Raw genomic sequence first — 72089 nt, 5'->3', positions numbered from 1 at the left:
CTATCACTATTTATGTATGCAGTGCTCAGATGCATACATGAGAGAGCAGTATAGAGTTAGAAAGGATTAGCTACTATCCTATCACTATTTATGTATGCAGTGCTCAGATGCATCCATGAGAGAGCAGTATAGAGTTAGAAAGGATTAGCTACTATCCTATCACTATTTATGTATGCAGTGTTCAGATGCATCCATGAGAGAGCAGTATAGAGTTAGAAAGGATTAGCTACTATCTTATCACTATTTATGTATGCAGTGCTCAGATGCATCCATGAGAGAGCAGTATAGAGTTAGAAAGGATTAGCTACTATCCTATCACTATTTATGTATGCAGTGCTCAGATGCATCCATGAGAGAGCAGTATAGAGTTAGAAAGGATTAGCTACTATCCTATCACTATTTATGTATGCAGTGCTCAGATGCATCCATGAGAGAGCAGTATAGAGTTAGAAAGGATTAGCTACTATCCTATCACTATTTATGTATGCAGTGCTCAGATGCAACCACGAGAGAGCAGTATAGAGTTAGAAAGGATTAGCTACTATCCTATCACTATTTATGTATGCAGTGTTCAGATGCAACCACGAGAGAGCAGTATAGAGTTAGAAAGGATTAGCTACTATCCTATCACTATTTATGTATGCAGTGCTCAGATGCATCCATGAGAGAGCAGTATAGAGTTAGAAAGGATTAGCTACTATCCTATCACTATTTATGTATGCAGTGCTCAGATGCATCCATGAGAGAGCAGTATAGAGTTAGAAAGGATTAGCTACTATCCTATCACTATTTATGTATGCAGTGCTCAGATGCATCCATGAGAGAGCAGTATAGAGTTAGAAAGGATTAGCTACTATCCTATCACTATTTATGTATGCAGTGCTCAGATGCATCCATGAGAGAGCAGTATAGAGTTAGAAAGGATTAGCTACTATCCTATCACTATTTATGTATGCAGTGCTCAGATGCATCCACGAGAGAGCAGTATAGAGTTAGAAAGGATTAGCTACTATCCTATCACTATTTATGTATGCAGTGCTCAGATGCATCCATGAGAGAGCAGTATAGAGTTAGAAAGGATTAGCTACTATCCTATCACTATTTATGTATGCAGTGCTCAGATGCATCCATGAGAGAGCAGTATAGAGTTAGAAAGGATTAGCTACTATCCTAACACTATTTATGTATGCAGTGCTCAGATGCATCCATGAGAGAGCAGTATAGAGTTAGAAAGGATTAGCTACTATCCTAACACTATTTATGTATGCAGTGCTCAGATGCAACCACGAGAGAGCAGTATAGAGTTAGAAAGGATCAGCTACTATCCTATCACTATTTATGTATGCAGTGCTCAGATGCAACCATGAGAGAGTGGTATAGAAAGGATTAGCTACTATCCTATCACTATGTATGTATGCAGTGCTCAGATGTAACCACGAGAGAGCAGTATAGAGTTAGAAAGGATTTGCTCCAATCCTATTGCTCTTTATATATGCAGCACTCAGATGCAACCACAAGAGGGCAGTTTATAAATAAATATTAACTATTGGTCTATAGGTATGTAGTATTCATATGCAACCAAAAGGGGGCATTATGTAGATAGAAAGGATTAGCTACTATCCTATGACTATGTAAATATGCAGCACTCTGATACAACCACAAGATGGCAATATATGGATAGAAAGGATTATCTATTGGTGTATGCAGTGCTCAGATACAACTACAAGAGGGCAGAATATAAATAGAAAGGATTATCTATTGGCCTATAGGTATGTGTGTATGCAGTATTCACATGCAACCAAAAGGGGTAGTATATAGATAGAAATGATTAGCTACTACCTTATTACTATGTATATATGCAGTGCTCAGAGGCAACCACTAGTGGGCAATAGATGTATAGAAACTATTAGCTTCTGTCTTGTATGTATCTATGTATGCAGTGCTCAGATACAACCACAAGATGGCAGTATAGGGATAGAAAGGATTAGCTATTGCGGTATGCAGTGCTCAAATACAACCACATATGGACAATGTATAAATCGAAAAGATTAACGATTGGCCTATAGTTATAGCTGTACGCAGCAGTCAGATGCAACTACAAGGGACAATATATAGATAGAAAGGATTAGCTACCATCCTATTACATTATATGTATGCAGTGCTGTTATGCAACCACACAATGGCAATATAGGGATAGAAAGGATTAGCTATTGGCATATGCAGCACTGAGATACAACCACAAGAGGGCAGTGTATAAATAGAAAGGATTAGTTTAGGTATATGTCTGTATGCAATGTTCAGATGTCTTGCTCTGAGACTGCGAAAGTGTGCTAGCTAGCCACAAAAGCAACAATAGTAATACTATTAATAATGTCTTTAGCCGTTTTGAGTCTCCTTTTGGAGAGAAAAAATGGGATATAATAATAATAATAATAATAATAATAATAATAATAATAATAATAATAAGGCCGTGGCTAATGGGCTATCAGTGCATTTGGGGTCACCTGAGGTCATGTTGCCATTGCCCTTTGGAGGGACCCTCTCAATAGTCCCAAAGGAACGGCTTTCTTTCCTCTTTTCCTCCTTTTTTTCCCGTCTAGACGCCTCCAATTGGAAGCAGGCCTTAACGCGATTACAACCCGGCGCATGGAGAGGTCAATGCAAATCTCAGAAATGTGATTAGAAAAAGGAAGTGGGTGGCAGGAAGCACAGACACTTAATTCAATGGCACCGGCTCTCTGGGGAAGAAGGACTCAACAAGTGCAGCGGCCGGTCGGCGTTTAGCATTCGGACGCAACCAGATAACCTTTTCCAATCTATGAGCTGATTCCAATGTCACTGGAGAGGCTTCTCATCTGAAACTTTGCATTCCTGCATATCCCATGCGTTGTTTCTCCAAACCCAACAAAAGAAGCAGAGCAAAACAAACCCTAGCCCCATCCACGCTGCCATATATTCCAGTTTCTGAATGAAGATTTATCTGCTTCAAACTGGATTATATTACATAGGCAACTCCTAGAATTCCTAACAGCCAGTATCCTTTGTTGGGAGTTGTTAGGCAGGAAGCAGCCAGGCTTTGAAGTTGTAAGGCTATTCAGTGCTAATCAAGGTGGCCAACTGCAATATGCCTCCAACAGACAAGAGTTCTTTCTCCCACCCTGGACATTATTCCACAGTTATATAAACCCCACTTGACTAGTTTCCAACAGGCCTCACAACTTCTGAGGATGTCTTCCATAGATGTGAGCGAGAGAGAATGCTTCAGGAACATGGCCAGACAGGCCGGAAAACTCACAGCAATATTATTATTATTATTATTATTATTATTATTATTATTATTATTATTATTATTAATAATAATTTGGCACAACAAAACATTGCATGGAAAGTTCTTTGACAAAATTGAAGGAAAAACTGATAAAGAGAAGACCTGGCTCTGGCTCACGAATGGGACCCTGAAGAAGGAGACAGAAGGCCTGATCCTTGCAGCCCAGGAGTAAGTCATCAAAACAAATGCAATTAATAATAATAATAATAATAATAATAATAATAATAATAATAATAATATTAATCGAAGACCTGGCTCTGGCTCAGGAATGGGACCCTGAAGAAGGAGACAGAAAGTCTGATCCTTGCAGCCCAGAAGCAAGCCATCAGGACAAAAGCAATTCAGGACAAGATCGAAAAATCAGCTGATGACCCAAAATGCAGACTGTGCAAGGAAACCGACGAAACCATTGATCATCTCCTCAGCTGCTGTAAGAAAATCACACAGACAGACTACAAACAGAGGCACAACTACGTGGCCCAAATGATCCATTGGAACTTATGCCTCAAGTACCACCTCCCAGCAGCAAAGAACTGGTGGGATCACAAACCTGCAAAAGTATTGGAAAATGAGCACGCAAAGATACTGTGGGACTTCCGAATCCAGACTGACAAAGTTCTGGAACACAACACACCAGACATCACAGTTGTGGAAAAGAAAAAGGTTTGGATCATTGATGTCGCTATCCCAGGTGACAGTCGCATTGACGAGAAACAACAGGAAAAACTCAGCCGCTATCAGGACCTCAAGATTGAACTTCAAAGACTCTGGCAGAAACCAGTGCAGGTGGTCCCGGTGGTGATGGGCACACTGGATGCCGTGGCAAAAGATCTCAGCCAGCATTTGGAAACAATAGACATTGACAGGATTACGATCTGCCAACTGCAAAAGGCCACCCTACTGGGATCTGCAGGCATCATCCGAAAATACATCACACAGTCCTAGACACTTGGGAAGTGTTCGACTTGTGATTTTGTGATACGAAATCCAGCATCTCTATCTTGTTTGCTGTGTCATAATAATAATAATAATAATAATAATAATAATAATAATAATAATAATAATAATAATAATAATAATATATGAATGGGAGTTGTAATTCACTCACATCCAGCAAGTGCTGTTTATATTATATTATTGAATTTTTAAAAAAGTCTTTAAGGGAAAGGAGTCTGATAGTGGACTAAACCCAGCAATTAATGGGTGCAAACAAGGCGAGTCTATTGATAACAGCATGATTAAATAAGCAAAAGCCTTTTCCTATCATTCCCAGGTTTGGAAAAGAAGCCATGTCCAAACATAGCACAACGATTTCCAAAAGGTTTTAAGGTCCAAAGCATGGCAACCAATTAGTACTGGAAGTGTAAAAAATAGAAGCAATGCATTGTCATCTTTTATAAAACAAAAACACAACTTTCCTAGTTTTGGCTTTCAGGATGCTGTAAAAGTTTGGGTGGAAGTTTCCCAATTTGAGGCTGGTTCTTCCAAAACAGCTGAATGAGCCTGAAAAATAAACACAGACACCGCAACTGCAGCAGAAGCTGAGCTGATGGTTTCTCATGGAGGCTCCTGCCTTGCCATAGAAATGCCCAGGAAGTTGCTTTAAAATTTTGGAATTCATCCCCAGGCTCTTAAAGGTAGTTGAAGGGCCTTATCATTTTAAATCCAAGATGACACCTTTCTAGGAAAGGTAGAAATTACGGAATTGTGACCAACTTCTCTCTGGCGCTAGTTTGGAGGCCCTATTTTTCCAGGAAAGAGGCGAGTGCAGCGAAGCAAGCGGATTTTCCAGGCAAACCTATATGTTTATTTTATTTTTTCAAAAGCAAACAAGAGCAAAAGGATCTGTGTCCTGAGACAGAGGTCTTGCCATCGGAACGTTATTCATCCGTCTCTATTTGGATGAGAAGCCAAGCTTCGTAAATCAATGGTTTGCAGACGGCGGCAAGCTTTTTGCCTTCCTTGAATGCTGTGATTATTTGGAGAGATGTTTAATCTGGAAGACGAAGAAGACCTGTTGGCAGCTAGCCTTTTTCTCTTTCGAAAGGGGCAAAGAAGGGAAGGAAAGTCTGCTTGAAAACAGAGCAGAAGGAAAGGTCGTGTTACAACTCCCAGCATCCCCAAACCAACAATGGCGAAAAGTGTAATGCCCATAGTCTCTGTTATAGAATTGGAAGAGATCCCAAAGGCCATCTAGTCTAACCTCCTTCTGCCAGGCAGGAAGACACCATTCAAGCCGGATTCGGAGACTTGTCATTTAGAAAAAAGTAATTTTTGCAGAGTTTTGCCTGGCCCAGTGCTGACCTCTCCCTTTGTTCCAAAGTTGTCTGCAATCAATTTGGATCAATTTGGCGTGGCAGGAAGAAATGAATCACTGGGAAAGAAATACAGAAATACTGTTCGTTCTCGCTGAATGCTGCAAGTCCTTCCCAATCCTTCTCTGGGGTAAAGGTAAAAGTTTTCCCTTTACATGAAGTCCAGTCGTGTCTGACTCTGGGGGTTGGTGCTCATCTCCATTTCTAAGCCGAAGAGCCGGCGTTGTCTGTAGACACCTCCAAGGTCATGTGGCCGGCATTTGCATGCTTTCGAACTGCTAGGTTGGCAGAAGCTGGGGCTAACAGTGGGCACTCACTCCCCGGATTCAAACCTGCAACCATAGCCTTCCTCTGAAATATCCCTTATAGCACATAGAATTTGGTCTCCCATTCAAGTACCAACCAGGGATGATCCTGCTTAGCGTCCAAAATTAGACCAGATTTGGTGCCTTCAAGTCTATAAACAGGTACATTACTATTTACAGTAATGTAAGTCTTAGTAATAATGGCCTAGCGAAAATATTTGTCAGTAAAGAGATGGGGAGAATCTCAATACTTATTGAAGAACTACTACATATACTTGAGTATAAGCCTAATTTTTCAGACTGAAAAAGCCCCCCTCGGCTTATTATTATTTATTTATTTACAGCATTTATATTCCGCCCTTCTCACCCCGAAGGGGACTCAGGGCGGATCACATTACACATATAGGCAAACATTCAATGCCTTTTAACATAGAACAAAGACAAGACAAACATAGGCTCCAAGCTGGCCTCGAACTCATGACCTCCTGGTCAGAGTGATTCATTGCAGTGATTCATTGCAGCTGGTTGCAGCTGGCTTGCTCTCCAGCCTGCGCCACAGCCCGGGTCCGGGCTTATACTTGAGTGAGGGTCCTGGTTGGCTTATATTTGGGTCAGCTTATTCTCGAGAATATATGGTACATTTATTATTTTTCTCTATTATTGTTGCTATTGTTACATTTATTTTACTCTATTATTATTATTATTACATTTATTATGCTATTATTATTATTATTATTATTATTATTATTGCATTTATTATTTTACTCTATTTATTATTACACGTATTATTTTATTCTATTATTAAAAGGATACATAAGCACATTTACATTGAAGAAGATGAGAATAATGATTTGATCAGAGTTGGACAGTCTTATCTTAAATTTGAGCTTTATGTAAATATTCAAAAACATTTAACCTACTGATGCCTCAATTGATGTAATTTTATTGGTACAGTAGAGTCTCACTTATCCAACATGCACTTATCCAACGTTCTGGATTATCCAACACATTTTGGTAGTCAATGTTTTCAATACATCATGATAGTTTGGTGCTAAATTTGTAAATACAGTAATTACTACATAGCATTACTACTTATTGAACTACTTTTTCTGTCAAATTTGTTGTATAAAATGATGTTTTGGTGATTAATTTGTAAAATCATAACCTAATTTGATGTTTAATAGGCTTTTCCTCAATCCCTCCTTATTATCCAACATATTCACTTATCCAACATTCTGCTGGCCTGTTTATGTTGGATACGTGAGACTCTACTGTATATATATATAAATATGGATACTTTAGCTTTGTTTTTGGTTTTTGGTTTTTCTCTCTCTCTCCCTTTTTGATCCTTTTTTAGTCGCAGTTTTCCTACTTTCTATACAATCAAATGTTCTCACTCTTTTGATGTTAATTTACTCTATCTTATAAGAAAAACTTCAATAAAAAATATATTAAAAAAGAAAGAAAAAAGTCTCCCAAGAAACTACTAATCCCATTTGCGTGGAAGCAGAATCAAACTGTGTTTTGCATAGTGTGTGGCATGAAGCCCACAAAGTCATGGAAAGTGTAGAGAAGCCACTTATCCTCAGGCGGCCCGATAGCGTGGGTCTGCCAGGAAAAAGCACATCTGGGAAGAGGACTGCCTAGTAAAACATCAGCTGCAGATCCCATTATTGAATAATTTTAGATTCCTTCGTGACTCCGAATAGGGATGGAAATGGGTTTCCTGGAGCCCAAAAGCCCAGCCGAAAGGAACCGAAGAGCCCATCTTGCCATCTTTGGGATGTGGGCAAACAACCCAAACGGAGGGGAGGGAAAAAAACCCACATTTTGTGCCATGTCTGGTTTCATAAGATGTTGGCCTGACTTCTGGTGATTCATTTGGACATTGAGGAAAGGAGCTGCATCAGCAGAAAGAAAAAAAAGAGGAGAAGGAAAAGCAAAGCAAGGCAGCGCTGGGATCCCAAAAACTCATCCCGAGGCTTGTGGAGAAAGGGAGGCAAAGGGAGACTTTTTGGAACCAGAAGGTGAGTTTTCTATCTAGATTCCACCCAAATGGAACAGATTAAGTGAATGTCTCCAACCCAGGGATATTTTTTGGGGACTGGGATGTCCAGTTTGCGAGGTTACATTGTTGGTCAAGGAAATCCCCCTCTGATTTGAGATTCATCATCATCATTATCATTTAATTACTTATTAATCGCCCTCCATCCAAGATGCTCTAGGCGACTTACAAGATAAAATTGTAAAGGATGAAAATACATATGTACAAATATTGATAAAATTAACATAGATTAAAAGCTCTAGTAAAGAGCCAGGTCTTGAGTGCTAGGGATTTGAACTTTTCCATTTGAAAGCAGTGGGATGACTGTATTAATGTGGGATGACTAAAGGCGACCTGGAAGGACACATTTCAACTCCTCTCTCTAATATTCTAATATTCAAATATTAGTTTCTAATATTCATTGGAAAGAAACAAGACTTCAGTAAGAATCAATGGGAGGGAAGAAATGCTCAATCCTTTTTGCATAGGTTACTGTGAGTTTTCTGGCCTGTATGGCCATGTTCTAGAAGCATTCTCTCCTGGCGTTTCGCCCACATCTATGGCAGGTATCCACAGAAGTTGTGAGGTCTGTTGGAAACTAGGCAAGAGGGGTTTATGTACCTGTGGAATAATGTCCAGCGTGGGAGAAAGAACACTTGCCTGTTGGAGGCAAGTGGGAATGTTGCAGTTGGCCACCTCGATTAGCATTGAATGGCCTTGCAGCTTCAAAGCCTGGCTGCTTCCTGCCTGGGGGAATCCTTTGTTGAGAGGTATTAGCTGGCCCTGATTGTTTCCTGTCTGGAATTCCTCTGTTTTCTGAGTGTTGATTTGAGTGCATAAATAATAGTAATAATAATAATAATAATAATAATAATAATAATAATAATAATAATGTGCCATAGGTAAAGGTAAAGGTAAAGGTTTCCCCCTGATGTTAAGTCCAGTCGTGTCTGACTCTTGGAGTTGGTGCTCGTCTCCATTTCTAGGCCGAAGAGCCGGTGTTATCCGTAGACACCTCCAAGGTCATGTGGCCGGCATGACCGCATATTATTATGTGTCATAATAATAATAATAATAATAATAATAATAATAATAATAATAATAATAATATGTCATAATACATGACACATCCTCTTCCTCTAGAATCCCCTTTTATTAGGATTTCAAATGACAGAATAATCAGAATAAAAGTAATAGTGGCTGGAAAATCAGCCATTGCATTTTAAGATATTTTTAAGAAAATAAATTGAGGATTAACTCAAGGACTTTTAGGAATTGCCACTGTCCATACTAGAGGATTATTTATTTATTTATTTATTTATTTATTTATTTATTTACAGCATTTATATTCCGCCCTTCTCACCCCAAAGGGGACTCAGGGCGGATCACATTACACATATTAGGCAAACATTCAATGCCTTTTAACATAGAACAAAGACAAGACAAACATAGGCTCCGAGCGGGCCTCGAACTCATGACCTCCTGGTCAGAGTGATTCATTGCAGTGATTCATTGCAGCTGCTCTCCAGCCTGCGCCACAGCCCGAGCCTAAAGTCCCAATCCAAACTATACATCCCAGGATTCTGTATGGAAGTACAAATGTCTGTGCTCTGTAGCATCCTGGGATGTATAGTTTGCGGAGGGACTTTAAATCCTGTCTGCAATGTCAATTTAATCAGCAGTTCTCAGTGAATGAGACGTAGTTCCAAAGGATCACATCAGCCTCACCGCCACTATGGTTGCATTTGTTTCGGGGAGGTGGAAACTTCTCCCTTGGTTCCTACCGGCTTCCATTCAAGGTCTGAAGAACCGTTTTGGATCCGTTGGGAATGGCAGTGCTCCTTGCGCACGAATAGGCCACTCTCCCGCTGCTCCTGACGTCCGCTTCGCCTTGGCCTGTTTCCCAAAGAGCATCAGGGTGCCTTTATTGACTCCGAGGATCAATGCAATGCAGGTGCAGTTGGATGGAAAGAGAAAGGACCGGAGAAAGAGAGAAAAAGAGGGATTTCCTCCCCTCCTTGGCTGCCTTGAATTGTGATCCCACACGACAACAAAGACAACAACAATAATTACAAAAGGGGCAACAACAACCACCATGACGACAACAACAATGACAATGATGACAGTAAGTGCCACAACAATGACAACAACAAAAACGACATCACACCTCTGAGGATGCCTGGGCGAAACGTCAGGAGAGAATGCTGCTGGAACATGGCCAGACAGCCCGGAAAATTCACAGCAACCCAGTGATTCCAGCCATGAAAGCCTTTGACAGCACATTGAACATCTCCTTAGGTATAAGGTTTCAAAGAAACATAAATGAAAATTTGCATTGAGACAATGGTCCCATGCCCAAGGTTTCATGATACTCAGGTGCATCTACATTATAGGATGAATACAGTTTGGTACCCCTTGAACTACTATCATTGAATGCGATGGACTCCTGGGAGCTGGATAAGGTCTGTGGCCTTCTCTGCTCAGGAGCGGTGGCACCTTTTGAAACTACAACTCCCATCCTTCAATTACATTGAGTGATGTCAGTTTAGATAAAGGTAAAGGTTTTCCCCTGATGTTAAGTCCATTTGTGACCAACTCTGGGGGTTGGTGCTCATCTCAATTTCTAAGCCAAAGAGCCAGCGTTGTCCGTAGACACCTCCAAAGTCATGTGGCCACTGGCATGACTGCATGGAGTGCCGTTACCTTCCCGCTGGAGCAGTACCTATTGATCTACTCACACTTTGGGGGTTGGTGCTCATCTCCATTTCTAAGCCAAAGAGCCGGCATTGTCCATAGACACCTCCAAGGTCATGTAACCACTGGCATGACTGCATGGAGTGCCGTTACCTTCCTGCTGGAGCAGTACCTATTGATCTACTCACACTTTGGGGGTTGGTGCTCATCTCCATTTCTAAGCTGAAGAGCTGGCTTTATCTATAGACACCTCCTAGGTCATGGGGCCATAGGCATGACTGCATGGAGCGCCATTACCTTCCCGCCGGAGCGGTACCTATTGATCTACTCACATTTGCATGTTTTTGAACTGCTAGGTTGGCAGGAGCTGGGGCTAACAGCGGGCACTCATTCTGCTCCCTGGATTTGAACCTGGGACCTTTCGGTCCGCAAATTCAGCAGCTCAGCGCTTTAACACACTGTGCCACCAGGGGCCGTAGTTTGGGGACCCCTGGTATAAGGTGTCCATGAAACATAAATTAATGTTCTATTTAGAATGGGGTCCCATCTCTAGGAGGCCACATTATGTACACACAAATATTCCAAAATCTGAAATATGTCACACTTTTTCTCCCCAAGCTTTTTGGATAAGAAACACTCAACCTGCATATAGAGTAGTACTGAATAAACATCTAAGAGAATGTGCAGTAGAGTCTCACTTAAATGGGCTGGCAGAATGTTGAATAAGCAAATATGTTGAATAATAAGGAGAGATTAAGGAAAAGCCTATTAAACATCAAATTAGGTTTTATGTTGCTTTTATGACTATAAAACCGCCCTGAGTCCCATTCAGGAGATAGGGCGGTATATAAATAAAGTATTATTATTATTATTATTATTATTATTATTATTATTATTATTATTATTATTATTATTATTTTATTATGACACAGCAAACAAGATAGATATGCTGGATTTCATATCATAAAATCACAAGTCGAACACTTCCCAAGTGTCTAGGACTGTGTGATGGAAATAATTTCATAGTCTATCCCACCCCAAGTCTCCCATTAAATGCTGCACTTTACCCGTCTTCCCCACCTATCAGGTTCACAATATACACTCCCCGCACTTTGGCCCAGTTTGTTCTTGTTAATTTCTTGTTTGGGTTTTAATTATGTTTTACTATGTTTTGTTACAATTGTAGCATTTTATTATATTACTGTGTATAATTGCGTTTTATCTTGACGTATTTTATCCGTTGATGATGTGTATCATGTATGTATGTATAATGGCATTAAATGCTTGCCATTGTATGTTGGAATCCGCCCTGAGTCCCCTCGGGGAGATAGGGCGGAATACAAATAAAATTATATTATTATTATTATTATTATTATTATTATTATTATTATTATTATTATTATTATTATGTTTAGATGGACTATGTGATGTATTATTGTTACTGACACAATAATAATACATCACTCAGTCCTAAACGTGTGATGTATATTATTATTATTATGACACAGCAAACAAGATAGATATGCTGGATTTCATATCATAAAATCACAAGTCGAACACTTCCCAAGTGCCTAGAACTGTGTGATGTATTTTCGGATGATGCGCGCAGATCCCAGCAGGGTGGCCTTTTGCAGCTGGCACATCGTAATTTTGTCAATGTCTATTGTTTCCAAATGCCGGCTGAGATTTTTTGGCACGGCACCCAGTGTTGTTGTTGTTGTTATTATTATTATTATTATTATTATTATTATTATTTTACAAATTAAGCACCAAAACATCATGCTATACAACAAATTTGACAGAAAATGTAGTTCAATATGCAGTAATGCTATGTAGTAATTACTGTATTTACGAATTTAGCACCAAAATATCACGATATATTGAAAACATACTACAAAAATGTGTTGGATAATCCAGAACGTTGGATAAGCGAGTGTTGGATAAGTGAGACTCTACTGTAATATCCTAGCAAAGCTTAATGGCAGTTACAAGTAATGATACATCCACATAATAAATTCTAATGTCCTGCTAGATATTTTGCTGCTCATATTTTAACACACGGTGCCACCAGTGGTGTCAAACCACATTCGTTCTCCAGTGTTGATGTAGCCTTAGGTTTCCCTCTTTGGCAGTCCCAGATGGAGACCCTCTTCCTGCTGCTCTTGGCCTCCTCCCTCCCGGCCAGTAGCCCCCGTGGCCCCGAAGACTCCCTTCCGAGGAAAGAGGGCCCGAGGCCGCCGTCCTGCGTCCGATGCTGCGGCCCCTCTGAGCAGCCGGCCTCCATCACCGCCTCCCGCTTCGCACGCATGACCAGCGACTCCTTTTACCGCCTGCCCAGGATCCGGCCCACCATCGACATCACCATCTTGAAGGGTAAGGTGACCTCTTCCTGCCTTCTGCCTATGGCCAACAAAGTCCTTGCCTGTGTTAAAAATATGAGGGGGAGACTTAGGAGTACATGTCATGCCAGGCGTTCCTATGGGCGGTCTGCTATGCTCCGCTTCTTGGACAATATTTATTTATTTACAGTATTTATATTCCACCTTTCTCACCCCAATGGGGACTCAGGGCGGATCACAATGCACATATACATGGCAAACATTCAATGCCATTAGACATACGACATATAGACAGACACAGAGGCAATTTTACATTTTCCAGCTTTCTGGCTTCGATTCCGGCCACAAGGGGAGCTGCCGCTTCTTCGTCCACTTGTAACACTGAGTCCTTGATGGGGTACTTCCTCATTCCTTTCCACATGCTGCTGGAAGTTCTATGGTGTCGTAAATTAGTTTACATATACAGTAGAGTCTCACTTATCCAAGCTAAACAGGCCGGCAGAAACTTGGATCAGTGAATATATTGGATAATAATGAGGGATTAAGGAAAAGCCTATTAAACATCAAATTAGGTTATGATTTTACAAATTAAGCACCAAAACATCATGTTTTACTACAAATTTGACAGAAAAAGCAGTTCAATACGCAATAATGTTATGTTGTAATTACTGTATTTACGAATTTAGCACCAAAATATCAAGATATATTGAAAACATTGACTAGAAAAATGGCTTGGATAATCCAGAAACTTGGATAAGCGAGGTTGGGATAAGTGAGACTCTATTGTATTTACAGTATTTATATCCCGCCTTTCTCACCCCAATGGGGACTCAGGGCAGATCACAATGCACATATACATGGCAAACATTCCATGCCATTAGACATACGACATATAGACAGACACAGAGGCAATTTTACATTTTCCAGCTTTCTGGCTTCGATTCCGGCCACAGGGGGAGCTGTCCACTTGTCCACTTGTGACACTGAGTCCTTGATGGGGTACTTCCTCATTCCTTTCCACATGCTGCTGGAAGTTCTATGGTGTCGTAAATTATCATGTTTCCCTGAAAATAAGACAGTGTCTTATATTAATTTTTGCTCCAAAAGATGCGCTCGGTCTTATTTTCAGGGGATGTCTTATTTTTCCATGAAGAAAAATTCACATTTTTTGTTGGAAAAAAAAATTGAACATTTATTATATACTGTACAGTAGTTGTCATCACAAACTAGCATAACCAGACAAACTGTGAATCCTATCTAGAATTTCTTGTTACTACCAATATTTCCATGTACAACACTCTATGGTAAGTACATTTACCAATCCTGCATGCTCTGGTGTTCTGTTCGTTGGGCATGCTTCCAAACAAAACCTTTGCTAGGTCTTACTTTCGGGGGAGGCCTTATATTTAGCAATTCAGCAAAACCTCTACTAGGTCTTATTTTCTGGGGATGTCTTATTTTAGGGGAAACAGGGTATATATATATACACACACACACACATATACAGTAGAGTCTCACTTATCCAACACTCGCTTATCCAATGTTCTGTATTATCCAACGCATTTTTGTAGTCAATGTTTTCTACACATCGTGATATTTTGGTGCTAAATTCATACATACAGTAATTACTACATAGCATTACTGCGTATTGAACTACTTTTTCTGTCAAATTTGATGTTTTGGTGCTCAATTTGTAAAATCATAACCCAATTTGATGTTTAATAGGCTTTTCCTTAACCCCTCCTTATTATCCAACATATTCGCTTATCCAACATTCTGCCGGCCCGTTTATGTTGGATAAGTGAGACTCTACTGTGTATATATATATATATACTAGCTGTGCCCGGCCACGCGTTGCTGTGGCGAAGTCTGGTGGTATGGGAAATAAAGTACTGAGGAATTGGTGGTAGTTAAGGTCAAGGGTAAAGGTTTTCCTCTGACATTAAGTCCAGTCGTGTCTGACTCTGGAGGTTGGTGCTCATCTCCATTTCTAAGCCGAAGAGCCAGCATTGTCCATAGACTCCTCCAAAGTCATGTGGGATGACTGCATGGAGCGGCGTTACCTTCCCACCGGAGCAGTACCTATTGATGCACTCACATTTGCATGTTTTCGAACTTCTGGGTTGGCAGAAGCTGGGGCTAACAGTGGGGGCTCTCTCCGCTCCCCCAATTCAAACCTGTGGCCTTTCGGTCCTGAAGTTCAGAAGCTCAGCGCTTTAACACGCTGCGCCATCAGGGGATATTATTTCGTAAAGGTTGTGAATATATAATATTTCTGATTGGTTTTTTTTGTTTGTTGGAGGCAAGTATGAATGCTGCAATTAGGAAAAATGATTAGGATGTAATGGCCTTGCAGCTTTAAAGCCTGGCTGTTTCCTCCCTGAGTTAATTTTTTGTTGAGAGGTGTTAGCTGGCCCTGATTGTTTCCTGTCTGGAATTCCCTTGTTTTCAGAGTGGTGTTGTTTGCGATATTTTATGTGCTTCTACTGTCTGTGGCCCTGAAGAAACAGGATTTGCCAGACTTTGATGATGGGAATACTTTGTCGGGAGGTGTTAGCTGGCCCTGATTGTTTCCTGTGTGGAATTCCCCTGTTTATTTACTGTCCTGGTTTTAGAGATTATATTGTTCTGCATTATTCTATCCCAGTAATTATTTCATATTAAAGAAGAATCTCACTTATCCAACATTCGCTTATACAATATTCTGGATTATCCAACGCAGTCTGCCTTTTCATAATCAATGTTTTTGTAGTCAGTGTTTTAAATTCATTGTGATATTTTAGTGGTAAATTTGTAAATACAGTACAGTAGAGTCTCACTTATCCAACATAAACGGGCCGGCAGAACGTTGGATAAGCGAATATGTTGGATAATCAGGAATTAAGGATAACCCTGTTAAACATCAAATTAAGTTATGATTTTACAAATTAAGCACCAAAACATCATGTTAGACAAATTTGTCAGAAAAAGTAGTTCAGTACACAGTAATGCTATATAGTAATTACTGTATTTATGAATTTAGCACCAAAATATCACGATATATTGAAAGCATTGACTACAAAAATGCATTGGATAATCCAGAACGTTGGATAAGCGAGACTCTACTGTTAATACTACATAGCATTACTGCGCATGGAACTACTTTTTCTGTCAAATTTGTTGTATAATATGATGTTTTGGTGCTTAATTTGTATAACGATTACCTAATTTGATGTTTAATTGGCTTTTCCTGAATCCCTTCTTATTATCCAACATATTCACTTATCCTGCCGGCCTGTTTACGTTGGATAAGTGAGACTCTACTGTATATTTCTAATCTTATATTATCTGCTCAGAACTGGATTATATGAGGCTCCTTCTTCACAGCTGTATAAAATGCACACTGAAGTGGATTATATGGTAGTGTGGAGTCAAGATAATCCAGTGCAAAGCAGATAATATAAGATTAGAAATGGGTTATATAGCTGTGTGGAAGGGCCTTGAGTCTACACTGCCATATAATCCAGTGCAAATTAGATAATCTGTGGAAGAAGTCTAAGTGAGGCCTACATTCGCCTGTCCCCTAACTGAAACCTGGCTGTCCCTTGGTTGCTAGGCAACCAAGTGGGCAGAGATTAGCCCTCTAAACTGGCAGCAATTGGATAAAAAAAATTATTGCTCTCCCTCTAATTAGGACTTTATTTTTCTTTTCTTTTTGTTGTATCAACCTTGAGGCGTGGATGATGGGTTGCGTTGTCAAATTTTGAGGTTGGGGGGCCTGTACTTTTGTTGTTTTGTGAATTGCCGTGATGCCATCACTCTTTTATATATATAGATATAGATATATATATACATACATACACACACACACAGATATATTTATTATCTTTTTTCTTTTTTTTACTGATTTTTATTATTACTATTATTATTTTATCTTTATAATAATACTATCTCCTTCCCTCTCCTCTCCCCTCTCCTTTTTTATGTCACTTGGTTCGGCACCACTTCAGGTTGGTCGTCATACAATATGTAGTCTTGTCTGTCTCATTGTCACTATGTCTGTGTATCACAACGGTAGAAAAGCACTAATAAAGATTTTTTTTTAAAAAAAAAGTAAATTAGTTAAATTAGCCTCCCTGCATAAAGCGGTACCTAAATTTTCTAGGGGCCCTTGGTGGCACAGGGTGTTAAAGTGCTGAGCTGCTGAACTTGTAGACCACAAGGTCCCAGGTTCAAATCCCGGGAGCGGAATGAGCACCTGCTCTTAACCCCAGCTCCTGCCAACCTAGCAGTTTGAAAACATGCAAATGTGAGTAGATCAATAGGTACTGCTCCGGTGGGAAGGTAACGGCGCTTCATGCAGTCATGCTGGCCAAATAACCTTGGAGATGTCTACGGACAACGCCGGCTCTTCAGCTTAGAAATGGAGATGAGCACCAACCGCCAGAGTCGGTCACGAATAGACTTAACATCAGGGGAAACCTTTACTTTACTAAATCAAATCATGTATTATTGATTAGCCTATCAGCCGTATCAAAACATTTAACACATAGACATACATACAACTAAATTTTCTACTCAACAGATGCAACTGACTTTCGAGCTGCTTAGGTTAACAGTGAGCTAGGCTATTAATGGTTGAGAACTCAATCTGACCCGGGCTTCGATCTTGTGACCTCTCGGTCAGTTATTGCAGCTGGCTACTAACCAGCTGCACCACAGCCCGGCCCTTCTGCATGAGCCTGGAATAGAATTTTTTTAATATTAATATAACTCTAAGGAATAGCACAATTGCAAGATATCACTACCTTGCTTTTACTGCATTTTCTCATAGTAATCAAGACTTTCGAAATTGCACAATTTTAAACAACCTTTTTCCATAGGCGACAAGGGCGAAATGGGTGCGCCAGGGATTTCCGGCCCAGAAGGCGAAGCAGGTGAACCTGGTCCGCAGGGGCAACTGGGCCGCAAAGGCCAAAAGGGTCAAGCCGGCCGGCCGGGCGATTCTTGCAAGCAGCATTACGTCGCCTTCTCTGTCGCCCGGACGAAGGCCCTCCACAGTTCGGACTATTACCAGCACGTCACATTCGACACGGTGCTGGTCAACCTCCACGGTCACTTCAACATGTTCACGGGGAGGTTCTTCTGCTACGTGCCGGGCATCTACTTCTTCAACCTGAACGTCCACACTTGGAACTACAAGGAGACCTACCTGCACATCATGAAGAACGACGGAGAGGTAGCCATCCTCTATGCCCAGCCCAGTGAGCGGAGCATCATGCAGAGCCAGAGCCTCATGCTGAGCCTCCAGGAAGGCGACGAGGTCTGGGTGCGGATGTTCAAGCGGGAACGGGAGAACGGCATCTACAGCGAAGAGTCCGACGTCTACATCGTCTTCAACGGACACCTGATTAAGCCAGACATCGATTGAATTGGATGAGGATTAGCTCCATCTTGTTTGCAAAATGTGCCATCCAAGAAGACATTGGTAGGACTACCTTTGAGCTTCTCCGAACAGTGATAAGAGAGATCACCAAGCTTCAAGTGCGTCTACGCTGGGGGTTTAATGCAGTTTGACACTGAGGCTCAATGTGATGGAATCACAAGGTCTTCAGCCTTTTCCACCAAAAGAAACCATTACCAAACTACAGTAGAGTTCCGGTTATCCGACATAAACGGGCGGGCGGAATGTTGGATAACCAAAAATTTAGGATAATAGGGAGGCCGTATTATCCCTCCCAGCAAGCTGGGTGCTTGCCGAAGGGAAGAGCCTCCTCCCTTCTGGCTAGCACTCAGTTTAGGGAAGCCTGGTGTGTGTTGTTGCCTAGTAACATGCACCGGGCTTCTCCAAAGTGCTTGGTGCTTGCCGGAGGGAAGAGCCTCGTCCCCCTGGAAAGCACTCAGTTTAGGGAAGCCCAGTGCGTGTTGCTTCCTAGTAACACGCACCAGGCTTCTCCAAAGTGCCGGGTGCTTGCCAGAGGGAAGAGCCTCGTCCCTCTGGCAAGCACCCGGTTTAGGGAAGCCCAGTGTATGTTGCTGCCTAGTAACATGCACTGGGCTTCTCCAAAGTGCTGGGTGCTTGCTGGAAGGAAGAGCCTCGTCCCTCTGGCAATCACCCGGTTTAGGGAGTCCCAGTGTATGTTGCTACCTAGTAACACGCACCAGGCTTCTCCAAAGTGCTTGGTGCTTGCTGGAGGGAAGAGCCTCGTCCCTCTGGCAAGCACCCGGTTTAGGGAAGCCCAGTGTATGTTGCTACCTAGTAACACGCACCAGGCTTCTCCAAAGTGCCGGGTGCTTGCCGGAGGGAAGAGCCTCGTCCCTCTGGCAAGCACCCGGTTTAGGGAAGCCCAGTGTATGTTGCTGCCTAGTAACACGCACCAGGCTTCTCCAAAGTGCTTGGTGCTTGCTGGAGGGAAGAGCCTCGTCCCTCTGGCAAGCACCCGGTTTAGGGAAGCCTGGTGCGTGTTGCTGCCTAGTAACACGCACCGGGCTTCTCCAAAGTGCCGGGTGCTTGCCGGAGGGAAGAACCTCGTCCCTCTGGCAAGCACCCGGTTTAGGGAAGCCCAGTGTATGTTGCTGCCTAGTAACATGCACTGGGCTTCTCCAAAGTGCTGGGTGCTTGCTGGAAGGAAGAGCCTCGTCCCTCTGGCAATCACCCGGTTTAGGGAGTCCCAGTGTATGTTGCTACCTAGTAACACGCACCAGGCTTCTCCAAAGTGCTTGGTGCTTGCTGGAGGGAAGAGCCTCGTCCCTCTGGCAAGCACCCGGTTTAGGGAAGCCCAGTGTATGTTGCTACCTAGTAACACGCACCAGGCTTCTCCAAAGTGCCGGGTGCTTGCCGGAGGGAAGAGCCTCGTCCCTCTGGCAAGCACCCGGTTTAGGGAAGCCCAGTGTATGTTGCTGCCTAGTAACACGCACCAGGCTTCTCCAAAGTGCTTGGTGCTTGCTGGAGGGAAGAGCCTCGTCCCTCTGGCAAGCACCCGGTTTAGGGAAGCCTGGTGCGTGTTGCTGCCTAGTAACACGCACCGGGCTTCTCCAAAGTGCCGGGTGCTTGCCGGAGGGAAGAGCCTCGTCCCTCTGGCAAGCACCCGGTTTAGGGAAGCCCAGTGTATGTTGCTACCTAGTAACACGCACCAGGCTTCTCCAAAGTGCTTGGTGCTTGCTGGAGGGAAGAGCCTCGTCCCTCTGGCAAGCACCCGGTTTAGGGAAGCCCGGTGTATGTTGCTGCCTAGTAACACGCACCAGGCTTCTCCAAAGTGCTTGGTGCTTGCTGGAGGGAAGAGCCTCGTCCCTCTGGCAAACACCCGGTTTAGGGAAGCCCAGTGTATGTTGCTACCTAGTAACACGCACCAGGCTTCTCCAAAGTGCCGGGTGCTTGCCGGAGGGAAGAGCCTCGTCCCTCTGGCAAGCACCCGGTTTAGGGAAGCCCAGTGTATGTTGCTGCCTAGTAACACGCACCAGGCTTCTCCAAAGTGCTTGGTGCTTGCTGGAGGGAAGAGCCTCGTCCCTCTGGCAAGCACCCGGTTTAGGGAAGCCTGGTGCGTGTTGCTGCCTAGTAACACGCACCGGGCTTCTCCAAAGTGCCGGGTGCTTGCCGGAGGGAAGAGCCTCGTCCCTCTGGCAAGCACCCGGTTTAGGGAAGCCCAGTGTATGTTGCTACCTAGTAACACGCACCAGGCTTCTCCAAAGTGCTTGGTGCTTGCTGGAGGGAAGAGCCTCGTCCCTCTGGCAAGCACCCGGTTTAGGGAAGCCCGGTGTATGTTGCTGCCTAGTAACACGCACCAGGCTTCTCCAAAGTGCTTGGTGCTTGCTGGAGGGAAGAGCCTCGTCCCTCTGGCAAACACCCGGTTTAGGGAAGCCCAGTGCGTGTTGTTGCCTAGTAACAGGCACCAGGCTTCTCCAAAGTGCTTGGTGCTTGCTGGAGGGAAGAGCCTCGTCCCTTCGGCAAGCACCCGGCCTGGCACATTGGATAATATGGTAGGTCGGATAACCGACTGTACATCTCTGAAGATCCCATAATATTGAGCCATGGCAGTTCATGTGCTGTCAACTTGCATCCATTCTACAGTGAACCTCAAGCAATCCTCAGTGAATTGGCAAAGGTCTTTTAGGATTCCTGTACGGTTTCACATATTTGAGCACGATTGTTGAATATAATACACGGATTTTGTGTGCCAACTCGTCTTTGTGAATATCTATGTGTTGGAGATCTGTTTCAATGTTGGGATGCAATTTTGCAAGATCTGAGCAGAGCAGTTAAGGACGGCAATCTGTCATCCAACCCATCTGTAATACAGTTTTCCTTTCTGTTTATTTCTTCCTGCTTTGCCCAGCCCCATCTTTTCCAATGAGTCACCTCCTCCATGAGATGCCCAAACATGACGGCTTCAGTTTAGTCTTCTTTGGCTCCTAGGCTTGATGTACTCTTGGACCCGTTCCTTCGCCTTTTTGGCCGTCTTCAGTCAAAGTTTCCTCCAGCAATACATTTTCTTCCTGCAAGTTTTCTTCCCTGAACAAAAACCAGAAATTTAAATAAAAAATGCAACAAATGGGACTGATTTTAACTTGGGCGTTCAGCTAAACAGCTTGCCTTTCCAAGTCATAGAGTAAGGCATAGACATATTTTAACTATCCTCTTTCAAGTTATTTAACGCCCCATCTACACCACCATATAATGAAGTTTAATGACAAGGTTTAACTGCATTGAACTGCATTATATAGCATGTAAACTCGTAAAATTGCATTATATGGGAATGTAGATGGGGCCTAGGTCATCTGTGCTCATAAAGTGCAGAATTAATGTGTTTGACCTCACTCTGACTGGCGTGGCACAATGCTATGGGATCTTGGGAGTTATAGTTTTACAAGGCCTTGGGCAGTGCCAAAGAGTACTGGTGCTTTGCCAAACTACAAATCCTGTGGTTCCCTCGTATTGAGCCATGGCTGTTAAAGTGACGTCAATCTGCATTAACTCTACAGTGTAGATGCACCCTTCGAATGGGAAAGTTCCTTCCCAAGCTCCTATCTCCTGCCATCTTAAAAATTATTGGGACTTGTACATCTCGGAAAAGTTACTTTTGAGGACTTTGGGTTACTTTTTGTGAAAAAGAGAGTCCCTTGGTTTAATGCTATGGAATCCTGGAGTTGTAGTTTGGTAAATACTCACTGGCAGAGAAGGCTGCAGGCCTTATAATACTGCAACTCCCAGGAATCCGTAACATTAAGCCATGGCAATGAAAGTGGGTGTCAAACTGCATTGAGTCAACAGTGTAGATACGCCCTGAGGGCACCTTCGATGAGGAGATTGGCAAGAGTGCATCAGGGAAAGTTGGCAACTCTACCAGATGTCTTCCTTTGTTTACATTGGAGAGTCTGTTTTTGAAAATTTCCTGCCTTCCAGCATGGTAAGTGTTCTCTCTTTGTCACGGAAGATAACAAAATATGATTTATATCCCCGGCACCTCTTTTACCTGGACGGTGAGTGCGCTGCTTATCTGGAAATGTCAGCGCTGCAACCGAGCTGTGCACAAATGCTCTCCTCCCTTCCCTTGGCTTTGGTTTCCATCCCTTCCCTGCCAGCCTATGCATGGGCATTGTTTCCCTGCGGAGGTGGCATAGCGCCGGCGGCTAATGAACCCGGAGCATGGGAAACATGAGATAAGTAAAAGGGCACACTTAATCTGCGGCCTTATCATAAACAGATTGCCACAAATGGACCCCTGGTGAGATGCCATTCTCTCCAGGCATGGGAAGGGGAGGTTTTCTCCTCTATTTGGAGCCGAAAACATGAACAAATGTTGCTCGGTTGGGGGACGTGCAGGTTGACATCCCTTTTTGCAAATGCATGCCATCTGGAATGAAACACGGACAGTGGAATATATCCGCACTGCAGAACTGATGCAGTTTGGCACTCATTGAACTGCTCTGGCTCAATGCTATGGGATCCTAGGAGTTGTAGTTTGTCAGAAAAGGTAAACTACAACTCCCAGGGCTCCATAGCATGGGACATCAAACAGTATTCATTCCACAGTGATGCACCTCAAGTCTATGTCTTTCAGGTATAAATATTAATATGGAGCCTCCATATCCAAGAGCATCCGCTTTCAGATCCTGCTCATGGGCTCCTTTGGAGGCATCAGAGTTTTCAGAGGAACAAATCAATCTAAACATAATAATAATAATAATAATAATAATAATAATAATAATAATAATAATAATAATATACATCACACGTTTAGGACTGTGTGATGTATTATTATTGTGTCAGTAATAATAATACATCACATAGTCCATCTAAACCTAATAATAATAATAATAATAATAATAATAATAATAATAATAATAATAAGCAGTCAAAGAAGAAGAACATGCCCTGGCAGAATATGTAGAGCAAAGTGAAGAACCTGCTTTGATTGAAGTAAAAAATCAGAAACTCCGCAAAGCACAGCAGACAAAAAACCAGTACAAGAAAGCCACACTACAAACTAGAGCTGACAGCTGGCACAACAAAACATTGCATGGGAAGTTCCTTGACAAAATTGAAGGAAAAGCTGATAAGGAGAAGACCTGGCTCTGGCTCACGAATGGGACCCTGAAGAAGGAGACAGAAGGCCTGATCCTTGCAGCCCAGGAGCAAGACATCAGGACAAAGGCAATTCAGGCCAAGATCGAAAAATCAGCTGATGACCCAAAATGCAGACTCTGCATTGGAGAGTCTGTTTTTGAAACCGACGAAACCGACGAAACGATGGGTCATATCCTCAGCTGCTATAAGAAAATTGCACAGACAGACTACAAACAGAGGCACAACTATGTGGCCCAAATGATTCATTGGAACTTATGCCTCAAGTACCACCTCCCAGCAGAAAAGAACTGGTGGGATCACAAACCTGCAAAAGTATTGGAAAATGAGCACGCAAAGATACTGTGGGACTTCCGAATCCAGACTGACAAAGTTCTGGAACACAACACACCAGACATCACAGTTGTGGAAAAGAACAAGGTTTGGATCATTGATTTTGCCATCCCAGGTGACAGTCGCATTGACGAAAAACAACAGGAAAAACTCAGCCGCTATCAGGACCTCAAGATTGAACTTCAAAGACTTCAAAGGCCACCCGACTGGGATCTGCACGCATCATCCGAAAATACATCACACAGTCCTAGACACTTGGGAAGTGTTCAACTTGTGATTTTGTGATACGAAATCCAGCAAATCTATCTTGTTTGCTGTGTCATAATAAAATAATAACTTTATTTGTATTCCGCCCTATCTCCCTGAAGGGACTCGGGGCGGATTCCAACATACAATGGCAAACATTCAATGCCACTATACATACATCATCAGCAGATAAAATCAAGATAAAATGCAATTATAACATAATAAAATGTAATATATAATATAATAAAATGCTACAATTGTAACAAAACATAGTAAAACATAATTAAAAACCCAAACAAGAATTAACAAGAACAAACTGGGCCAAAGTGCGGGCAGTGTATATTGTGAACCCGATAGGTGAGGAAGATGGGTAAAGTGCAGCATTTAATGGGAGACTTGGGGTGGGATAGACTATGAAATTATTTCCAAACTAATGGGACAGAATACAGTGCAGTCCCTCATGCTTGGGAATCCACATAGGAACGGGAGACTTAACTGTTGTTGCCGGAGCCGTGGCCCATAGAGAAAGGCTCACTTTTAGCATGGAAAAAAGATGCATTCAAGCGTTATGCAATGAGGGAGTAATTTCCTCTGAATGTGATATTGTCATATTCGGTTATTAACAGCTGTAAACCACGGATTCCCAGCAGTTACAAGGTTGTAAGTCTGACTTAACAATTTCACAACTACAAGCAGGACGCCGGCAGGCATTTTACAGTTTGTAAAGGGGATGATAAATAAACCGTCGATTTCCAACACTTCCCTTTAACAACCTCCAGCACAATGAAAAGCAGACATGCTTCACGGTAAGTAAAAATCACGGTCTCATAAAAGCCAATTCTGTATTTGATATAAACTCCGTACAGATGATATAGAATGTGAACGGATGGAGATGGGTTCAGAGGGTTTGCACTTCTCGGGAATTGCTCCCTTTTTCTTCCCAGCAAAGTAATAGCAGATATCAATTATTTGTTAATATGGCGCAGCAGGTTAAACCGCTGAGCCGCTGAACTTGCGGACCAAAAGGTGCCAGGTTCAAATTCCGGGAGCGGAATGAGCTTCTGCTGTTAGCCCCAGCTCCTGCCAACCTAGCAGTTCGAAAACATGCAAATGTGAGTAGATCAATAGGTACCGCTCCGGTGGGAAGATAACGGTGCTTTATTTATTTATTTATTTATTTATTTATTTACAGTATTTATATTCCGCCCTTCTCACCCCGAAGGGGACTCAGGGCGGATCACATTGCACACATATAAGGCAAACATTCAATGCCATAACATAGAACAGAGACAGAGACAAACGCAGGCACGGGCTGGCCTCGAACTCATGACCTCTTGGTCGGAGTGATTTGTTGCAGCTGGCTTCTAACCAGCCTGTGCCACAGCCCAGCCCATGCAGTCATGCCGGCCACATGACCTTGGAGGTGTCTATGGAGAACACCGGCTCTTCAGCTTAGAAATGGAGATGAGCACCAACACCCCAGAGTCGGACACGACTGGACGTAACATCAGGGGAAAACCTTTACGTTTACTGTTACCTATGGCTATATAGGCTTGACCTGGCTGTGTTTCTCAACATGCCTCGAAGTCACAGGATTCGTCAAGATATCATGGAGTCCAATGATCCTCAACTTTTGGTGCTCCAAGGGTTTTGGGTTTCCGCCTCCAAGAATTTGGGGAAAAACGCCATGCACACTCAAGACTGATGCATTCAACATCTTAATTTTTGGAAATAAAATAATTTACAACCCTAGAAAAGGTTAAACGGAGCCAGATTGTTCTGGATCCAGTGAGTCTCGTTGCTCAAAAAATGGGTTCTAAAAGGGACACTGAAAACTCTGCATTTTACATGGATGCGCTTGTGCTGTCAAATGCTCCTTGTGCATGGAAACATATTGGACATGGATGTTTATTACCCACTGTCTATATTGTCTGTGATAAGAATGTACATTTAGACTTCCTTTGTGCATGGATGGATATGGCACATCCTGCTTTTCTTGTGGGTGTTCATGCACATGTGCTGTGCCCGGTTGAGGATCATTTTTAATGCATGACACACAGATGCTGTAAATGTTTTCTGTATTATACACGTAAATATGTATGCCTTTGACAGTGCATTGGGCATGGGTGGATATCACACATTCTGCATTGCTCATGTTCATTCAATTGCACATGGAACATATTGGTTCAGTTGTGCAAGATTGCCTTCCCTTGTTTCCTGCAGCTCCAGGGCGCATCTACACTGTCAAATTAACGCAGTTTGACATCACTTTGGGTGCCATGGCTCAGTGCTATAGAATCTTGAGAGCTGTAGTTTCGTTAGGCATCAACACTTTTGGGCAGAGAAGGCTATAATAATAATAATAATAATAATAATAATAATAATAATAATAATAATAATAATAATAACAACAACTGCAAAAAGCCACCCTGCTGGGATCTGTGCGCATCATCTGAAAATACATCACACAGTCCTAGACACTTGGGAAGTGTTCGACTTGTGATTTTGTGAAACGAAATCCAGCATATCTATCTTGTTTGCTGTGTCATAATAAAATAATAATAATAATAATAATAATAATAATAATACAGTAGAGTCTCACTTATCCAGGCTAAACGGGCCGGCAGAACCTTGGATAAACGAATATCTTGGATAATAAGGAGGGATTAAGGAAAAGCCTATTAAACATCAAATTAGGTTATGATTTTACAAATTAAGCACCAAAAGATGTTTTACAACAAAATTGACAGAAAAAGCAGTTCACTGCACAGTAATGTTATGTTGTAATTACTGCATTTACGAATTTAGCACGGAAATATCATGATATATTGAAAACATTGACTACAAAAATGGCTTGGATAATCCAGAAACTTGGATAAGTGAGATTATTAATAATAATAATCGGGCGGGGCTGTGGCACAGCCTGGAGAGCAGCTGCAATGAATCACTGCAATGAATCACTCTGACCAGGAGGTCATGAGTTCGAGGCCCGCTCGGAGCCATGTTTGTCTTGTTTGTCTTTGTTCTATGTTAAAAGGCATTGAATGTTTGCCTTATATGTGTAATGTGATCTGCCCGGAGTCCCCTTCGGGGTGAGAAGGGTGGAATATAAATGCTGTAAATAAATAAATAAATAAATAATAATAATAATAATAATAATAATAATAATTTTATTTTTGGATCCCGCCTCCATCTCTCCGAAGGGACTCAGGGCGGCTCACTAAAATCCACACCATCCCATAGCACTGAATAATGGCACCAAAAGTGACGTCTAAGTGTATTAATTGTGCAGTGTAGATGCACCCAATGAGGCACAGAACTGGGTTTAGGAAGGACAGGAGGGAGAGATCCCAGAGTTAACTACATTAATTCTACAATATAGCAAGAAAGGGGATTCTGCTTCAAAATTAGGATGAACTTCTTTACGATAAGTACATTTCAAGAGTGGAATGGATTGCCTTGGAGCAGGGGTCCCCAAACTAAGACCCGGGGGCTGGATGTGGCCCATCGAAGGCATTTATCCGGCCCCCATGACATAAGGGCAGAAGGGGGTTGGGCTAAATGACCCAAGGGGTCTCTTCTTCTCTTACAACCCTATTATTATTATATTATTATTATTATTATTATTATTATTATTATTATTATTATTATTATTATTAACATTGAGGCTGGGTGGCCATCTGTCAGGAGTGCTTTGCTTGTGCTTTTGGTGTACAAAGGCAGAAGGGGGTTGGACTAAATGGCCCAAAGGGTCTCTTCCAACCCTCTTTATTATTATTATTATTATTGGGTTGTTGTATGTCTTTCGGGCTGTGTGGCCATGTTCCAGAAGTACTCTCTCCTGACGTTTTGCCCATATATGGCAGGCATCCTCAGAGATGCCATAGCTGTGGGCGAAACATCAGGAGAGAGTACTTCTGGAACATGGCCACACAGCCCAAAAGACATACAACAATCCTGTGATCCCGGCCATGAAAGCCTTCGACAACACATTATTATTATTATTATTATTATTATTATTATTATTATTATTATTATTATTATTAACATTGAGGCTGGGTGGCCATCTGTCAGGGGTGCTTTGCTTGTGCTTTTGGTGCACAAAGGCAGAAGGGGGTTGGATTCAATGGCCCAAAGAGTCTCTTCCAACCCTCTTTTTTATTATTCTTATTTTTGTTGTTGTTGTTGTTGTTATTAATTATTATTGCTTGGTGGTCAACTATAGTCCGGCCCTCCAACGTTCTGAAGGATCGTGAACTGGCCCCCTGTTTAAAAAGTTTGGGGACCCCTGCCTTGGAGGGTTGAGGATGGATGGTTATCTGCATAGGGTGCTTTAGTTCCTTGCATGCCCAAAGGTAGGACTAGATGACCTTTGTGGTCCCTTCCAACTCTTACGAAGGACATAATTTTGCATCTAGAGGCTTATATTATACTGATGTGGTCCAGAAGATAGAAGAAGAAGCAGGCTGCTTTGACATCTCCGTGACGAGCCCTTCCGACATCTGAAGATGCTTATTACCTTGTCTCTTAATCGCCGCTTGTCTGTTGTGTTGAAGCTCCTTTCGCTTGGCTCCCCGCCACTTTATTAACAGCCGCTCTTGGGCTTGTCACCGAACGAAGGGATGATGTGAAAAACAGCCCTTCGGAGGGAGAAGATGAAATACCAAGCCCTGGCATTTGATCGCAACCTGCCATATCATGCCACAATTTATGTCACATTAAAGAGGGACATTAGCGGCCGAAATGGCCTCATATCCAGCAGCGGAGCCACAAAAAAAGGGGGCACCGTTCCAAAGAACTTTGATTAATTAGAACTGGAATTAATCTTGCTCCAAATCATCATAGCCCAAACTGAGCAAACATTCGTCTGTAAGGAAAAGGGAAGATTCGGCATAGTCAGCCCTTTTTTTAATAATAAATTTTTATTGCAAACATTTATAATAATGTGATTTACAATGACGAAGGTTTGACAGTGACAGAAAGTGAATACATAACCCCAAAAAACAAAACAAAACAAACAAACAAAAATAATAAAAAAGAAAAAAATCTGTGCTAAATGAAAACATGAATCTAATCTAACAGACAACTTTACATAGTTACATAACCAAAACACACATACAGTAGAGTCTCACTGATCCAACGTAAACGGGCCGGCAGAATGTTGGATAAGCGAATATGTTGGATAATAAGGAGAGATTAAGGAAAAGCCTATTAAACATCAAATTAGGTTATGATTTTACAAATTAAGCACCAAAACATCATGTTATACAACAAATTTGACAGAAAAAGTAGTTCAATACGCAGTAATGCTATGTAGTAATTACTGTATTTACGAATTTAGCACCAAAATATCACGTTGTAATGAAAACATTGACTACAAAAATGCGTTGGATAATCCAGAACGTTGGATAAGCGAGTGTTAGATAAGTGAGACTCTACTGTATATTAAAATATTAAAATTGGGCCGGGCTGTGACACAGTTGGCTAGTAACCAGCTGCAATAAATCACTACTGACCGAGAGGTCATGAGTTCGAAGCCCGGGTCGGGTTAAGCCCCCAACCATTAAATAGCCCAGCTTGCTGTTGACCTATGCAGCCCTGAAAGACAGTTGCACCTGTCAATTAGGGAAATTTAGGTACGCTTTATGCGGGAGGCTAATTTAACTAATTTGCAACATCATAAAACTGCCAGCAAAACACGAGGAAAGGAATGAGGAAGTACAGCCACTAGTGGACAGTGAAGCAACAGCTCCCCCTGTGGCCAGAATTGTGAAGCTGGAAAAAAATGTTAAATGCCTCTGTGTCTGTCTATATATGTTGTTTGTCTGTTGGCATTGAATGTTTGCCATATATGTGTTCACTGTAATCCGCCCTGAGTCCCCTTCGGGGTGAGAAGGGTGGAATATAAATACTGTAATTAAAATAAAATAATAAATAAAATCGACTTCCATCTATTATATGGTGTTCCTTATATTATTCCCTTGGTACTTCCAGTACCCTTCTATCTCCTATCTTGTTTCTTCTTCTGTTCTCCATCCTTTATTCTGAGACAATTCTATTGCCCTTCTTACTCATCCAATATTTCTTTATATTATAACTTTACATTTTTCATTTCTTAAATAATTTTTATCAATTCCCAATCTGTTTGTTTTTTTGGTTTGCCCTGAGTGCTTGATAATAAGTATCTTAATTTATCCATGTTCATAATTTTCAAGATTTTATTAAACCAGGAATTTCTATCTGGTCTGTTTTTCGTTCTCCATTCTTTTGCGTAAGTTATTCTCGCCGCCGCCGTTAAATAATTAAATAAAATTTCTTTGTTCCTATCTTCTAAATCCAGCATCCCTAAGAGGAAGAACTTGGGGTCTAGGCTAATCTTAATTGACAAATCTTTTGTATTCTTTGATGTATTTCTCTCCAAAACTCTTTGGCTCTCTCACAGGTCCACCAGCAGTGGTAATAGGTGCCTTCATGCTCCCCGCATTTCCAACATTTGTTGGAGGTTTATTTTTTGTAAATTTTGGAAAGTTTTTGGGGGGTTAAGTACCATCTATGGAAAGTTTTTATCCAGTTTTCTTTAAGATCTGATGAATCTTTGATTCCAACATTTCTCCCACTCCTCTATTCTGATTGGCTTCCCTATATTTTTTGCCCATTTAACCATACATTCTTTGATGAAATCCTGTTCTATTGCCCACTCTAGTAGTTTTTTGTAAACTTGGCATAGTCAGCCCTTTGAAGATCTGGGTTGCTGCGAGTTTCCATGTTCCAGAAGCATTCTCTCCTGACGTTTCGCCCATGGCAGAGGTTGTGAAGTTCGCTGGAAACTAAGCCAGGAGGGGTTTATATATCTGTGGAATAACATCCAGGGTGGGGGAAAGAATGTTCTTGAATGTTGCTTGAATGTTGCAATAGATCACCTTGATTAGCATTGAATAGCCTTGCAGCTTCAAAGCTTGGCTGCTTCCTGCCTGGGGGAATCCTTTGTTGGGAGGTGATACCTTCATAAACCATCACCTGAGGAAGACTATACAGTCTTCCTCAGAGATATGGAACAAAAAGTTAAGGTATACATATGCCTCTGACTTAAAAGAAAACTGGTTGAAAGTATTCCACAAGTGGTACATGACACCAAAAAAAATTAGGCTTAATGTATAAAAACTATGATAAGAGGTGCTGGAAATGTAAAACTCAGGAAGGCTCGTATTATCATCTATGGTGGTTATGTGAAAAATCAAAAAAAATATTGGAAAATGATCCATCAAGAAACACAGTTAATATTACAAAGGAAATTCCCACTAAAACCAGAATATTATTTATTAGGAATTACAGATAATGAATCTAAATTTGACAAAAATGATGATATTTTATTTACATATCGTGCCACAGCTTCTAGGATGACTTTCGCGAAAATGTGGAAAGCGGAGGAAACTCCAAAAAAAGATCTTTGGATACACAAGATAGAAGAAATTCAAAATATGGACAAACTTACGTTCCTTTTGAAAAATACGAATGGAAAACCTACTAGAAGGACAAATTGGAGTAAACTGGAAGAATATATTAAGAAATCTGATTTGTAATAGTTTAAATAATTGTGTTTATTTGGAAAAAGATAGTTTGAATACAGTGTTATATACCGTGTTTCCCCGAAAATAAGACAGTGTCTTATATTATTTTTTGCTCCCAAAGGTATGCTAGGTCTTATTTTCAGGGGATGTCTTATTTTTCCATGAAGAAGAATTCACATTTATTGTTGAATAGAAAATGAATATTTATTGTATACTGTACAATAGTTGTCATCACAAACCAGCATAACCAGACAAACTGTGAATCCTATCAAGAATTTCTTCTTACTACCATTATTTCCATGTACAACACTCTATGGTATGTACATGTACCAATCCTGCATGCTCGGGTGTTCTGTTTGACAGGCGCTTGGCCTGCTTCCATACAAAAACTTTGCTAGGTCTTACTTTCAGGGGAGGCCTTATATTTAGCAATTTAGCAAAACTTCTACTAGGTCTTATTTTTCGGGGATGTCTTATTTTCGGGGAAACAGGGTATCAAGATAATTGAAGAATGGAAGCTCTACTTCCTATTAGATTATAGTTCCCTGTTAATATGTGTTTGTTATGTTTTTCCCCCCTTGTAATGTGAGCCCCCTTTTCCCCTTTTCCCATCCCTCCATTTCCCGTCTTTTTTCTTTTATACCCTCACTTTCCCTTTCCTTGAATTTTGTGTATTTCTCCCTTGTCCCTATGTTTTTTGCACCTATTCCTGTTTTTAATTGTGCACTGTATTTGAAAATCAAAATCAAAATTAAAAAAAAGAAACATGGATGACGACAACAACAACAACAACAATAATAATAAAACTTTATTTATACCCCGCCACCATCTCCCCGCGGGGACTCGGGGTGGCTCACATGGGGCAGAGGCCCAAACAACATAGAACAAAACATAGGCAACATAATACAAATCACACTATAAAAAGATAAAACAATAATACAATATATCAATTAAAACAAAAATACAGGATAAAAAATTGCATTTAAAACACATAAATGGTAAAATCGTAATAAAAACGGGATAAATTATTAAAAACCCTCTGGGGCGGATTAATGACTGTAATTAATGACAAACCTTGGATTTGTTTAAAACATTGGATTTTTAAAAAAGGATTCACTAACTTGGACATATAGATTTGAACTTACAATTAGTGATTTATACAGTCCTCCATGTCGAACATGAACTCTGGTTGTCATTGGACTCACCAACCCTGAATATAAGAGTTCTGCTTTCTATGACTGTATGTGTGTTTGTAACACTTTGATTATATTTTGGTTTAGAGACGTGTTTTTTGAATCTCTATCATCCTTGTTTGTACATTGACTGTTCTATGACAATAGCATATATAAGAAATACTGTCTTATAGTTTATATTATTAGATTACATTTCTGCTTTTAGTGGCCTCTTGCCTTTGCATTTCGGGGAATCCCTTCTCTGTATAGGTGATTAGCTGGCCATGATAGTTTCTTGTCTGGATTTCCCCAGGGCCAGCTAATCACCTCCCAACAACGAATTCCCCCAGGCAGGAAGCAGCCAAGCTTTGAAGCTGCAAGGACACTGAATGCATTCTTTTTAGCATTCCTTTTAGCTTTGAGTCTCAATAATAATAATAATAATAATAATAATAATAATAATAATAATAATAATAATAATAATAAAAGACACACATTTGGGTGCCTCAAATTTTAGCTTTATCTCTGGGCATATTTGACCTGCTGATTCCAAAATATGGCACCAGTTTTTCCCTCTAAGCAATAGCTTTTGTAGCACAGAACATATACCAGTTGCCATCTGTTCTCCCATAGAAAACCATATTAACCATATCTAAGAAACTAGAGCTAATGTGATCTATCCAATGAAATGTTTCTGAATCAGTGTCCTCCAAAAAAAAAAGGAGGAACAGACAAAAAACCAAGACACGGAGGAATGTTTTATTTTTGTTGGGCTTCATAATAAATAATAACAACAACAACAACAACAACAACAAAGATCTTAAAACCTGAGCTTGCTTGAAATTATTTGTTATTATTAGTTCTATTATTATTATTATTATTATTATTATTATTATTATTAGTGCCCCCGGCCCTTATTATTATTGTTATTATTATTAGTAGTAGTGCTCCTTGCCTTATTATTATTATTAGTAGTATTAGTCCTATCATTGTTATTATTAGTGCCTCGGCCCTTATTATTGTTATTATTATTATTAGTAGTGCTCCTTGCCTTATTATTATTATTATTATTATTATTATTATTATTATTATTATTATTATTACTCCTTGTCCTATCATTATTATTATTAGTGCCCCAGACATTATTATTATTATTATTGTTGTTGTTGTTATTATTATTATTAGTGCCCGGCCCTTATTAATGTTGTTGTTGTTGTTATTATTATTATTATTAGTGCTCCTTGCCTTATTATTATTATTATTATAAGTAATACTCCTTGTTCTGTCATTATTATTATTAGTGCCCCAGCCATTATTATTATTATTATTATTATTATTATTATTATTATTATTATTATTAGTGCCTGGCCCTTATTAATATTATTATTATTAGTAGTGTTCCTTGCCTTATTATTATTATTATTAGTAGTAGTAGTAGTAGTAGTACTCCTTGTTCTATCATTATTATTATTAGTGCCCCCGCCATTATTATTGTTGTTGTTGTTGTTATTATTATTATTATTATTATTATTATTATTATTATTAGTGCCCGGCCCTTATTAATGTTGTTGTTGTTGTTGTTGTTGTTGTTGTTGTTGTTGTTGTTATTATTATTATTATTAGTACTCCTTGTTCTGTCATTATTATTATTAGTGCCCCAGCCATTATTATTATTATTATTATTATTATTATTATTATTATTATTATTATTATTATTAGTGCCTGGCCCTTATTAATGTTATTATTTTTAGTAGTAGTGCTCCTTGCCTTATTATTATTATTATTATTATTATTAGTAGTAGTAGTAGTAGTACGCCTTGTCCTATCATTATTATTATTAGTGCCCCAGCCGCCATCATCATCATCACCACCATCATCATCATCATCATCATCATCATCATCATCATTATTATTATTATTATTATTATTATTATTATTATTATTATTATTATTATCATCATTTATATCCTGCTTGTCTCTCTTGATCAAGGCCCAAGTATCAAGGGCCACCTATCTATTGATCGCCCCATTGATTTAGGATACTTTCTGCAGCTGTAATGTTAAATTTTCCAGCACATAATCAGCGGAAAAACTGATTATAGTCTTGTTGGAGTCCGTTTTGCATAGATTGGCGACGGAACTGAATTGCTAACTGCCCATTTGAGTCCGGACGGACTGGACGGCAGCATAAATCTTTGGCTTAACGTGATTAACCCTGGGACTTGCTCTGCATCCTTTGGCTGCTAAGGTTCCGATGCCAAAGAAAAAGGGAATCGGAAGCTGGCCCTGATTTGCGACGCCGATGAATGAGTCACAGGGTTTTCATTTTGATGCGCCACGCATTATGCTTTTGGTGGTATTTCTGGCTGCGAGTGGGAAGGAGATGCATATGAGATGGGGATCAGCCATAGCAGTTAAAGCAAACTCATAACACTTTAATTTTATCACTTTTGGATGGCTGCTCCCTGACTTTGCAACTTCCTTTCTACAGAAGGTACCGTATATACTCAAGTATAAGTCGACCAAAATATAAGCCGAGGTACCCAATTTTACCACAAAAAAACCTGGGAAAACATTGACTCAAGTATAGGCCGAGAGTGGTAAATTTCAGAAATAAAAATAGATACCAATAAAATTACATACAATAAAATTGAGGCATCAGTGGGGTCAATGTTTTTGAATATTTACATAAAATTGTAAGATAATACATAAAGCTCTAATTTAAGATAAGATTGTCCAACTCTGCTTAAATATTATTCTCATCTTCTTCAATGCAAATGTGCTTACGTATCCTTTTCATAATCATAGAGTAAAATAATAAATGTAATAACAATAATAAGATCAGAGTGAAATAATAAACGTATTAATAATAATAAAATAGAGCAAAATAAATGTAATAGTAACAATAGTAAAAGAGTAAAATAATAAATGTAATAATAATAATAGAGTAAAATAATAAATGAAATAATACCTTTTTAAAAAAAATGTTTTTATTGTTGTTTTGTCATTTTATCCCACTCCCACCCTCCCCTCCTTGTACATATACTTTATACAACAAACTACAGAAGTTACATTAGAATCATAGAATCATAGAATAGTAGAGTTGGAAGAGACCACATGGGCCATCTAGTCCAACCCCCTGCTAAGAAGCAGGAAATTGCATTCAAAGCACCCCCGACAGATGGCCATCCAGCCTCTGCTTAAAAGCCTCCAAGGAAGAAATATTAGAAATATCAATCTCAACCTTAATTTTTCCACTCCACATCTTAGTACGTTCTCTAAATAGTTCTTAACTGGTTCCCACATCCCCTTGATTATTGCAATATTTTCAATTTTATCTATATTATTCCATTTGCAATTTGTGATTTCTACATTTAACATATCAACTAGATACTTATACCAATTCGTCAGAGTCCATTTTGTTTTATCTTTCCAACCCATAAATGTAATAATACCAATAATAATAGAGAAAAATAATAAATGTACCATATATACTTGAGTATAAGCCAACCCGAATATAAGCCAACCAGTACCCTCACCCGAGTATAAGTCCTAAAAATGGGCTGAAAAACTCGGCTTATATTCGAGTATATATGGTAATTTTGGACCCTTCCTACAATAATAATAATAATAATAATAATAATAATAATAATAATAATAATAATAATATACCCTGAAGAAGGAGACAGAAGGCTTGATCCTTGCAGCCCAGGAGCAAGCCATCAGAACAAATGCCATTAAGGCCAAGATTGAAAAATCAGCTGATGACCCAAAATGCAGACTGCAAGGAAACCGACGAAACCATTGATCATATCTCAGCTGCTGTAAGAAAATCGCACAGACAGACTACAAACAGAGGCACAACTATGTGGCCCAAATGATTCATTGGAACTTATGCCTCAAGTACCACCTCCCAGCAGCAAAGAACTGGTGGGATCACAAACCTGCAAAAGTCTTGGAAAATGAGCACGGAAAGATACTGTGGGACTTCCGAATCCAGACTGACAAAGTTCTGGAACACAACACACCAGACATCACAGTTGTGGAAAAGAAAAAGGTGTGGATCATTGATGTCGCCATCCCAGGTGACAGTCGCATTGACGAAAAACAACAGGAAAAACTCAGCCGCTATCAGGACCTCAAGACTGAACTTCAAAGACTCTGGCAGAAACCAGTACAGGTGGTCCCGGTGGTGATGGGCACACTGGGTGCCGTGCCAAAAGATTTCAGCCGGCATTTGGAAACAATAGACATTGACAAAATTACGATGTGCCAACTGCAAAAGGCCACCCTGCTGGGATCTGCACGCATCATCCGAAAATACATCACACAGTCCTAGACACTTGGGAAGTGTTCGACTTGTGATTTTGTGATATGAAATCCAGCATATCTATCTTGTTTGCTGTGTCATACAATAAAATAATAATAATAATAATAATAATAATAATAATAATAATAATAATAATAATAATAATAATATACTTTACTTATATTCCGCTTCATCTCACCAGAGGGGAGGACATGTTTTGGAGATGTCAGAACATAAAACCCTTCCAAAGAACCCTAAGGGTGCATCTACACTGGGGAATTAATGCAGTTTGGGACCACTTTAACTAGCCTGGCTCAAGGCTATGGCGTCTTGAGCCAAAGAGTGTCAAACCGCAACTCCCAGGATTCGATAGCATTGAGCCACGGCGGCAGTTCAAATGGTTCCAAACTGCATTGATTCCCCAGTGTAGATGCACCATAGCAGGCACAGCGCTGGAGAGAGGAATATAGGAAGGAAATGTGGGAGGAGAGCAAGGGAAAGCTGCGCCCAGCTCATAGCAACGGGTTCCGGTGTCCCATGTAAACATTCATGGGATGCAGTTTGCAGAAGTCATGACACAAGGCACCAAAAGGGAAAACAGATGAATATGGACATCTCCAAACGAGACTCTCTCGGGGAAACGGATTCAGTGACTTGTGTCCCCTTTTGCTCCCATGTTGGTTATGATATTATTTCCATGAAACCCTTGTGAAAAATGTTGTGCGAGTGGGCTTATTAACAAAAGACCCTCCCCATAAATAAATGCACAGCAGAGTAACTTATTAGCAGCAGCGTGACCCAGCACCAGTAACCAAAAGTGATAAAAAGAACAAAAACACACAGGCCAATGTTATCTCTTCCTTTGGAGGCTTTTCTTTGTAGCAAAATAATACAGTTGCACTTTTTACAAAAACAAGTTTCCATAACACAAATAAAGTTACTCCTTTGCTTCCATGCTGGGCTTTTCTCCTGTAGATAAAACAGCTTCACTCTCACAGAGCCTCCTCTCACACCAAAGATACACAGGAGCTTCACACAGAAGCCTTCCACACAGCAGCCTTCACACTGGAACTTCTCTCACAAGGCCTTCAACCAGGGCTTCTCATACTGAGGCTTCTCTCACCCCGAGGCTTCTCTACGAGGCTCCTCTCACACTGAGGCTTCTCCTACACTGAGGCTTCTCCCACACTGAGGCTCCTCTCACACTGAGGCTTCTCCCACAGAGGCTTCTCCCACACTGAGGCTCCTCTCACACTGAGGCTCCTCTCACACTGAGGCTTCTTCCACAGAGGCTTGTCCCACACTGCGGCTCCTCCCACACTGAGGCTCCTCTCACACTGAGGCTTCTACCACAGAGGCTTCTCCCATACTGAGGCTCCTCTCACACTGAGGCTCCTCTCACACTGAGGCTCCTCTCACACTGAGGCTTCTCCCACAGAGGCTTGTCCCACACTGAGGCTCCTCTCACACTGAGGCTCCTCCCACACTGAGGCTTCTCCCACAGAGGCTTCTCCCACACTGAGGCTCCTCTCACACTGAGGCTCCTCTCACACTGAGGCTCCTCTCACACTGAGGCTTCTCCCACAGAGGCTTCTCCCACACTGAGGCTCCTCTCACACTGAGGCTCCTCTCACACTGAGGCTTCTCCCACAGAGGCTTCTCTCACACTGAGGCTCCTCCTACACTGAGGCTTCTCCCACACTGAGGCTTCTCTCACACTGAGGCTTGTCCCACACTGAGACTTCTCTCACACTGAGGCTTCTCCCACACTGAGGCTTCTCTCACACTGAGGCTTCTCTCACACAGAGGCTTCTCTCACATTGAGGCTCCTCCTACACTGAGGCTTCTCCCACACTGAGGCTTCTCTCACACTGAGGCTTGTCCCACACTGAGGCTTCTCTCACACTGAGGCTTCTCCCACACTGAGGCTTCTCTCACACTGAGGCTTCTCCCACACTGAGGCTTCTCTCACACTGAAGCTTCTCTCACACTGAGGCTTCTCCCACAGAGGCTTCTCCCACACTGAGGCTCCTCTCACACTGAGGCTCCTCTCACACTGAGGCTTCTTCCACAGAGGCTTGTCCCACACTGCGGCTCCTCCCACACTGAGGCTCCTCTCACACTGAGGCTTCTACCACAGAGGCTTCTCCCATACTGAGGCTCCTCTCACACTGAGGCTCCTCTCACACTGAGGCTCCTCTCACACTGAGGCTTCTCCCACAGAGGCTTGTCCCACACTGAGGCTCCTCTCACACTGAGGCTCCTCCCACACTGAGGCTTCTCCCACAGAGGCTTCTCCCACACTGAGGCTCCTCTCACACTGAGGCTCCTCTCACACTGAGGCTCCTCTCACACTGAGGCTTCTCCCACAGAGGCTTCTCCCACACTGAGGCTCCTCTCACACTGAGGCTCCTCTCACACTGAGGCTTCTCCCACAGAGGCTTCTCTCACACTGAGGCTCCTCCTACACTGAGGCTTCTCCCACACTGAGGCTTCTCTCACACTGAGGCTTGTCCCACACTGAGACTTCTCTCACACTGAGGCTTCTCCCACACTGAGGCTTCTCTCACACTGAGGCTTCTCTCACACAGAGGCTTCTCTCACATTGAGGCTCCTCCTACACTGAGGCTTCTCCCACACTGAGGCTTCTCTCACACTGAGGCTTGTCCCACACTGAGGCTTCTCTCACACTGAGGCTTCTCCCACACTGAGGCTTCTCTCACACTGAGGCTTCTCCCACACTGAGGCTTCTCTCACACTGAAGCTTCTCTCACACAGAGGCTTCTCCCACACCGAGGCTTCTCTCACACCGAGGCTTCTCTCACACCGAGGCTTCTCTCACACCGAGGCTTCTCTCACACCGAGGCTTCCCTCACACCGAGGCTTCCCTCACACCGAGGCTCCTCTCACACCGAGGCTTCTCTCACACCGAGGCTTCTCTCACACCGAGGCTCCTCTCACCCTGAGGCTTCTCTCACACTGAGGCTTCTCTCACACTGAGGCTTCTCTCACACTGAGGCTCCTCTCACACTGAGGCTTCTCTCACACTGAGGCTCCTCACACACTGAGGCTCCTCCCACACTGAGGCTTCTCCCACAGAGGCTTCTCCCACACTGAGGCTCCTCTCACACTGAGGCTCCTCTCACACTGAGGCTCCTCTCACACTGAGGCTTCTCCCACAGAGGCTTCTCCCACACTGAGGGTCCTCTCACACTGAGGCTCCTCTCACACTGAGGCTTCTCCCACAGAGGCTTCTCTCACACTGAGGCTCCTCCTACACTGAGGCTTCTCCCACACTGAGGCTTCTCTCACACTGAGGCTTGTCCCACACTGAGGCTTCTCTCACACTGAGGCTTCTCCCACACTGAGGCTTCTCTCACACTGAGGCTTCTCTCACACAGAGGCTTCTCTCACATTGAGGCTCCTCCTACACTGAGGCTTCTCCCACACTGAGGCTTCTCTCACACTGAGGCTTGTCCCACACTGAGGCTTCTCTCACACTGAGGCTTCTCCCACACTGAGGCTTCTCTCACACTGAGGCTTCTCCCACACTGAGGCTTCTCTCACACTGAGGCTTCTCTCACACAGAGGCTTCTCCCACACCGAGGCTTCTCTCACACCGAGGCTTCTCTCACACCGAGGCTTCTCTCACACCGAGGCTTCCCTCACACCGAGGCTTCCCTCACACCGAGGCTTCCCTCACACCGAGGCTCCTCTCACACCGAGGCTTCTCTCATACCGAGGCTTCTCTCACACCGAGGCTCCTCTCACCCTGAGGCTTCTCTCACACTGAGGCTTCTCTCACACTGAGGCTTCTCTCACACTGAGGCTCCTCTCACACTGAGGCTTCTCTCACACTGAGGCTTCTCTCAAACCGAGGCTTCTCCCACACCGAGGTTTCTCCCACACTGAGGCTTCTCTCACACCGAGGCTTCTCTCACACCGAGGCTTCTCTCACACCGAGGCTTCCCTTACACCGAGGCTCCTCTCACACCGAGGCTTCTCTCACACCGAGGCTTCTCTCACACCGAGGCTCCTCTCACCCTGAGGCTTCTCTCACACTGAGGCTTCTCTCACACTGAGGCTTCTCTCACACTGAGGCTCCTCTCACACTGAGGCTTCTCTCACACTGAGGCTTCTCTCAAACCGAGGCTTCTCCCACACCGAGGCTTCTCCCACACCGAGGCTTCTCTCACACCGAGGCTTCTCTCACACCGAGGCTTCTCTCACACCGAGGCTTCCCTCACACCGAGGCTCCTCTCACACCGAGGCTTCTCTCACACCGAGGCTTCTCTCACACCGAGGCTCCTCTCACACCGAGGCTCCTCTCACCCTGAGGCTCCTCTCACACTGAGGTTTCTCTCACACCGAGGCTCCTCTCACACCGAGGCTCCTCTCACACTGAGGCTTCTCTCACACTGAGGCTCCTCTCACACTGAGGCTTCCCTCACACTGAAGCTTCCCTCACACTGAGGCCAACTGAGTCATTGCATCCATTTTAACCCTTTCAGTGCTTGACTTATATTTTTGTAATTAAAAATACCTAGTTAATTTTTAATAATTCTGACAAAAGGCCCTTTTATACTATAGAATTATAGTGCCAGAAGTGCATTTCCATTTTAACCAGTGCCATTTTAATCGACATGGCTCAAATGGAATCATATGGGAGTCATAGTTTGGTGAGGCACAGAGATGGTGAAGGCCTTATAAAACTACAACTCTGCATTGTAGAATTGATGCATATCCCTGACTTGAAACAGCCATGGCTCAAGGCTGCGGAACATTGGGAGTTGTAGTTTTACAAGATCTCGAGCCTTCTCCACAGATAGTGCTGGTGCCTCTCCAAACTGCAACTCCCAGGATTGCATTAAATTGAGCCATGGCAGTTAAAGGGCTATCAAACGGCATTCATTCTATAGTGCAGAAGGGTCATTAAATTTAGCCTCACCTACTATGGTGAAATCCTGGGATTTCTAGTTTGTAGCACAGACTGAGGATTCTAAATAATATATCTGGCTTCCTTTGTATTTCGAGGCCATCCTGTTGCTATGCTTCCCGAAAGAGGATCCATTTAGAATTCATCTCTTGGTCCTGAGATTTCTTTCCCTTTCACCAAACCGAATTTTGCATTCTGCTCATATATATATAGATATATATATGTTTCCAAGTCAGATGTGAAATGCTCTTTGCAAAGTGAAAACGCCTTCTGCCTGAAGATTTGCACAAACTAAAATGAAGATCTCTCTTTCTCTCTCTCTATTTCCCAGTCGCAGGAGGGACGGATCGGCTTCTCGGATTTAATTAGGCGCAACATTACCAATTTCCCCAAATAAGTTTTATGAAGCCAAGTTTAATAAAAACTGCACGTTAAACCTAATTAAATGGCGAGCACGTTGGAATAGGATTGGAAAAGAAATCAATTGCCTGAAGCAATGTTGGCCAAAGGCAAAAAGTTTATAGTCCTTCACTTAATTTTTTGTTGGTTTATTGGCTTCCGTATATGGACTGAAAATTGCATTGGATAGACCACATCAGATCTAGATTATTGAATATGGTTTTCTGTGGGTGAGCAGATAATGACTGTAGGACGGCATATGTTCTGTATCAGAAACTAGAGCTGGTGTGGCCTATCCAATGCAGTTTTCTGAATCAGCACCCCAGACAACCAAACCGAAATCTAAAGTTGACCAAAAACTGATATGTAACCCTTTTGATACTAATGCTGGAGAGTGGTCAGGGTCACAGTGGTCCCTGGTCAAGTGGTCCCTGGTTGTCCCTTGTCAAGGTGGTTCCTGGTCAAGTGGTCTCTGGTTGTCCCTTGTCAAAGTGGCCCTGGTCAAGTGGTCATGGTCAAGTGGTCTCTGGTTGTTCCTTGTCAAAGTCGTCCCTGGTTGAAGTGGTCCCTGGTCAAGTGGTCCCTGGTTGAAGTGGTCCCTGGTCAAGTGGTTCCTGGTCAAAGTGGTCCCTGGTCAAGTGGTCCCTGGTTGTCCCTTGTCAAGGTGGTTCCTGGTCAAGTGGTCCCTGGTCAAGTGGTCTCTGGTTGTCCCTTGTCAAAGTGGTCCCTGGTTGTCTCTTGTCAAGGTGGTTCCTGGTCAAGTGGTCCCTGGTTGTTCCTTGTCAAAGTCATCCCTGGTTGAAGTGGTCCCTGGTCAAGTGGTCCTCAGTTGTCCCTTGTCAAGGTGGTTCCTGGTCAAGTGATCCCTGGTTGTCCCTTGTCATAGTGGTCCCTGATTGTCCCTTGTCAAGGTGGTTCTGGTCAAAGTGGCCCCTGGTCAAGTGATTCCTGGTCAAAGTGGTCTCTGGTCAAGTGGTCCCTTGTCAAAGTGGTCCCTGGTCAAGTGGTCCCTGGTTGTTCCTTGTCAAGGTGGTTCCTGGTCAAGTGATCCCTGGTTGTCCCTTGTCATAGTGGTCCCTGGTGAAAGTGTTCCCTGGTCAAGTGGTCCTCAGTTGTCCCTTGTCAAGGTGGTTCCTGGTCAAGTGATCCCTGGTTGTCCCTTGTCATAGTGGTCCCTGATTGTCCCTTGTCAAGGTGGTTCCTGGTCAAGTGGTCCCTGGTTGTTCCTTGTCAAGGTGGTTCCTGGTCAAGTGATCCCTGGTTGTCCCTTGTCATAGTGGTCCCTGATTGTCCCTTGTCAAGGTGGTTCCTGGTCAAGTGGTCCCTGGTTGTCCCTTGTCATAGTGGTCCCTGATTGTCCCTTGTCAAGGTGGTTCCTGGTCAAGTGATCCCTGGTTGTCCCTTGTCATAGTGGTCCCTGATTGTCCCTTGTCAAGGTGGTTCCTGGTCAAGTGGTCCCTGATTGTTCCTTGTCAAGGTGGTTCCTGGTCAAGTGATCCCTGGTTGTCCCTTGTCATAGTGGTCCCTGATTGTCCCTTGTCAAGGTGGTCCCTGGTCAAGTGGTCCCTGGTTGTTCCTTGTCAAGGTGGTTCCTGGTCAAGTGATCCCTGGTTGTCCCTTGTCATAGTGGTCCCTGGTGAAAGTGTTCCCTGGTCAAGTGGTCCTCAGTTGTCCCTTGTCAAGGTGGTCCCTGGTCAAGTGGTCCCTGGTTGTTCCTTGTCAAGGTGGTTCCTGGTCAAGTGATCCCTGGTTGTCCCTTGTCATAGTGGTCCCTGGTGAAAGTGTTCCCTGGTCAAGTGGTCCTCAGTTGTCCCTTGTCAAGGTGTCCCTGGTCAAGTGATCCCTGGTTGTCCCTTGTCATAGTGGTCCCTGATTGTCCCTTGTCAAGGTGGTTCCTGGTCAAGTGGTCCCTGGTCAAGTGGCCCCTGGTTGTCCTTGTCAAAGTGGTCCCTGGTTGTCCCTTGTCATAGAATCATAGAATCATAGAATAGTAGAGTTGGAAGATATCTCATGGGCCATCCAGTCCAACCCCCTGCCAAGAAGCAGGAAATCGCATTCAAAGCACCCCCGACAGATGGTCATCCAGCCTCTGCTTAAAAGCCTCCAAAGAAGGAGCCTCCACCACAGTCCGGGGCAGAGAGTTCCACTGCTGAACAGCCCTTCTCACAGTGAAGAAGTTCTTCCTGATGTTCAGGTGGAATCTCCTTCCCTGTAGTTTGAAGCCCTTGTTCCATTGTGTCCTAGTCTGCAGGGCAGCAGGCACGGTGGTTCCTGGTCAAGTGATCCCTGGTCAAGTGATCCCTGGTTGTCCCTTGTCAAAGTGGTCCCTGGTGAAAGTGTTCCCTGGTCAAGTGGTCCCCGGTTGTCTCTTGCCAAAGTGGTCCTTGGTCGAAGTGGTCCCTGATCAAAGTGCCCCCTGGTCAAGTGTCCCTGGTCAAAGTGGTCCCTGGTTGTCACTTGTCAAAGTGGTCCCTGGTAAAAAAAAAAAAGGTTGGGAACCAGTTGTCTACATTGTAGAATTAATGGAGTTTCATACTACTTTAATTTCCTTGGCTCAATTCTGTGGACTCCTGGGTGTTGGAGTTTGGTGGGGCATCAGCCCACTTTGTAAGAGAAGGCTCCAGACCTTGCAAAACTACAACTCCCAGGATCCCATGGCATTGAGCTAAATTGCCTCAATGTTTTTGCTGCTTCACTTGCCTTCGCATTAATTCTGCATTAATTCTACAGTGCAGCCATGCCCTTAGATAGAACATCTATTCTGCTGCTTCATCTCCATTATCTCTGCCTCCAACAGTTGCCATCCTGAAAGGTTGCTGCTTGTCTCTGGTGGTAATTGATGCATTAAAAGCTTTCCCAAAATTGCTAATTAAGTGTGATGCATTGCAACGATTGCCACGGCAATGGGAACGCAGAGAGCCGAGAAAGAGACTGAAATGTAAGCTTGAATTTAATCACAAAGAGAAATGCAAAAAAAGGGGGCGGAATCAGAACCCCAATATTCCCTATGGGTTCGGGAATACGTCCCTTGGGATACATAGGACAAGGTTAGATAAACAGGGAAGAAGAGCTGAGTATAGTATTTTCAGAGCACTATAGACCCTATGGATGCAGCTCAAAGGACTGGTTTTTATTGGTTTTCACTGTGTCTGTTAAAATAAGTCCTAGGTTTAGTTCCATTTTCATATTTATGTCCTTTGGGTTGCAATTTGCACATTACATGATTTTTCAGGTTAGCCACTTTGGGATAGCAGGATATAAATAGTAATAATAATAATAATAATAATAATAATAATAATAATAATAAAGCAGTGTAAGACAACCATATGGGGCAAGGGGCACTAATAATAATAATAATAATAATAATAATAATAATAATATCACTAATAATAATATCACTAATAATAAAAAGGGCTGGTGCACTAATAATAATAATAATAATAATAATAATAGAATAAGGACTAGGACATGAATAATAATAATAATAATAATAATAATAATAATAATAATAATAATAATAATACAACTGATAATAATAAGGGCTGGGGCACTAATAATAATAATAATAATAATAATAATAATAGAATAAGGACTGGGTCATGAATAATAATAATAATAATAATAATAATAATAATAATAATAATAATACAACTGATAATAATAAGGGCTGGGGCACTAATAATAATAATAATAATAATAATAATAATAATAATAGAATAAGGACTGGGTCATGAATAATAATAATAATAATAATAATAATAATAATAATAAACTGGTAATAATAAGGGCTGGGGCACTAATAATAAAAATAATGATAATACAACTGACAATAATAAGTGTTGGGGCACTAATAATAATAGTAGTAATAATAATAATACAACTGATAATAATAAGGGCTGGGGCACTAATAATAATAATAATAATAATACAACTAATAATAAGGGCCGGGACATTAATAATAATAATAGGATAAGGAGTATTACTACTACTAATAATAATAATAATAATACGGCAAGGAGTACCACTACTACTAATAATAACAATAATAATGGCTGGGGCACTATGGAGGCAGGTGGCTAATTATTATTATTATGTTGTCGAAGGCTTTCATGGCCAGAATCACAGGGTTGTTGTGAGTTTTCCGGGCTGTATGGCCACGTCCCAGAAGCATTCTCTCCTGACTTTCCAACCACATCTTTGGCAGGCCTCCTCAGAGTCAACTCACAGGAAGGCAAAAGCAAATGGCTTTCTGAGCAAATCTTGCCACGAAAACCCCGAGACAGGCTCACCGTAAACTGGAAACGACCTGAAAGCACACAACAGCAACAACAACAACAACAACAACAGCCAGATGCTGAAATTGCGCCACAATTGGATTTAACACCTGGGAGAAGGCATGCTATATTTGGTTAGAAGGAGAACTTCTTTTTTGCATTTAAAAGAGAACATATTCTCTGCAGAAGCATCCCAGCTTGGTCAGGATCATAGTACATTCTGTTCCTGTACCTAGCAGCTCTGGATATATTTGGAATCGGTTCGTCTCCAGTCAGAATACATGATAATCCCCCCTTTCTCAGTTTCAGGACTTTGCAGGTAAAATATGAACCCTTTGCATTTATTTGGTTCAGAAACAAACCCCTTGCAGCTGAGAGATCCAGAGCTGGGAAATAACTAGTTACTAAAAGCTAGGCCAACTGTGATTTGTAGTTAGTTATTTGCAATTACTCTCAGCTCTCTCTGTTTGAAGATTTCAATAAAGTGTTCTCTCTAGGAATCTCTAGATAGAAAGGATTAGCTGCTGGCCTATAAGTATGCATATATGCAACACTCATATGTAAGCACAAGAAAGCAGTATAGATAGAAAGGATTAGTTGCTGGCCTATAAGTATGCATATATGCAACACTCATATGTAACCACAAGAGGGTAGTATAGAGATTGAAAGGATTAGCTGTTGGCTTATAAGTATGCATATATGCAACACTCATATGTAAGCACAAGAAAGCAGTATAGGTAGAAAGGATTAGTTGCTGGCCTATAAGTATGCATATATGCAATGCTCAAATGTAACCACAAGAGGGCAGTATATAGATAGAAAGGATTAGCTGCTGGCCTATATGTATGCATATATGCAACACTCATATGTAACCACAAGAGGGCAGTATAAATAGAAAGGATTAGCTGCTGGTCTATATGTATGCATATATGCAACACTCATATGTAACCACAAGAGGGCAGCATAGAGATAGAAAGGATTAGCTGCTGGCCTATAAGTATGCGTATATGCAATGCTCAAATGTAACCACAAGAGGGCAGTATATACATTGAAAGGATTAGCTTTTGGCCTATAAGTATGCATATATGCAACACTCATATGTAAGCACAAGAAATCAGCATAGATAGAAAGGATTAGCTGCTGGTCTATATGTATGCATATATGCAACACTCATATGTAACCACAAGAGGGTAGTATAGATAGAAAGGATTAGTTGCTGGCCTATAAGTATGCATATATGCAGTGCTCAAATGTAACCTCAAGAGGGCAGTATATAGATTGAAAGGATTAGTTGTTGGCCTATAAGTATGCATATGTGCAGCACTCAAAAGCAACCACAAGAGGTCAATATAGAGATAGAAAGGATTAGCTGCAGGCCTATAAGTATGCAAATATGCAATGCTCATATGTAACCACAAGAAGGCAGTATAGAGAGAAAGGATTAGCTGGTCAAAGAAGATCCCCTATAATTAATGCAAAGCTTGGAACATGAGACCTCTCTTCTTAATACAAAGCCAGAGTCAAGAAGATCCCCGATTATTGATCCCTACATATAGGGACCTCAGTTCTTAGTGCCAAGCCTGGTTGAAGGAGATCCTCTATTTCTTGATTTAAGGTATTGGCGTGCTGGCTGATACCCAAAAATGTTCTCTTTTAATCAAAGCCATGAATATTCATGTATATATGCATGCAGTACTCAGATGCAACCACAAAAGGGCAGTGTACAGATAGAAAGGATTAGCTGCAGCACAGCCTTGAATGCCACAGCAGGGACATCCACTCCATAAGGAAATAAAGCACTGAGCTGCTGAACTTGCAGACCAAAAGGTCCCAGGTTCAAATCCCGGGAGCGGAATGAGTGCCCGCTGTTAGCCCCAGCTCCTGCCAACCTAGCAGTTCGAAAACATGCAAATGTGAGTAGATCAATAGGTACCGCTCTGGCGGGAAGGTAACAGCACTCCATGCAGTCATGCCGGCCACATGACCTGGAGATGTCTACGGACAACGCCGGCTCTTCAGCTTTGAAATGGAGATGAGTACCAACCCCCAGAGTTGGTCACGACTGGACTTAACATCAGGGGAAACCTTTACCTTTTTACCTTTAATGCAGATTCAGATTTTGGAAGTTGTGTGACTGTTGTGTATCTTGATCTGAGGCTGAGAGATTGTGACTTCCCAGAAAGGAAAGGTATGAGGGGAAGCAAGGGAAGAAGGAAAGAAAGGAAGAAAACAGAGAGGGAGAAGGTTTACGAGGGAAAGAAAGAAAGATCTATACAAACATACGATAGTCTATGTACAAAGAAAATGTGTCCAAATAACATATATTATTAAAGTTCCCTGTACAAAGCTCAATTTGGCTGTACCCGACAAAATGAAAAGGAGCAACAGCTCTAACACAAAAGTTATTCAAGTCTGGTATTAGTTCCAATGTATATAGGCTTCAGGGATACATAGTCAATGAAAATATCTTCCAAACAATTTAAACAAATGGTTGGTCGTGTTGCTGTATACTGGAATAAAGAAAATAATGATGGAGCACCGCTCTCAAAAAAGTCTTCGAAAGTAAAGTCCAAATAAAGTCCCAAGTCTACAGGGGTCCCGGGTATTTTTGTACCCTGTTTCAGGGAGAAAATCCCCTTCTTCAGGAGTTGTTATACTCAGCAAAAATGATTTTCTATATACCGTGTTTCCCCAAAAATAAGACAGTGTCTTATATTAATTTTTGCTCCCAAAGATGCGCTAGGTCTTATTTTCAGGGGATGTCTTATTTTTCCATGAAGAAGAATTCACATTTTTTGTTGAACAAAAAATTGAACATTATACAGTAGTTGTCATCACAAACCAGCATAATCAGACAAACTGTGAATCCTATCAAGAATTTCTTGTTACTACCATTATTTCCATGTACAACACGCTATGGTACATACATTAACCGATCCTGCACGCTCTGGTGTTCTCTTTGACGGGCAGGCTTCCAAACAAAAACTTGGTTAGGTCTTACTTTCAGGGGAGGCCTTATATTTAGCAATTCAGTAAAACCTCTACTAGGTCTTATTTTCAGGGGATGTCTTATTTTTCCATGAAGAAGAATTCACATTTTTTGTTGAACAAAAAATTGAACATTATACAGTAGTTGTCATCACAAACCAGCATAATCAGACAAACTGTGAATCCTATCAAGAATTTCTTGTTACTACCATTATTTCCATGTACAACACGCTATGGTACATACATTAACCGATCCTGCACGCTCTGGTGTTCTCTTTGACGGGCAGGCTTCCAAACAAAAACTTGGTTAGGTCTTACTTTCAGGGGAGGCCTTATATTTAGCAATTCAGTAAAACCTCTACTAGGTCTTATTTTCTGGGGATGTCTTATTTTCGGGGAAACAGGGTAGTGCCTAATTGCTTTCACTGAGTGACTCTGCTTGTAGTGATTTCAACTGCGCAGTTGACAATGTATCCCTGAAGCCTATATACATTGGAACCAATACCAGACCTGAATAACTTTTGTGTTAGAGCTGTTGCTCCTTTTCATTTTGTCGGGTACGGCCAAATTGAGCTTTGTACGGGGAACTTTATGTATGTTATTTGGACACATTTTCTTTGTACATAGACTATCGTATGTTTGTATAGATACTTTACAAGTATTCTGGGATTTTGTATAGTGGAAAGAAAGAAAGAGCCACAAAGGAAAGGCAAATCAAAGCAACACCAGGTGAATCACTAAAAATAAAGCCACAGCAGGCAAGGAATCCAGGACTGTTGAGCTCCCTTTAACAAACCCACTGGGACGTCTCTGCCAATGCGGTTGACCTGGTGGCATCTGAGATAAAATGGACTGGCAAATAGCTAAAGCGAGAGATGCAGCCGCTTATCCAGTTTGAAATATACAGTGCTGGGGATCGCGAGGGACTTCGGGCTGAGCCCCAAAGACAGAAATGGAAAAATAAGGGACTATAAAAGTCGTCTGGCGGGAGCCAATTACTATCAGAAGAAGGCAGTGAGCGATCAAGGCCTAATCTGCGCAAACATTTCAGTGCCGAAGCCAGGAAGGTCAATTGCCTGGGCCAAGGGTTTGTGGCGCCGGAAAGGCCTTTTGAGCAAACAGCAGTGGCAGGGGAATCGGAACAGGAGGGTCGATGCCCATTGATGATTCTTCCACCAAATGGAGACATTGTTCTGTGTTCAGAGCTCACGGTCCCGTGTTGTGTCCACAGGCAAGATGTTCAACTTGAGGTTCTCAGAGCTCTCCAAGGTGCTGCATCGAAACACATTCTGGGTTGCTGTGGGTTTTCCAGGCTGTATGGCCATGTTCCAGAAGCATTCTCTCTTGCAAACCTCACCTTTGTGTCAAAAGCATTGCATAACAAAATACAGTAGAGTCTCACTTATCCAAGCCTCGCTTATCCAAGCTTCTGGATTATCCAAGCCATTTTTGTAGTCAATGTTTTCAATGTATCATGATATTTTGGTGCTAAATACGTAAATACAGTAATTACAATATAACATTCCTGCATATTGAATTACTTTTTCTGTCAAATGTGTTGTATAACATGATGTTTTGGTGCTTAATTTGTAAAATCATAACCTAATTTGATGTTTAATAGGCTTTTCCTTAATCCCTCCTTATTATACAACATATTCGCTTATCCAAGCTTCTGCCGGTCCGTTTAGCTTGGATAAGTGAGACTCTACTGTACATTTTAAAATGATGGAAAAAAAAGGAAATCACCTCCTCTAAGGTGAACTGAACAATCCAAACTAGGCTCTACAGGCCAATGGATACTCCACCACAATAGATACTCCACCTTCCTTTTTCTTAAAATCCTAGAATCCTAGAGTTGGAAGAGACCTGGTGGGCCATCCAGTCCAACCCCCTGCCAAGAAGCAGGAAAATCGCATTCAAAGCCCCCCCGACAGATGGCCATCCAGCCTCTGTTTCAAAGCCTCAAAAGAAGGAGCCTCCACCACACTCTGAGGCAGAGAGTTCCACTGTTGAACAGCCCTTCTCACAGTGAGGAAGTTCTTCCTAATGTTCAGGTGGAATCTCCTTTCCTGTAGTTTGAAGCCATTGTTCCATGTCCTAGTCTCTGGTGCAGCAAAAAACAAGCTTGCGTCCTCCTCCCTATGACTTCCCCTCACGTATTTATTAGGCTTGCTCAAATAATTCGTTTTCCCCGTTAACCGTTATTAATTCGTTATTTTCGTTTGTTTTGAAGCAATTTTGAAGCATTGGTTGTCCACACGTCTGGATATCGCGGTTTCGAATCGCGAGAGGCCGTTTTTCGTTATGTCGTTGTTTTTTTCGTTAGGAAAAAAAAGCTTTTGCAAATCACCCAAACTCCCACCATTCAGGCCCTTTCCTTTTGCCCCTCAGCAAAAGGGGCGTCACGGGCTCAGCCAATGGGAGGGGGCGAGGGGGAAGGAGGCCGAGGAGGAGGAGGAAGACGGAGGGGGGAAATGGCCGCCGCCGCCTCGCCTCAGCTCAGGCCTGGTGTCTCTCTGTGAGGCGGGAAGGCGGCGGATGGAGCCGGGAATGGAGAGACCGAGAGAGACAGAGAGGGGCCCGGCGGTGAGGTTTTGACGTCTGTGCGAAGCTAGGCAAGTGGGGTTTATATATCTGTGGAAGGTCCAGGGTGGGAGAAAGAACTCTTGTCTGTGGGAGGCAAGTGTGAATGTTGCAATTGGTCACCTTGATTAGCATTGAATAGCCTTGCAGCTGGGGGAATCCTTTGTTGGGAGGTATTAGCTGGCCCTGATTGTTTCCTGTCTGGAATTCCCATTTTCTGGGTGTTGTTCTTTTACTGTCCTGATTTTAGCTTTTCTGTAGCTAAAAATGCATATAAAATTGATTCTATAGGGAGGATAAATGATTGGATTTCAACTCCTACAGCTTGGCTTTCTCTGCCAATAATGGTACCCATCTTGGATATTGTAAGGGATTTATTATTATTATTATTATTATTATTATTATTATTATTATTATTATTAGACCTTGCTCCCAGGAAGGTGCCTTCGCTGTGGCTCCCAACTTATCTATCTATCTACCTTTCCACATATTCTCCACATTGTGTGTATGTGTATGTATATTATATATACATGAGCCCCGATGGCGAAGTGTGTTAAAGCACTGAGCTGCTGAACTTGCAGACCGAAAGGTCCCAGGTTCAAATCCCGGGAGCAGAGTGAGTGCCCGCTGTTAGCTCCAGCTTCTGCCAACCTAGCAGCTTGAAAACATGCCAATGTGAGTAGATCAATAGGTACCGCTCTGGCGGGAAGGTAATGGCACTCCATGTAGTCATGCCGGCCACATGACCTTGGAGGTGTCTATGGACAACACTGGCTCTTGGGCTTAGAAATGGAGATGAGCACCAACCCCCAGAGTCAGACATGACTGAACTTAACGTCAAGGGATACCTTTACCTTTACCTATACACACACACACACACACACACACACATTATGCAGGGACTATATACACAGTATACACAGTATATATCACACACACACCAATTTAACAAAGTTTCAGCCACAAAAACAAAGTTTCTGAAGTAGAACAATGACTTTCACAGTAAAGACAACCCAATTTAACAGGAAATAAGACTTTCAAACCAGGAACAGATTTCTGCAATTATTAAAAAATGGTTTATTATAAAAGCTATGAAAATTCGCCAAAAATCAGAGGATAAGGGAAACGTTCCAAATTTTGGTGAGCTATCAGTGTTAAATGTGTTCTACCACTGTACCAAGTTGGAAGAAGATCACTCAAAAAATGAGGGTGGGAGAGTCCTGTAAAGTCCTCTCCCTCTGTGCTGTTTTTGGGATTTGCGCATGCGCGTCCGCCATTAACGAATTAATTTAGAAAATAACGAATTTTCGTTAATTTCGAATTTTTTGGGGGGCCAAATTCGGAAATACCATCAGAAATGAAAAGCTGCCCCCCTCTAGTTTTGAAACGAGTTTAGAATCAAATTTTTCGTGGATCGATCAAGCCTAGTATTTATACATGGTCATCGTCATGTCTCCTCTCCGCCTTCTCTTCTGCAGGCTAAACATGCCCAGTTCTTTAAGCCGCTCCTCATAGGGCTTGTTCTCCGGACCCTTGATCCTTTGAGTCGCCCTTCTCTGGACACATCCCAGCTTGTCAACATCTCCCATAAATAGTGGTGCCCAGAATTGGACACGGTGTGAGTCCAGGTGTGGTCTGACTAAGGCAGAATCCAAGAGAGGGGGAGCGTGACTTGCCTGGATCTAGACACTAGACATTGATGCAGGCCAAAATCCCATTGGCTTTTTTTGCAGCTGCATCACACTGTTGGCTCATATTCAACTTGCTCCCCATGAGGACTCCCAAGATTTTTTCCACACATCCTGCTGTCAAGCCAGGCATCGTCCCCCGTTCTGTCTCTTTGCATTTCCTTTTTTCTGCCTAAGTGGAGTATCTTGCATTTGTCCCTGTTGAACTTCATTTTTGTTAGTTTTGGCCAATCATCTCTCCAATTTGTTAAGATCGTTTTGGATTCTGCTCCTGTCTTTTGGAGTATTGGTTCTACCTCCCCATTTGGTCCCGTCTGCAAAAATGATTATCATGCCTTCTAACACTTCATCTAAGTCATTAATAAAGATGCTGAACAGAACTGGGCCCAGGACGGAACCCTGTGACACTTGTTTAACTTCCTTCCTTCCATCCATCCATCTACCCTTCCTTTTGCTTGTTTTCCATACTCCCTTTCTTCCTCTTCCTCTTTCCCGTTCTTATTTATTTATTTACTACATTTATATCCCACCTTTTTCACCCCAAAAGGGACTCAGAGTGGCTTACAAATTATATGTACATACAATATATTATATTACTAGCTGTGCCCGGCCACGCGTTGCTGTGGCGTTGTCTGGTGGTGTTGGTGAGAAATTGTTGAGCTAGTGGTGGTATTGAATGTCTGTTGTATGGTAGTCTTTATGTTTAGTATGCACACTGAAGTGGATTATATGGCAGTGTGGAGTCAAGATAATCCAGTTCAAAGCAGATAATATAAGATTCTAAATAGGTTATATAGATGTGGAAGGACCTTGAGTCTACATTGCCATATAATCCAGTTAAAATCAGATAATCTGTGGAAGAAGCCTAAGTGAGGCCTAAGTCTTCCTAAGGTTTGCTAGGAGACCAAGTGGGCGGAGCTTAGCCTTCTAACTGGCAGCAATTGGATAAAAACTATTATTCCTCTCCCTGTAATTAGGACTTTATTTTTCTTTTCTTTTCGTTGTATCAACCTAGAGCCGTGAATGATGGGTTGTGTTGTCAAATTTCAAGGTTGGGTGGCCTGTAGTTTTGTTGTTTTGTCCGCTGCCCTGATGCCATCACTCTTTTATATATATAGATTAGCATAGCACAATATTAGCATTATATATTACTATACTGTACTATACCACTATACTGTAATATTATTAGTAATATATGATTAATATATAATTTCTTCACCTTCCCCACTCCCTCCTTCCTTCTCTCAATCTCTTTACAAGACCCAAAGAGTAACCTCCTTTTGAATTAAGCCCCTACAGTATTAAAGTCCTATATCTTTGGGACCAGTATCTGTGATTTTATTTATCCAACCAAAACGAAACCCTCCGCTTCCGTGTCTTTCTTTCTCCCTGGCTGCAAATTATTACAAAATGACATTGCATTAAAAGCCTCTCTCTGCATTATCGATTTGCTGCTCATTAGCAGCCGGTGGCCAATAAAATCCGAGAAGGCTATTTAGATAAGGAACAATAATCTAGAATGCATTAATGCCTCTCCGGCCGGGACTTAGATCCCAGAGCGGTTCAAGACTTGCCATCCAGATAACGGTGACAGATGCCATTTCTAATCACAGACCAGATTGGGATCAATGGCAGGGAAGTGAAGTGAAAGAGGAAAGGATAGACTTATCTTCTTAGGTAAAGGTAAAGGTTTTCCCCTGACATTAAGTCTAGTCGCATCAGACTCTGGGGTTGGTGCTGATCTCCATTTCTAAGCTCCAGTGTGAAGGCTGCTGTGTGTAAAGCTCCTGTGTGAAAATCTTGTGTAAGTTCGGTGTGAGAGGAGGCTCTGTGAGAGCGAAGCTGTTTATCTGCATAAGAAAGAAGCCCAGCATGGAAGCAAAGAAGGAAGTATAAAGAACTTTATTTGTGTCATGGGAACCTTGTTTTGTAAACAGGTAAAGGTAAAGGTTTTCAACTGAGATTAAGTCTAGGGGTTGGTGCTCATCTCCATTTCTAAGCTCAAGTGTGAAGGCTGCTGTGTGTAAACTACTGTGTGAAGCTCCTGTGTAAGTTCAGTGTGAGAGAAGGCTCAGTGAAAGTGAAGCTGTTTATCTGCATAAGAAAGAAGCCCAGCGAGGAAGCAAAGAAGGAAGTATAAAGAACTTTATTTGTGTCATGGGAACCTTGTTTTTGTAAATAAAGTCAGGTTTTCACCTGACATTAAGTCTAGGGGTTGGTGCTCATCCCCAATTCTAAGCCAAAGAGCCAGCATTGTCCGTAGATGTCTCCAAGGTCATGTGGCCATAGGCATGACTGCATGGAGTGCCAATGTTACCTTCCCACCGGAGCAGTACCTATTGATCTACTCACATTTGCATGTTTTCAAACTTTTAAAAGAGCAACACTCCTCATCTGTGTTTGAGATAGCTTTCCCTCTTCATTAAAAGCAATATGCGATTGAGGCAACTCTTGGACTATATCTCCCAGCATCCACGTACAGCACCAACAATTTCTTGTTAAAACCTGGGAGATTTGTGGCTGCCAATCAAAGCTGTCCATACTGGCTTCCTCAGATCCCAAGGCAGCTCTCTGTGATCATAAGAAGAAGGATGGGAATGGGAGCCGAGGGCCGAGTGTCTCCTGAGGTTTCCGCCTCCTCCTTGGGCACCGTGTGGAAGCACGAGCTCATCCCACGGGGATCTTTTATGGGGCGATTAATTATTAGCATTCCTCTGGGCCTGCTTATTTGTCAACATAAATTTCCTTTTTTAATTAAATCATTGGTGGTGGAGGAGGAACGCTTTCAACTCCCGAAAGCCTGGGCTCACATTTTGGAAGGCTGCAACTCGCCTCTGAAGTTTCAGCATGATTTTGGGCACCCTTTTTTCAAGGGTTTGTGCCCAAGAGGGACAAAATTGTATTTGCCAAATGGGCTTTAAGCCCAAGGCTTGGATGTCAGAGATGCAAAGAGTTGCCCAGCTCTTGTAGTTTGGGGAACGGTCACTAAGGACCCTGAGTTTTCCTGAGAGAGGCATCATGAGCTTGGCAGAAGAGTCTCCAAGGTCATTATTGCCCTGACAATGGAATTCGGTGGCTCTGATGCTAATGTGGTGATCAATCCATTCTGGTTTTTATTCTGAACATTACAGGGGAAACTGCAAGTTGCTTCTGGTGTGAGAGAATTGGCCGTCTGCAAGGATGTTGCCCAGGAGATGCTTGGTGTTAAGTAATTACATTGGACTACCGCCGATTTCTGGGCCTGAATATATTGCACAAGATTTCCCTAGCCTAAAATGATACATTTTAATATATTGGTTTTATGGTTCCCGTCCCCTTGATCTGGTCATGTAAGTGTGATTTATTGTTATAATTGTATTATTTTACTTTGTTTAATAATGTGTATTATGTTGTTATGTAATGTTTGTGTTTGCTTTTATGACTGTAAACCGTCCTGAGTCCCATCCGGTAGATAGGGTGGTATATAAATAAAGTTTTTTTATTATTATTATTATTATTATTATTATTATTATTATTGGTGTTAGACCATCCTTGTGGGAGGCTTCTCTCATGTCACCGCATGGGGAGCTGGAGCTGACAGACGGAGCTCACCCGCTCTCCCTGGATTCGAGCCGCCAACCTGTTGGTCAGTGGCACAAGGTCTTAACTCATTGCACCACAGAGGGCTCTGGTCATCCAATTTCCGCTGCAGCACTGTTTCAGCTGACCCATTAATGCACTAACTTTAAAATATAATTCAGAAAGATGCCAAGGTCACTTTTAAAAATTCTAATGTATCTCCAAATGGAGCATTTGGAGGCAGCAATAAACTGTTGAAGCAGGTGTTGGGTACTGCCAGAAAATAGTCTGGGACAAGGAATCCGGCATCAGAGTCAATGATGGGTAACTTTATGACACTGGAATGACGTCACGGACATGATGCCCAACCTTGAAAATGAATTACTGAAAGGAACAACTGGGCCTGGTGAAAGATGTTCCATTATGTTGTAGAGGCTCAATGTGTTTCAATGGGCAATGCATCCCGATACACACCAGGCCCTACTGTGCATCAGGATGTGCAAGTGAGAGCCACGGTGGTGCAATGGGTTAAATTCTTGTGCCAGCTGGACTGCTGACCTGAAGGTTGGGTTGCTGACCTGAAGGTTGCATCTGTCAACTCTAGCTTGTGGGGACATAAGAGAAGTTTCTCAACAGGATGGTAGCACATCCGGGCACCCCCTGGGCAATGTCTCTGTAGACGGCCAATTCTCTCACACCAGAAGCGACTTGAAGTATATTCTCAAGTTGCTTCTGACATGATAAAAACAATTGTGACGGGTTCATATTCATGTCCATGCTTTGTGTCTTCCTTTCCGGTGAGGAATGGAAGGAAGGGGGAGACAATTCAGATGAAGAAGAAGCAACTGGTCTCAGATAGGAAGATGGAGCTTGAAAAGCCAGGTCCAATAACACCAGCAGCCAAGCATGACGTGGCTCCAGTATTGCTGCTCCAAGGGGGTGATGGCTTCTTCTCCTTCCTCATTAGGACAACGCCAGATCCTGGAAGCACCTCCTCACTCCCTTCTTGATCACAGATTGGCTGCAAGAAACATCTCCAAAAGCCATCTCATGCGAGGAAGGAGAAGCAACCATCAGCCAGCCTTGAGCCATGATTATATTCACAGACCTGAATGTTTAGGATCAGCTCAAGAAAGAAGACACAACAGCCTGCCTGTGCAATATATATATTTTTCATATTGGTTAATCTTTCTGAAGCTTTTCACACCATCAAGAATGATTGCGTTACAATTATTGTTGACCAGAAAGGGAAAAGAAGGCCAATGTTTGTTCACAGAGTCCAAGGATCGGCGGCTCTCCTTCACATCACAGGTTGTTCTTGTTTTTCTACCACGGCCCAGTTCTCTCGAAGGCCGCAAATCCCATCTAGACCTTGCTGGTCTGCATGTGTCCGTTGGATTCGACGCTTCTCTGCAAAAGCATGGCTTCCTGCAAGCGGCTGCTCTTCTCCCGCTGCTGTTCGGTCGGATCTCCGTCTTCGAGACCGTGGTCAGCATGGAGGCACAGGACCTTCTGAAAGCTCTGCTTGAAGTTGTCGGAGAGGAAGGCGTAGAGGATGGGGTTGGCACAGCTATTGGCGTAGGAGAGGATCACCACGAAGGAGAAGACCCCCACCAAGACCGGCTCCTCCGGCAAGATGAAGATCAAGTTGACAATGTTCAAGATGTAGAAGGGGAGCCAGCAGAAGACAAACACCACCACGATGATGACCACCATCCGGGTCACTTTCCGCTCGGTCCGCCGGCGCCTGGTGGACCCGACTCGGATCCCGGACGACTTGACTTTGATGACGATGAGCAGGTAGCAGAGACAGATGACCAACAGCGGCCCAAAGAAGCCCAGGACGGAGGTGTAGATGATGAACACGGCGGACCATATCTCAACGGGGTCGGGCCAACTCATGTTGCAGGTATGGAGGGTCTCCTGGACGTCGGCAAAGATAATCATGGGGAGGACCACCAAGAAGGAGAAAGTCCAGACTGCCAGGCTGATCAGCTTGGCGACTCTTGGGCGGCGCCATGCAGTTGACTTGAGGGGATGGACCACGGCGAGGTAGCGGTCCAGGCTCATGACGGTCAAGCAGAAGATGCTGGTGAACTGGTTAATGCCGTCAAACGCAGTCACTAGCCGGCACATGGAAGTCCCAAAGGGCCAGTAGGAGATGGCATTCTGGGTCGCCAGGAAGGGCAAGCCCAGCATGAAGAGGACGTCGGCGATGGCCAAATTCAAGATGTAAATGTTGGTCACTGTCTTCATCTTGGCGTAACGCAGGACCACGTAAATGACCAAGGCATTGCCGCTGAGTCCGATGGCACAAACCAGGAGATAGATGATCGGGATAAAGACGGAGCGGATGTCAGAAGAAGGGAAACCGGCAAGGGTGTCGTTGTCCGTCGCATTGTCCCCAAAGGAGACGTTGGCCCCGTTCGGAGAGACAATGGGAAAGTACAAGGGATCCATGCTCCTTGTCCCGGTCCAGCTTCAAGAAAGGCAAAAGGGAGCATTCCCAAACATCTTCCCACTGCAGAAAGGGAGAGAAAGAAACAGCCGTGGATTAAGGCATCACTTATATATTTACTCAAAAGATGTTTACTCAGATCCAGAAATCTGTTTTTAATGCGCTGAGCATCTGCCTGGTGATGCAGCCAACAAACCCAGTTGGCAATTACTTACGCATTAAGCAGATGTTCTCTTTTTTGCCGGGTCATCTTCTGCCATTAACAAAAAAGGGAAATCGAAGGCATGAACGACGACGGGATCCTCTCCAAAGCCACAGAGTTTTGGAATCGTTCAAAAGAGACAAGACGGGGATCGGAATAGGCCGAGGGAGCATTTGTTTTCATTTCATGTTAGTATAATATGTATTCAGTCATAGCTTGAAAGGCTAATAATAATAGTAACAGTAGTAGTAGTAATAATAAATAATAACAACAATAATAAAAAGCATTTGTGTATCTGACTGTCAAGCCTGTGAGCCCATCTGTCTAGCTACATGAATATGAATCAATTTACATTCCTCTTTTTCCATCTTATCCAGAGCCATTTCTGTGTGAGCAAAACAAAACAAGCCACTCAACTGGACTTGTTTCAGCCCATTTCGGTTTTTTAGAGAAGCCATCCAAAGTGCTGAACTATATAGAATTTGCCCCTTTGGATAATGCCTTTGGATTACTAGAATCTTTCCTACTCCGAGACCCCAATGGGACAGACGCAAAAATAGTAATTTTGGCAACAGGTTGTCAGCTCCTGCAAGCTTTTGCAAGTACAGTAGACTCTCACTTATCCAACATAAACGGGCTGGCAGAACATTGGATAAGCGAATATGTTGGATAATAATAAGAGATTAAGAAAAAGCCTATTAAACATCAAAATAGGTTATGATTTTACAAATTAAGCACCAAAACATCATGTTATACAACAAATTTGACAGAAAAAGTAGTTCATTACACATTAATGCTATGCAGTAATTACTCTATTGACTAATTTAGCACCAAAATATCATGATATATTGAAAACATTGACTACAAAAATGAGTTGGATAATCCAGAACGTTGGATAAGTGAGAATCTACTGTAATCAGAAATATCCCACCAAGGCTCTTTTCTACACATCCGGAGCAGAAACCCTAAAGGCACCAGATTTTGTCTGGTTTTGGAGGCTAAGCAGGGTCAGCCTTGGTTAGTCCTTGGATGGGAGACCAAGTAGAAATCCAAGGTGCTTTCAGCAATATTTTGGAGAAAGGTAAAGGTAAAGGTAGGGGCCCCTGGTGGCACAGTGTGTTAAAGCGCTGAGCTGCTGAACTTGTGGACCAAAAGGTCCCAGGTTCAAATCCTCAGAGTGGAATGAGCGCCTGTTGTTAGCCCCAGCTCCTGCCAACCTAGCAGTTCGAAAACATGCCAATGTGAGTAGATTAATAGGTACCGCTCCGTCGGGAAGGTAACGGCGCTCCACGCAGTCATGCTGGCCACATGACCTTGGAGGTGTCTACGGACAACGCCGGCTCTTCGGCTTAGAAATGGAGATGAGCACCAACCTGCAGAGTCGGTCAAGACTGGACTTAACGTCAGGGGAAACCTTTATCTTTTTACTTAAAGGTAAAGGTAAAAAAATTCCCCTGACATTAAGTCCAGTTGTGTCCGACTCTGTGGGTTGGTGCTCATTTCCATTTCTAAGCCGAAGAGCCGGCTTGTCCATAGACACCTCCAAGGTCATGTGGCCGGCATGACTGCAAGGAGCGCCGTTGGAGAAAAGCACTGGCAAAACAACCTCTATTCCTTGCCTAGGAAAATGCTGGGGTGCTTTTAGCTCCATACGTCATACATAGATCCAAACCTGGTCCCTTTCCTCTCCAAATGCTGTAGACTACAACATCCAGAACACAGTAGAGGTGACTTTTGGGACCGCCATTTCCAACATCCCCAAGCCAGTCCCCAAAATACTTTACCATTATCAAGGGAACCACTGACCGCAGAGAGAAGCTGATGAAGAAACACAACCTACAAACTATCTACAGACTCACTAAGGAGATCCAACAAATGCTCCGTTCAGCAAAGGACAAGAGGGATCCTCTCACCTCGGCAGGAGTCTACCGTATCCCATGCAGCTGTGGACACACATCTACATAGGGACCCCCAAATGCAAAAATGTCCAAACACGAATCAAGGAACACGAAAGGCACTGCGGACTCACTCAGCCAGAGAAGTCAGCCATAGCCGAGCACCGGATGAACCAACCTGGGCACAGCATGTTATTTGACAACACAAAAATGCTGGAGCACTCTCACAACTAACATGTCAGGCGACACAGAGAAGCCACTGAAATCCACAAGCATGTGGGCAATTTCAGCAGAAAGGAATAAACCAAGAAAATGAACAAAATCTGGCTATCAGTATTTTAAAAACTCCAAAATCAGGACAGTCGATAAAGAAGAGAATTCCAGACAGGGAACAATCAGGGCTAGCTATCACCTCCCAACAAAGGATTCCCCCAGGCAGGAAGCAGCCAGACTTTGAAGCTGCAAGGCTATTCCATGTTAAGCTGGCCAATTGCAACATTCACACATGACTCAAGCAGACAAGAGTTCTTTCTCAAACCCTGCCCATCATTCCACGGATACAGTAGAGTCTCACTTATCCAAGACTCGCTTATCCAAGGTTCTGGATTATCCAAGGCATTTTTGTAGTCAGTGTTTTCAATATACAGTAGAGTCTCACTTATCCAACATAAACGGGCCTGCAGAATGTTGGATAAGCGAATATATTGGATAATAAGGAGGGATTAAGGAAAAGCCCATTAAACATCAAATTAGGTTATGATTTTACAAATTAAGCACCAAAACATCATGTTATACAACAAATTTGACAGAAAAAGTAGTTCAATATGCAGTAATGCTACGTAGTAATTACTGTATTTACGAATTTAGCACCAAAATATCATGATGTATTGAAAACATTGACTACAGAAATGCGTTGGATAATCCAGAATGTTGGATAAGCGAGTGTTGGATAAATGAGACTCTATTGTATCATGATATTTTGGTGCTAAATTCGTAAATACAGTAATTACAACATAACATTACTGCATATTGAACTGCTTTTTCTGTCAAATTTGTTGTCTAACATGATGTTTTGGTGCTTCATTTGTAAAATCATCACCTAATTTGATGTTTAACAGGCTTTTCCTTAATCCCTCCTTATTATCCAAGATATTCGCTTATCCAAGGTTCTGCTGGCCCGTTTAGCTTGGATAAGTGAGACTCTACTGTATATAAACCCCACTTGCCTAGTTTCCAACAGACCTCACAACCTCTGAGGATGCCTGCCATAGATGTGGGCAAAACGTCAGGAGAGAATGCTTCTGGAACATGGCCATACCGCCCAGAAAACTCACAGCAGCCCAGGGATTCTGGCCATGAAAACCTTTGACAACACAAGTAAATAATAATAATAATAATAATAATAATAATAATAATACAATAATAATACAATAATAATAATAATAATTAAAAAAATTACGTCTAAGAGCTAACTCCCTTCCAAAACTGGGCATATTTTCTATTCCTTCCCTTTTCCCTCCTCGATTTCTTAAGTCGTGGGCAGATTCCTCATCCCACGCAGGATTCCTTTTCACGCGTGGATTCTTTCCTTTGCATTTTTTTATTGGGGGATTGTATTAAAAGGCCAGAAATCGCTTTACCTGGTGGTGCCCGAGCCCGATCTCTTCTCCCGCGGTTGCTCTGTGATCCTTTCCCGAGTGGCGTGGAAAAAGGGAAAGGAACCCGAAGGGGGCGGAGCCCACAGGGAGGTGGGCGGGGCTTATGGGAAAGGGGGCGGGGCTTGAGCCACCCACCCAAAGGCGCCTCCTTTCAAGGCATGCTTTGAATCCCAGACTCTGGGAGCATTTTCTCTGCACTGTGGAATGAATGCAGGTTTAATTGCCCTGGCTCAGTGCTGTGGGATCCTGGGATTTGTAGTTTTGCAAGGGCCCGAGCCTTCTTTACTAGAAAGTGCAAATCACAACTTCCAGGATCCCATCCAAAATTACAACTCCCAGGATCCCACCACAAACTATAATTCCCAGAGCCCTGTCGGAAGCTACAATTCCCACCATGCCACTGCCCAGGATCCCACAGCAAACTACAACTCCCAGGATCTCACTGCAAACTACAACTCCCAGGGTCCTGCCGTGGAAACAATTCCCATGATCCTACCGCAAACTACAATTCCCAGAATCCCGCCTCAAACCGCAACTCCCAGAATTGCACCACAGACTACAATTCCCAGGATCATGCCGCAAACTATAACTCCCAGGATCCCTCCATCAACAACTCCCAAGATCTCACTGCAAACTACAACTCCCAGAATCCCATCGCAGACTACAATTCCTAGGATCCTGCTGCAAACTACAACTCCCAGGATCCTGCCATAAGCTACAACTTTGAGGCTCCCATAGCAAGTTACAACTCCCAGGATATCGCTGCAGACTACAATTCCCAGGATCCTGCCGCAAAATATAATTCCCAGGATCCTGGCACAAACTACAACTCCCATGATCCCTCCAGCAACAACAACTCCCAGAATCTCACTTCAAACTACAATTCCCAGGGTCCCGCCGCAGGCTAAAATTCCCAGGCTCCTGCTGCAAACTATAACTCTCAGGACCCCGCCTCAAACTACAACTCACAGGAGCTCGCTGCAACCTACAACTCCCAGGGTCCTGCCGTGGAAAACAATTCCCAGGATCCTGCTGCAAACTACAACTCCCTGGATCTCACCGCAAAATACAATTCTCAGGACCCCGCCTTAAACTACAACTCCCAGGATCTCACTGCAAACTACAACTCCCAAGGTCCTGCCGTGGAAAACAATTCCCAGGATCCTGCTGCAAACTACAACTCCCAGGATCTCACCGCAAACTACAACTCCCAGGATCTCACTGCAAACTACAACTCCCAGGATCTCACTGCAAACTACAACTCCCAGGATCTCACTGCAAACTACAACTCCCAGGGTCCTGCCGTGGAAAACAATTCCCAGGATCCTGCTGCAAACTACAACTCCCTGGATCTCACCGCAAACTACAACTCCCAGGATCTCACTGCAAACTACAACTCCCAGGATCTCACTGCAAACTACAACTCCCAGGGTCCTGCCGTGGAAAACAATTCCCAGGATCCTGCTGCAAACTACAACTCCCTGGATCTCACCGCAAAATACAATTCTCAGGATCCTGCTGCAAACTATAAGTCCCAGGATCCCACCATGAACTACAGCTTTCAGGATGCCGAGGCCATGAGCCATGGCAATTGAAGTGATGAATGCAGTGTGACATCTTTTATCAGCCATGGCTCAGTGCTATGGGATCCTGGGAATTGTGTAGTTTTGCAAGGTCTTTCGCCTTCTCTGTCCGAGGCCGCCCATCAAGCCCTAGTTGCCAGAAGGGGGAAGAGCTGGCACATGCCTTTGGGCAGCTCAGAATTTAGTTTGCATTTTCGTGTTGCTAGACCACACTTGTCCCGAGTTGCCGGCCTGCATTTCTTGGTTCCCATCCAGCCCAGCCTCTCCAATTCCAAACCCTTTCAAAACAGATAAATCAGTCTCTCTGGCCTCCTCCCTGCACTCCAAACTCTGAGTCCAAAGGTCTTGTGTCTTAGTCGGCATCAGGTGGAAATGACTAGAAGGCCCACAACAGCGATGTCAAACTGCAAATCCCAATATTCTGTGGCTGTCCAAACAGGTTGTTCGACCATTGATGTGGTCCAATCCGGATATGTGTTATTTACTAGATTTAGGGACCTCATGATGGCCGGGTTAGATACTGTGTGATGCTATTTATTAGGAATAGGCATTGTTTGTTTTTGGGTTTTATGAATGGCCCTGTTAGAAAGACATGGGTGAACTATAACTCCCAGCATGGCTGAACTATAACTCCCAGAGTCAATTCCTTTCCAAACACCGATACATCTCCATTGTAGAAGGAATGCAGTTTGATACCCCGTTAATTGCCATAACTCAATGCTATTGGACCTTGGGATTTGTAGTTTGGAGAGGCACCAGCTCACTTTGGTAGAGAAGGCTAAAGAGTTTGCAAAACATAAATACTTGGTCATTGAAACCGTGAGTCCCAAGTTCCATCTACACTGTAGAATGAATGCAGTTTGATACCACTTTAAGTGGCTCAATGCTACCCTGTTTCCCCTAAAATAAGACCTCTCCAGAAAATAAGACCTAGTAGAGGTTTTGCTGAATTGCTAAATATAAGACCTCCCCCGAAAGTAAGACCTAGCAAAGTTTTTGTTTGGAAGCATGACCGCCAAACAGAACACCAGAGCATGGAGGATTGGTAAATGTACATACCAGAGTGTTGTACATGGAAATAATGGTAGTAGCAAGAAATTCTTGATAGGATTCACAGTTTGTCTGGTTATGCTGGTTTGTGATAACTACTGTACAGTATATAATGTTCATTTTTTTGTTCAACAATAAATGTGAATTCTTCTTCATGGAAAAGTAAGACATCCCCTGAAAATAAGAGCTAGCGCATCTTTGGGAGAAAAAATTAATATAAGACACTGTCTTATTTTTGGGGAAACACGGTATAGAGTCTTAGGAGTTGTAGTTTGGTGATATGGCAGCTCTCTTGTCACTTTGTAAAGCTACAACTCCCCGGATGCCATATAGCATTGAGCCAAGGAAATTCCAGTGGTGCTCAACTGCATCCGTTCCACAATGTAGATGCTGCAAGAAATCAAAGTGGGATTTGTAGTTTGGCAAGGCCCCAGAACGCAGAGCCTAAGCCTGAGGCCAAGAATTGTGGGAGTTGAAGTCCAAAACACCTGGAGGGCCGAGGTTTGCCTGTGCCTGGTTTAAGGGATTTGCATTCTCTGGCAAAACTAACTTTTTAAGTCACACCATGAGCCTCAATCCAAGTGTTTTCCCCCCAAATATAAAGATATGCAAGTCAAACTGCAAAATGTTCCAGCCATACACACAAAAATACAAGTTACAGTTCTTTGCTTTCACTGTGATTCCCTTTTCAGAGCTTTCCATGATTCCAAGGAAGAAGAAAACCCAAACAGCGGGTGGAACTTGGAAGGAGGAGAGATTTCAGCAGAAAGATAAATCCTGGCCGCCTTCAGGTTCCTTGGCTGTTACTTCTCAAAAACAGAGAATTAGCGTCACTAAGTGAGCAATGGGCCACGCTCTTTTGCCGTGAGACCTCTGATGGATGGGACTTATGGCAGGCACTTAGCATGAAATATTCCAGGTGCTCTGGGGATGCTTCAAGGCGCATCTACACTAGTGCTTCCCAACCTTTTTTTGACCAGGGACCACTCTCTAACATTAGTACCAAAAGGCTTACCAATCAGTTTTTGATCAACTTTAGATTCGGTTTGATTATTTGGGGTACAGATTTAGAAAATTGCATTGGATAGACCACATCAGCTCTGGTTTCTGATACAGAACAAATGCCACCCAGTAGCAATTCTATGCTCGCCCACATAATTTATTTATTTACAGTATTTATATTCTAAACTTCTCACTCCAAAGGGGACTCAGGGCAGATCACAAAGCACATATACATGGCAAACATTCAATGCCATTAGACATATAGACAGATACAGAGGCAATTTAACATTTCCAGCTTCTGGCTTTGTGAGGGTATTCTTGATTCCAGCCACAGGAGGAGCTGCGCTTCACCGTACACTTGTGACACCAAGTCCTTGATGGAGTACTTCCTCATTCTTCCACATGCTGCTGGAAGGTTTATGGTGTCATAGGTAAAGGTTTCCCCTGACGTTCAGTCATGTCAGACTCTGGGGGTTGGTGCTCATCTCCATTTCTAAGCTGAAGAGTCGGCGTTGTCCGTAGACACCTCCAAGGTCATGTGGCCAGCATGACTGCATGAACGCCGTTACCTTCCCGCCGGAGCGGTACCTATTGATCTACTCACATTGGCATGTTTTCGAACTGCTAGGTTGGCAGAAGCTGGAGCTAACAGTGGGCGCTCACTCCGCTTCCGGGATTTGAACCTGGGACCTTTTGGTCTGCAAGTTCAGCAGCTCAGCGCTTTAACACACTTCGCCACCAAGGCTCATGGTGTCATAAATTATGGTGTCATAAATTAGTTAAATTAGCCTCCCTGAATAAAGTGATACCTAAATGTCCTACTCGACAGAGTTGCATAGGTCAACAGCAAGCTAGACTATTAATGGTTGAGAGTTCACTCTGACCTGGCTGACTTCGAACACATGACCTCTAAGTCAGTAGTGATTTATTGCAGCTGGCTACTAACCAGCTGCGCCACAGCCCGCTCCCGTATTTAATAAGAGGGTTTTGCGAGAATAGTCACTCTCGTTACAATGGTGTAATAACGGTGAAGCCACCACGGACCATATTTTAGTTCTTGTGGACCACTGGTGGTCTGCGGGCCATAGATTGGGAACCACTGATCTACACTGTGGAAGGACTTCAGTTTGACACCACTTTCTGGGCCATTTCTCAAGACTATAGAGTCCTGTGAGTCATAGTTTAGTGAGGCCTCAATGCACCTAGGCAGAGAAGGCAAAAGACCGTGTAGAACTACAACTCTCAAGGTTCCATAGCACTGAGCCAAGGCAGTTAAAGCGAGGTCAAGCTGCATTCATCCTACAATGCAGATGCCCTCTCAAAATGGAATCAAACTCAATTAACTCTGTGATGTAGACACACCCTTAGAAAAACAGCTGGCTCGAACCTTACATCAGAACCCTTCCTACTGAATCCAAGGGAGAAACAACATCCCGGCAAACTGAAATGTGATACAGTAGAGTCTCATTTATCCAAGCTAAACGGGCCGGCAGAACCTCGGGTAAGCGAATATCTTGGATAAGAAGGAGGGATTAAGGAAAAGCATATTAAACAACAAATTAGGTTATGATTTTACAAATTAAGCGCCAAAACATCATGTTATACAACAAATTTGGCAGAAAAAGTAGTTCAATATGCAGTAATGTTATGTTGCAATTACTGTATTTACAAATTTAGGACCAAAATATCACAATATATTGAAAACATATTGGGGATGGGCTGTGGCGCAGGCTGTTGAGCAGCTGCAATAAATCACTCTGACCATGAGGTCATGAGTTTGAGGACAGCCGGTGGCGGGGTAAGCACCCGTCAATTAAAAATAAAAAATAGCCCCTGCTCGTTGCTGTCCTAGCAACCCGAAAGGTAGTTGCATCTGTCAAGTAGGAAATAAGGTACCACTTATTAAAAAAGTGGGGAGGCAAGGTTAACTAATTTACGACCTGGAATGAGGAAGTGCGGTCAGAGTGGATGATGAAGCAGCTGCTCCCCCCGTGGCCAGAATCGAACATCCCCTCCGGAGAAGGTTAAATTGCCTCTGCGTCTGTCTGTCTGTTGTCTCTGTCTCGGTTCGATGTGTTTATGGGCATTGAATGTTTGCCCTATGTGTGTATAATGTGATCCGCCCTGAGTCCCCTTCGGGGTGAGAAGGGCGGAATATAAATACTGTAAATAAATAAATTAATTAATAAATAAAACATTGACTACAAAAATGCCTTGGATAATCCAGAACCTTGGATAAGCGAGTGTTGGATAAGTGAGACTCTACTGTACTTTCCATCCCATGGGAGACCTATAGATTTTTAAATGGAAGGGATTCAGTTTGTTGGCCTGCTTGCTTAGAATTACAAGTTGAGCAACCCTTCTCCAGAATCCAAAATGCTCCAAAACTCAATATTGTCCTCCATTTGTGGCTGAGAGAGTGATACCTTAGCTCTCCGGTGGTTCAGTGTAACCAAACTTTGTTTCAAGAGGAAGCAGAGGAGAATAAAAGAGATATTTTGACACCAATACAAAAATTTCAGGTCCCAATTTTTTTTTTAGTACAGATTGAATATTCCAAAATCTAAAATGGTCTCCATGGATTGGCTGAGATAGTGGCACCTTTGCTGTATAATGGTTTGCGTGTCACACTCACAGTCCCGTGATAAGGTCACCGTGTGTTGGAGATGGCATGAAGGCACATCAAAGCACATAAATGCGGAATGTATATTTATAGGTGTGCCGAAATATATACCTGCGTCACTCGTCGGTGGCACCTGGCGCTTGTGCCGCGGTGCCCATTCCTCCTCCGTGCCGTGTTACAATCCTCAAGGGAGTGAATTGAGAAGAAGGAGCATCAGCGATGGTCGGGACGGCTGATGATGATTGATCTGTTTACGTCTTCTGCTCCGAGGATGAGAGCCTCTCGTCTTGTTCCCTTTGCATGGAGTGGCAGCCAATGAAAGGATAATCGCCTCTTTGGGGGGATAATGCGCCCAATTATGTGCAGAATTAACTCCAGTCGGTTTCAGGTGTCGCTCCCCTTGCCCGCACATCAATCTCCACATTCCTTCTGGCATTGCGAGACCGAGACGTCAATGGAGCAGTGCATCCGCTCCGGGTTTCAGTGCGAACTCTCTGATGGCAGAAGGAAAATGTGCCAATGTGATCCATAAGGAACCCAGATTGGTGGCCAGCTCCAAAGTTAGTGTGATGGCAGTTTTAATAGGGACAAAAACCTTTGATGCTGCATGCAGTCATGCCGGCCCCATGACTTTGGAGGTGTCTAAGGACAACACTGGCTCTTCGGCTTAGAAATAGAGATGAGCACCAACCCCCAGAGTCGGACACGACTGGACTTGACATCAGGGGAAACCTTTACCTTTACCCAAAACCTTTGAGGAACAGTTTTCAGCAGAATTAGTGCAGCTTAGCACCAGTTTGAGGATGCGTCTACACTGTGGAATTAATGTAGTTTCAAAATGCTTTCATTTTTGTGGCTCCATGCAATGGAATCCTGGGAATTGTGGTTTTGCAAGGTCTTTAGCCTTCTCTGCCCAAGAGTTCTAGTGCCTCCCCAAACTACAAATCCCAAACTATTTATTTATTTATTTATATCCCACCCTTCTCATTCTGAAGGGGACTCAGGGCGGCTTACGAGTTATATATACATACAATATATTATATTATTAGTATAGCACAATGTAATTTATTTACAGTATTTATATTTATTTACAATATTTATATTCTGCCCTTCTCACCCTGAAGGGGACTCAGGGCGGATCACATTATATACATATAGGGAAAACATTCAATTCCCATATGCACATAAAACTGAGACAGAGACAGACGCAGAGGCAATTTAACCTTCTCCTGAAGGGATGTTTGATTCTGTCCACAGAGGGGAGCAGCTGTTTCATCATCCACTGTGATGGCTCTTCCTCATTCCAACATCGTAAATTAGTTAAATTTGCCTCCCCACTTTATAAGTGGTACCTTATTTCCTACTTGATAGATGCAACTATCTTTTGGGTTGATAGGTCAGCAATGAGCAGGGGCTCACCCCGCCACGGGCTGTCCTCGAACTCATGACCTCATGGTCAGAGTGATTTATTGCAGCAGGCTGCTCACCAGCCTGCACCACAGCCCGACCCCAATATAAGCACTATATAAGCATTATATATTATTACTAGCTGTGCCCTGCCACACGTTGCTGTGGCCCATTGGAATAGCTCCGGTTTTTGGAGTTTTTTAGGCCCTGTGGAGGTTCTTGACGTGATATTTTTTGGTTTCAACCTCGAGGCGTGGATGATGGATTGTGTTGTGAAATTTCAAGGTTGGGGGGTGTTTAGTTTTGTTGTTTTGCTCGGTGCCAGAATTCCATCACTCTTTTATATATATAGATATTGCACAATACCACTATATTGCAATATTATTAATAATATTACATGTGATATAAATATACAATTATAATAGTTTATTATTATTACATTGTATTACTTCATAATATTATCAATATGAAGCACTTCAAGTTCTGACTAAACCCACAGTGGATATATTTCCCTTCTGATGTAGAGATCCATGAACCACCACTAAAGAAGTTCTGTTTCTGTGGGTTTGAG

At 42.7% G+C, this 72089-nt stretch overlaps 2 protein-coding genes across 2 annotated transcripts; one reads left to right on the top strand and one right to left on the bottom strand.

The window, feature by feature from the left end:
- Positions 1–12824: 12824 nt before the first annotated feature.
- c1qtnf8 (C1q and TNF related 8) lies at positions 12825–18514 on the top strand. The gene is made up of 2 exons (XM_003224760.3): positions 12825–13059; positions 17888–18514. Exons 1-2 carry the CDS (start codon positions 12825–12827, stop codon positions 18433–18435), a joined length of 783 nt encoding a protein of 260 aa, XP_003224808.2. The 3' UTR covers positions 18436–18514.
- Positions 18515–58790: 40276 nt separating this feature from the next.
- sstr5 (somatostatin receptor 5) lies at positions 58791–63953 on the bottom strand. Its single transcript, XM_003224759.3, has 2 exons — positions 63836–63953; positions 58791–60161 (listed from the first exon to the last, which is right to left on the bottom strand). Exon 2 carries the CDS (start codon positions 60098–60100, stop codon positions 59006–59008), a length of 1095 nt encoding a protein of 364 aa, XP_003224807.1. The 5' UTR covers positions 60101–60161; positions 63836–63953; the 3' UTR covers positions 58791–59005.
- Between the last annotated feature and the right edge of the window lie 8136 nt (positions 63954–72089).

This window comes from Anolis carolinensis, unplaced genomic scaffold (genome assembly GCF_035594765.1).
Source record: "Anolis carolinensis isolate JA03-04 unplaced genomic scaffold, rAnoCar3.1.pri scaffold_13, whole genome shotgun sequence".
In the NCBI taxonomy this organism is placed as follows: Eukaryota; Metazoa; Chordata; class Lepidosauria; order Squamata; family Dactyloidae; genus Anolis; species Anolis carolinensis.
Note: the sequence above shows the minus strand (reverse complement) of the source record. Positions and strands in the feature narration are given on the sequence as shown.

Excerpts from the sequence above, each read along its gene's own strand:
- c1qtnf8 (XM_003224760.3), top strand. The coding sequence starts at position 12,825 with ATGGAGACCCTCTTCCTGCTGCTCTTGGCCTCCTCCCTCCCGGCCAGT. Across the intron at positions 13,060-17,887 it reads CGACATCACCATCTTGAAGG|GCGACAAGGGCGAAATGGGT; the intron begins GTAAGGTGACCT and ends CTTTTTCCATAG.
- sstr5 (XM_003224759.3), bottom strand. The coding sequence starts at position 60,100 with ATGGATCCCTTGTACTTTCCCATTGTCTCTCCGAACGGGGCCAACGTC.